General features: G+C 53.9%; 7 protein-coding genes across 17 annotated transcripts; 3 read left to right on the forward strand and 4 right to left on the reverse strand.

The window, feature by feature from the left end:
• The first annotated feature begins 6,220 nt into the window (after positions 1 to 6,220).
• Positions 6,221 to 24,653, forward strand: TIMM44 (translocase of inner mitochondrial membrane 44). Its single transcript, XM_080673733.1, has 13 exons — positions 6,221 to 6,359; positions 11,669 to 11,770; positions 13,854 to 14,024; positions 14,998 to 15,078; positions 15,806 to 15,934; positions 17,657 to 17,796; positions 18,087 to 18,172; positions 18,838 to 18,930; positions 19,038 to 19,162; positions 20,577 to 20,627; positions 22,721 to 22,810; positions 23,617 to 23,727; positions 24,095 to 24,653. Exons 1-13 carry the CDS (start codon positions 6,315 to 6,317, stop codon positions 24,212 to 24,214), a joined length of 1,344 nt encoding a protein of 447 aa, XP_080529859.1. The 5' UTR covers positions 6,221 to 6,314; the 3' UTR covers positions 24,215 to 24,653.
• Positions 23,634 to 26,571, forward strand: CTXN1 (cortexin 1). 3 transcript variants are annotated; one of them, XM_080673736.1, is made up of 2 exons: positions 23,634 to 23,727; positions 25,577 to 26,571. In XM_080673736.1, the coding sequence occupies exon 2, from the start codon at positions 25,597 to 25,599 to the stop codon at positions 25,843 to 25,845; it is 249 nt and encodes an 82-aa protein (XP_080529862.1). In that variant the 5' UTR covers positions 23,634 to 23,727; positions 25,577 to 25,596; the 3' UTR covers positions 25,846 to 26,571. The 3 variants fall into 3 exon arrangements, with proteins under 3 accessions (XP_080529862.1, XP_080529863.1, XP_080529861.1); XM_080673737.1 differs by lacking the exon at positions 23,634 to 23,727 and adding an exon at positions 24,128 to 24,205; XM_080673735.1 differs by lacking the exon at positions 23,634 to 23,727 and adding an exon at positions 25,031 to 25,246.
• Positions 26,572 to 29,120: 2,549 nt separating this feature from the next.
• SNAPC2 (small nuclear RNA activating complex polypeptide 2) lies at positions 29,121 to 31,438 on the reverse strand. The gene is made up of 5 exons (XM_080674416.1): positions 31,197 to 31,438; positions 30,572 to 30,682; positions 30,368 to 30,436; positions 29,853 to 30,111; positions 29,121 to 29,760 (listed from the first exon to the last, which is right to left on the reverse strand). The coding sequence occupies exons 1-5, from the start codon at positions 31,377 to 31,379 to the stop codon at positions 29,429 to 29,431; spliced, it is 954 nt and encodes a 317-aa protein (XP_080530542.1). The 5' UTR covers positions 31,380 to 31,438; the 3' UTR covers positions 29,121 to 29,428.
• An 824-nt stretch (positions 31,439 to 32,262) lies between these two features.
• Positions 32,263 to 35,707, reverse strand: TGFBR3L (transforming growth factor beta receptor 3 like). Of its 4 annotated transcripts, XM_080673156.1 has the most exons (7): positions 35,515 to 35,707; positions 34,546 to 34,667; positions 34,176 to 34,466; positions 33,401 to 33,521; positions 33,143 to 33,301; positions 32,861 to 33,011; positions 32,263 to 32,454 (listed from the first exon to the last, which is right to left on the reverse strand). In XM_080673156.1, exons 1-6 carry the CDS (start codon positions 35,582 to 35,584, stop codon positions 32,866 to 32,868), a joined length of 909 nt encoding a protein of 302 aa, XP_080529282.1. In that variant the 5' UTR covers positions 35,585 to 35,707; the 3' UTR covers positions 32,263 to 32,454; positions 32,861 to 32,865. The 4 variants fall into 4 exon arrangements, 3 of the variants coding, with proteins under 3 accessions (XP_080529282.1, XP_080529280.1, XP_080529281.1); XM_080673154.1 differs by lacking the exon at positions 35,515 to 35,707 and having other exon boundaries at positions 34,546 to 35,379; XM_080673155.1 differs by lacking the exons at positions 32,263 to 32,454; positions 32,861 to 33,011; positions 35,515 to 35,707 and having other exon boundaries at positions 33,169 to 33,301; positions 34,174 to 34,466; positions 34,546 to 35,379.
• Positions 35,708 to 36,002: 295 nt separating this feature from the next.
• Positions 36,003 to 46,642, reverse strand: MAP2K7 (mitogen-activated protein kinase kinase 7). Of its 5 annotated transcripts, none has more exons than XM_080673157.1 (13): positions 46,378 to 46,636; positions 44,571 to 44,618; positions 40,610 to 40,751; positions 40,367 to 40,433; positions 40,143 to 40,256; positions 39,936 to 40,055; positions 39,682 to 39,789; positions 39,426 to 39,605; positions 39,245 to 39,325; positions 38,997 to 39,139; positions 38,406 to 38,451; positions 38,157 to 38,287; positions 36,003 to 36,215 (listed from the first exon to the last, which is right to left on the reverse strand). In XM_080673157.1, the coding sequence occupies exons 1-13, from the start codon at positions 46,499 to 46,501 to the stop codon at positions 36,068 to 36,070; spliced, it is 1,452 nt and encodes a 483-aa protein (XP_080529283.1). In that variant the 5' UTR covers positions 46,502 to 46,636; the 3' UTR covers positions 36,003 to 36,067. The 5 variants fall into 5 exon arrangements, with proteins under 5 accessions (XP_080529283.1, XP_080529284.1, XP_080529285.1 ...); XM_080673159.1 differs by having other exon boundaries at positions 36,027 to 37,974; XM_080673160.1 differs by having other exon boundaries at positions 36,027 to 38,078.
• A 2,205-nt stretch (positions 46,643 to 48,847) lies between these two features.
• LRRC8E (leucine rich repeat containing 8 VRAC subunit E) lies at positions 48,848 to 52,286 on the reverse strand (the record flags this gene model as incomplete). The annotated part of the gene is made up of 2 exons (XM_080672240.1): positions 48,848 to 51,091; positions 52,149 to 52,286. 2 exons carry the CDS (start codon positions 52,284 to 52,286, stop codon positions 48,848 to 48,850), a joined length of 2,382 nt encoding a protein of 793 aa, XP_080528366.1.
• An 8,909-nt stretch (positions 52,287 to 61,195) lies between these two features.
• PRR36 (proline rich 36) lies at positions 61,196 to 65,625 on the forward strand. Of its 2 annotated transcripts, XM_080673963.1 has the most exons (6): positions 61,196 to 61,340; positions 61,883 to 62,160; positions 62,277 to 62,376; positions 62,649 to 62,761; positions 62,855 to 64,648; positions 64,827 to 65,625. In XM_080673963.1, exons 1-6 carry the CDS (start codon positions 61,318 to 61,320, stop codon positions 65,336 to 65,338), a joined length of 2,820 nt encoding a protein of 939 aa, XP_080530089.1. In that variant the 5' UTR covers positions 61,196 to 61,317; the 3' UTR covers positions 65,339 to 65,625. The 2 variants fall into 2 exon arrangements, with proteins under 2 accessions (XP_080530089.1, XP_080530090.1); XM_080673964.1 differs by lacking the exon at positions 61,883 to 62,160.
• The last annotated feature ends 803 nt before the right edge of the window (positions 65,626 to 66,428 follow it).

The following is a 66,428-nucleotide window of genomic DNA, read 5'->3' on the forward strand; positions in this document are numbered from 1 at the left end:
TTAGAGCAGTTAGATTTATAGAAAAATTACAAACATGGTACAGAGTCCACTACACCCCACACCATTTCCCCTATTTGTAACATATTAGTACAGGATTTTATTACAATTAATAAACCAATACAGACACATTATCCTTAACTAACATCCATACTGTATTGACTTCCTCAAAATTTCCCTAGTGTCCTTTCTGTGCCCCAAAACTCCACATGGCATGTCAGCTGACACAATTTCTCAGGCTTTCTTTGTTTTGATAACCTTGACATGAAGGAGGAGGACTGGTCAGGAATTTTATAGAATCTGTCAGTTGGGACCTGTCTGAGGTTTTTCTCACATTTAGACTGTTGTGATGGGTTTTGGGAAGAAGATCTCAGAGGTGAAGGGCCCTTCTCATCATATCACATCTTATCAGGAGTATGCTGTCAGAATGACTAATCATGGGTGAAGTTTTTCTTCAAGTTTTCAAGGAAGAGTAACAAAAAATATAACACATATAGGCCAAGAAAGAAATTTCTAAGCAAAAAAAGAAACTGCTCGCCGAAACCGGTTTGGCTCAGTGGATAGAGCGTCGGCCTGCGGACTGAAGGGTCCCAGGTTCGATTCCGGTCAAGGGCATGTACCTTGGTTGCGGGCACATCCCCAGTGGGGTGTGCAGGAGGCAGCTGATCGGTGTTTCTCTCTCATCGATATTTCTAGCTCTCTATCCCTCTCCCTTCCTCTCTGTAAAAATATCAATAAAATATATTAAAAAAAAAAAAAAAGAAAGAAACTGCTCAAGTCCCAGGTTCTTTTTGGTACAAGTATCTATCTATCTATCTATATATATATATATATAAAAGCCTAAGTGACCGAATGACCTTTCGACCCATCGCTATGACACGCACTGACCACCAGGGGGCAGACGCTCAATGCAGGAGCTGCCCCCCTGGTGGTCAGTGCACTTCCACAGCCAACCTCCTGTACCAGCCAACCTCCCACAGTCCCTCCCCCTGGCCAGCCAGCCCCGATTGGCCCCAATCAGGACTGGGTGAGATGGCCCGGATCGGCCCCAATCATTGGCCAGGCTGCAGGACCCCACCCGTGCACGAATTTGTGCACCGGGCCTCTGGTAATAAATAAAGCTGGAGTTATCCCTGAGTCCCAAGTCTCACAAGCCCCGGACCATATAATCAAATCACTCTAACACTTATGAAGAGTGTGAGTGGGGCCCTGACCAGTTTAGCTCAGTGAACAGCGTGTTGGCCTGAGGACTGAAGGATCCTGGGTTCGATCCTGGTCAAGGGCATATATCTCAGCTGCAGGCCTGATCCCTGACCCTGGTCTGGGGAGCAACCAATTGATGTGTCCCTCTCACATTGATGTTTCTCTTTTTCTGTCTCTCCCTCTCCCTTCCACTCTCTCTAAAAATCAATGGAAAAATATCCTTGGATGAGGATTAACAACAATAACAACTAAAGAGTATGAGTGGGGGTCAGCCCCCACTCCTATATTCATGCTCTTGTCTGATCCTGTCTCCTTGAGTGTAGTCAAAACCTAGTGAGTCCAGCCCTGACAGCATGGCTCAGTGGTTGAGTGTAGACCTATGAACCAGGAGGTCAGGCTTCAATTCCTGGTCAGGGCACATGCCCAGGTTGCGGGCTTGATCCCCAGTATGGGGTGTGCAGGAGGCAGCCAATGAATGATTCTCTCTCATCATTGATGTTTCTATCTCTCTATTCCTTTCCCTTCCTCTCTGAAATCAATTTAAAAAAAAGCATATATATATATATATATATATATATATATATATATATATACACACACACACACACACACACACACCCCTACTGAGTCCATTTTAACTAACAAAATATGACCATTGTGATAGGTTGTCACATCTGAGATTAGGTTACAGAAGACTGACTCTGTCTTGCTGGCCGCCTCTTGCACCCCTGATGGAAGCCAGCTGCCATATTGGAAGCTGCTGTATACCCGTGTGGCAAAGACTGAGGAGGGCCACTGGCTAACAGTCAGTGAGAAACAGGCCTTCGTGCAACAGCCAGCAAGGAACTGAATCCTGTAATGGCCAAGTGAGTGATCTTGGAGCAGAACCTCCCCCAGTTGGGCCTGGAGAAGATTACAACCTCACTTGACACCTTGATTGCAACCTTGTAGGATGCCATGAACCATAGGACCAGCTGGATGGCACCCAGATTCCTGACACACCGAAAGTAGGAGAACACACATACTTATTTTAAATGATTATGTATATGTATGTGCGTGTGTATATATATATGTATATATATATATATACACACACACATATAATATAAATACATATTTAATATATAATATAAATACATATTTATATTATATATATATGTGTGTGTGTGTGCACACACACATTTTTTTTATTTCGGAGAGGAAGGGAGGAGAAAGAGATAGAAACATCAATGATGAGAATCATTGATCGGCTGCCTCCTGCATGCCCCCTACTGGGGATCAAGTTCACAACCTGGGCATGTGCCCTGACCAGGAATCAAACCTTGACCTCCTGGTTCATAAGTCGATGCTAACCATTGAGCAACACCGGCCAGGCCTGGATGCTACTTACAAAAGTGCTCCAAGTGCCCCACAGAGATCCCTTGCCTCTTCTACCATGTGAGGTTTATTAAGGTATAATTGATATATAAAAACTGCATTTAACACATTTGTATGCATATTTAATGTATACTATTGTGTACAATTTAATGTATATATTTAAACATATACAATTTGATGGATTTGGACATATGCCATAATCAAGGTAATAAACATATCACCTCCAAAATTTCCTCCTATCCCTTTGTTTCTTGGATTTTTTTTTAAATGTATGTTATTGATTTTTTACAGAGAGGAAGGGAGAGGGATAGAGAGCCAGAAACATCGATGAGAGAGAAACATCGATCAGCTGCCTCCTGCACACCCCCCCACTGGGGACATGCCCACAACCAAGGTACATGCCCCTGACCGGAATTGAACCTGGGACCTTTCAGTCCACAGGCCGATGCTCTATCCACTGAGCCAAACCGGTTTCGGCAGTTTCTTGGATTTTTTTTGGGTGGGGGAGGTAAGGAGGGGTAAAGAACACCTAACAGAAGATCTACCCTCTTAACCATATCTAAGTGTACAATGCAATGTTGTTAACTATGGGCACTATGTTGCACAACAGAGTTCTAGAACTGATTCATCTTGCATATCTGAAACTTATACCAATTGAACATCACTCATGGAACATTTTTGGCAAAATTTGAAACTAATTATGCTACACTGATCAGTCAACGTCAGAATGTGGGATAGTTTTACAAGACAACAGGACTTCAAAATTATCAGCCATGCAAGACTTCCCATCCTCCCAATAAAAATGGAGGAGACTTTTCTAGATTAAAGTAAACTAAAAGAGATAGGTTAACCAAATATAACAAGTGAAGCTTGATTGAAGTCTACATGTTGTTTTAAGAAGTTATAAAGAGAAAATTGGGGGAAGGATAACAGTTGTATCTGATTGAACTTGAATTACTTAATTAATGGTAATAACTGTCTTGGGGTAATAATGGCATTGTGGTCTTGTAGAGGATGCCCTTAGGTGACACATGCTTTAATATTGGAGGGGAAGAATTATGCTGTCTGCAACTCTCCTCCAAATGGTTTAGCAAAACAAACATTTTTTGTATAGATGTTCCTCGATTTACGATGGGGTTATGTTCTGATAAATCCACCATAAATTAAAAATATTGTAAGTCGAAAATGAACTTAATATAACCTAACCTACCTAACATCACAGCTTAGCCCAGCCCACTGTGACCATGCTCAAAACATTTACGTTAGCCTCTGGTTGGGCAAAATCCTCTCACTGCCACTGCCCAGCACCACGGAGAGTATCACTAGCCTGGGGCAAGATCAAATTCAAAATTCAAAGTATGTAAAAAATATTTTTTTCAAAGTATGCATATCGCTTTTGCACCATCATAAAGTCAAAAAATTGTAAGTTGAACCATTATAAGTCAGGAACTGTCTGTATATACTTCTATAAATATATGTTTGTGTATATATATGTATAATAGAGAATGCTAAAGCACGTGTGGTTAAATGAATCTAGGTGAAGGATATATGAATATGTATTATATTATTCTTGCAACTTTTTTGTAGCTTAGAAACTTTTCAAAATAAAAGGTGGGAAAAACAAACCACACTCATGCCTCCATATATGATTCTCAAGCTGTCATCATTTAATCTTCTACTCACAGCAAAGATTCCTCAAAGGAGTATTGCACACTTTGTGTGCTGATTAAATGTTTAATAACTGGCTCTGCACACAAATCAAAAGGTTCCTGATCTGTAGTCTCTGTTAATTCCTATGGTGTAAATACTCCCACCATGGCCAATTTCAAACTACTAATGTGGTGTCATTAGACTCAGAATTGGTAAGCAGTGCAGCAGCACACATCATATAGTGCTTCCAAACTACAGATGTGATATATGTAAATAACCTCAGCAGCACAGATAGTAACATGTAGTAAAATAATTAGGAAGTGTTGAGTTTTTAATATTTCTTATCTTTGTCTTAATATAACCCATTTGATCATACATTTACATATTCAATTTAAAAATAATGGCTATGTTTAGCAACTGGCTCCAAATTTTTTTTTTCCTTTATTGATTTTTAGAGAGGAAGGGAGAGGGATAGAGAGATAGAAATATCGATGAGAGAAACATCATCGATTGGCTGCCTCCTGCACGCCCCCCACAGGGGATAAAGCGCACAAGCTGGGCATGTGCTCTGACAGGGAATCAAACCAGTGACCTCTTGGTTCCTAGATTGATCATTGAGCCACACAAGCTGGGCCAAAATTTCTAAACATGTGACAGTTGGCTCTCACCCCAGTACACACTGGCTTCAGCACACCCCTGTAAAAAAAAAAAAAAAAAATCTCAACCCACTGAACTCTGGCTTCCACAGCCACCATTTAACCAAAATCCTCTTGCTCAACTCACCAAGGACCTCCATATTGTAAAAGTTAAAAGGATGATGGACAGAGTTCCTGCCTGGCCTGCCTTGCCTGCATTCTCTGCAGCATTCAGTACTGCTTGCCCCATCTTCCTTCTCCAAGGTCCTCCAGGTTCTCTTCCTACCTGTTGAGCAGTCCTGCCCTGTCTCCTATAAGGGCTCTTCTTCCTCCATTTTACCTTTGGGCCTTTGATATGGCCTGTTTGACACATTCTCCTTGTGTGCCCTTGTCCAGCTCCATGGTCCCAAATCCAGCTGAAAGCGCAAACCTTCTCAGCTAGTTTGCTCCTGTTTGAATGAAGATATTTCAAAGCCAGAGGGTATATGAAGCACACATCTCTTGCTCCCACCCCTAGGTGGGGCTCCTGAGGGACAGCAATACAAGTCAGTCCAACCCTGAAGCAGGGAGTGTATGTGCACTCTTTCAAGTCCCATAGACCTTATCACAATTTAATAATGCAAAAAGCTTCAAACAGGACAAACGCAGCATACATTAACTCCCCAAGAGACCATCCCTTCCTCTCCCCAGCCTCAAATAGCTTGGTGGCGGCATTCTCTAAATGGGAAATAGCAGCTGGCCTGAGCTTCTTCAGGGCAAGGTGTTTCAATTCACACTCAATTCAATCGATGGAGGGGTGACCCACTCCAGCCTGGTCTAATCTGTTCTGGGCCAAAATCACCAGGAGCCTACCCAGAGTGCTATACAAAAGTGAGCTCATCCGCTCTTGCTCTTGGAGCAACTCAATTGCCCATCTGGCGGTCACTGTCAGTCAACCAGTCATTATCAGTGAGAGCCAGTCAATCACTATCTGGCTGATTCGCTGGTCAATCAGTCAGATTCCAACTGAACCTGTTCTTGTAGTAGGTTATTCGGCCCATGTGTCCTTCCAGCCGCCGGAACCCAGCGAGTCCTAGGGGAGAATCTCTGCTCAAGACAGAATCCCAGCCCTCAGGCTCCGCCCCTTCGTAGTCTTACCCAATCCTAGGTCTTTGCCTCACAGGAATTCCCGCCCCCCGGGCCACATCCAGTGGCAGGCCCCGCTCTTTCGAAATTCTGTCCTAACAGAGGCCTAGCTCTTCAGGAATTCCCCGCCCTCCATTAGGCCTCTCCCCTATCGGAGACCTATCTCCAAGGCCCGCCTCCCTGGGAGTGCTATCCAATCAAAGTCATTTTCTCTCCTCAACATCGCCATCAGGGCCCGCTGGTCCCAGGCCCTAGGGCGTTCCAGGCTGACGCGACGGATGACACTATCAAGCCGCGCGGAGAGAAGGTCACACGGGGTCCTCCAATATGGCGGCGGCGACGCTGCGGACAGGCTGGTGCCGCTGCCCGCGGGTGAGCAGACATGTGGGGCCGGGGGGAGAGGGAGCTGGAGGGTGGCTGATCTTAGGGAGCTCCCGGCCCACGACCTCTAGGGTCTCCTTCTCCTCGAGCCTTTGGCCCCCTCGGCTTTTCCCTGGTCTCGGCGAGAGGCGTGGGGTTGGACCGTGGGTCAGCTGAGGCCGGGGCAGGGGACCCGGAGCTGGGCCTGAATGCGAGCGCCAGGCGTGCCGGGCGGGAACGGTATTGCGCGGGGCTGGGGTGGGAGCGGATCACCGTTCCTCACCTCCTGGTCAAACCCCATGGGGTTGGCTCCTAGTAGAGAAAAAGTAGCGAGGAGAAGGCAAAAAACCATGACAGCGTGGCTCACGTTTCTATGCCAGGTCCACTACCGAGAGCATTACCTGCATTGCCTCCTGTCCGTCCGTGTGCAAGTGTGGAAGGAAAGTCTTGCCCTTGCTGAGAACTTTGTCTCAGGAGTTGCAGTGGGAGTCAGCGCGTGTAAAATCCACTCAGAAAACAGAATTTTATGATGCTGTTGCTTATCGCTGTTTCCCAGGTTAGGACACTGGGGACAGCCTGGGTAAGCAGCCTGCCCACAGTCTGAGCTAGTGGGGTGGCTGACCCCGTCCAAGTGTTATCAATTGGGCTTACCGGTGGGACCTCGGTTCTTCTCGTCCTTCCCGTCCACGCAGGAAAGATTTTAAGGTCAACAAAAATGAAAGTAAAGCCAAGTGGGATTTCTTGAAGATACACTCCAAGAGAGGAGTGATATGGCCAACTGAGAGAGACAGTGGCCCCGAACTCCTGAGTTATGTGGTTTAAACCAAAAAGATGTTACCGGGCAGGTGAGAGGAGCCCTCGGTTCTTCTTGAGGGAAAGATTTCAGTCAAGAGACAAAGTGTAGAGCCCTAGCCGGTTTGGCTCAGTGGATACAGCGTACCCCCTTCTCCTCCCCCCCGCCCCTTCCCATAAGGGTGGGGGGTTCTATTCCAGTCAAGGGCGCGTACCTCAGTTGCAGGCTCCTCCCGGGCCCAGGCCCTGGTCCGGGTACGTGCAGTAGGCAACCAATCGATGTGTTTCTCTCACATGGATGTTTCTCTCTGTCTTTCCCTCTCTTCCACTCTCTAAAAAAATCAATGGAAAAATATACTCGGGAGAGGATTAAAAAACAAAACAAAAAGAGACAAAGTATAGTAAAGCAAAAATTTATTGACCGCAGCAAAAATATACTTAGAGTGAAACAAGGAAGGACATAGAAGAAGTAATAGGACAGCCTAGGCTGGGCTGCTTTGGCTCCCTGGGAAGTCAGAGAAAAGGGGGGAAGGGGAGCCTTGGAGACAGGTTCAGGAGGTTAGCCCTAGACGAGCTACCTCTGCCCATTGCTCCCCTGTTTGCAAATCTCATGGGGTCCCTTAGAGGTTAGGGGATACATGTGAGGGTGTGTGTGAGGGGTGCTGAAGGAAGAAGGGGAAGGGAATGAATGGCACTGGGGTGCTTCCTGGACTTTCATTTGCAGGGGTTTTAAAGGCTGGGCCTTTAGGGGGAGGTTTTGGGGTAGATCAGTAAAATATTCATCAGCTTTTGGTGATGTACCAACATGAAATTTATTCTCTTAATTTGTCCTTGGGTGTGATTGGCAAATGGCACTTAATTGGATTTCTAGTAAGGTGATTTAAGCTATTTACCCTCTGGTTGGGGAAGAGAAGTGCAAGCTGTTTACTCTTACGTGTCCTAGGTTTAGGAGATAGGATTTACGAGGTGGACACAAACTGCTGTTTAACTATCTCAGTTTCCGTATTCTGCTCCTGGAATTTTCCTGGCTTTTACTATGCTATAACATAAAGCCGAGGTCATTCTGACTCCAGAGCCAGATTCTGGAGGAAGGAAAATATTTCATTGGAATCTGAGTTCTGAAGAAAGAAGTTGTCTTGGACTGATTTTTTTTCCTTGGCTTTGTCTTTTGAATCAGGGTTTAGAGGTTGAATCTGCATGTGTTTGGATTTGGACAAAGAGGGAACCAACCTCAGGTTTGGTCCTGTTATGGGATTTCTCTCCAAGTTAGCCATCTTCAATTTCTGACTGATGCTGAAGTCAGTGCCTCCAGAAACAATAGGTGTAGGCATATAGAGAAGTAAAACAACTTAATTAAACTCCCAAGAGTTAACTTAGAGTAGCTATAGGAGATGGTGGCATCTGTATAAGTATGGGGTGTTGCCTAGGGTATGGAACAGAGAAAGGAAAGACCCATGGAAGGTAGAAATGAAAGATTGGTTCTACAAATACTCCAAAATTTATATGGAATCAAGAAAGACCCCGAATAGCTACAGCAATCTTGAGAAAGAAAAACAAAGTTGGAGGAATCACAATACCAAATTTTAGTTATACTACAAAGCCACCATAATCAAAACAGCCTGATACTGGCACAAGAACAGGCATATAGATCAATGGTAACAGAACAGAGTCCCAAGAAATTAACCCAAGCCATTATGCTCAATATTTGACAAAGGCAAGAGCATACAATGGAGTCAAGATGGTCTTGTCAATAAATGGTGTTGGGGAAATTGGACAGATACTTGCCAAAAAAAAAAAAAAATGAAACTAGACCACCAACTTACACCATACACAAGAATAAACTCAAAATGGATAAAAGACTTAAGTGTAAGTCATGAAACCATAAAAATCCTAGGAGAAATCATAGGCAGCAAAATCTCAGATATCTCTGGTAGCAATATGTTTATAGATACATTTCCTAGGGCAGTGGTCGGCAACTGCGGCTCGCGAGCCACATGCGGCTCTTTGGCCCCTTGAGTGTGGCTCTTCCACAAAATAACACAGCCTGGGCAAGTCTATTTTGAAGAAGTGGCATTAGAAGAAGTTGAAGTTTAAAAAACTTGGCTCTCAAATTTCAATCGTTGTACTGTTGATATTTGGCTCTGTTGACTAATGAGTTTGCCGACCACTGTCCTAGGGCAAAGGAGACTAAGGAGAAAATAAACAAATGGGACTACATCAAAATGAAAAGCTTCTGCACAGCAAAAGAAACCATCAACAAAATGAAAAGGGAGCCCACTGTATGGGAGATCATATTTGGCAATGATACATCTGATAAAGGATAAATTTCCAAAATATATAAGGAACTCATACAACTTAACAAAAAGAAGACAGACAATCTAATTAAAAAATGGACAAAGGACCTAAATAGACACTTTTCCAAAGAGGACATACAGATGACCAAGAGACATGAAAAAATGCTCAAAGTCACTGATCATCAGAGAGATGCAAATTAAAACAACAATGAGGTACTATCTCAATGAAGTACATTCCTGTCAGAATGGCTCCCATCAACAAATGGGAAGTGCTGGTGAGGATGTGGAGAAAAGGGAACCCTAGTACACTGCTGGTGGGAATGCATACTGGTGCAGCCATTATGGAAAACAGTATGGAGTTTTCTCAAAAAATTAAGTATGAAACTTCCATTTGACCCAGTGATCCCACTCCTAGAAAACCCAAAACATCAATCATAAAAAATGTATGCACCCCCTATGTTCATAGAAGCACAATTTACAATAGCTAAGATCTGGAAACAGCCCAAGTGCCCATCAGTAGATGAGTGGATAAACAAGCTGTGGTACGTTTGTACCATAGAATACTATGCAGCTGTAAAAAAGAAGAATCTCTTACCGTTTAAGACAGCATTGAATGCCCTGGAGAGTACTGTGCTAAGTGAAATAAGTCAGAGAAATACAAGTACCACATGATCTCACTCATGTGGAGTCTGATTAACAAAATAAACTGATGGCCGAAACCAGTTTGGCTCAGTGGATAGAGCGTCGGCCTGCGGACTGAGGGGTCCCGGGTTCGATTCCGGTCAAGGGCATGTACCTTGGTTGCGGGCACATCCCCAGTGGGAGGTGTGCAGGAGGCAGCTGATCGATGTTTCTCTCTCATCGATGTTTCTAGCTCTCTATCCCTCTCCCTTCCTCTCTGTAAAATATCAATAAAATATATTAAATAAATAAATAAACTGATAAATGGAGTGGATTCAGAGACATGGAAGCATGGAACAGAGTGCAGAATCTGGGAGTGAAGGCAGGAGATGGTGGGTGGGTGGGAGGTAATCAACCAAAGACCTTGTATGAATGTATGCATAACCCATGGACACAGATAATAGGGTGGTGAAGGCCTGGGGTGGGGGGCAGGGGTGGGCTGGAGGAGGTCAATGGGGGAAAAAAGGGAACATTTCTAATACTTTCAACAATAAAGATTTATTTAAAAAAAAAAACACAAGAAGAAAGATTGGTTCTATCAGGCCATTGATATCAATGTGCCCGGCTCCATGCTGGGTTCTGGGATACAACATTGAACAGGACCTGCATAAGCCCTTAGGTTAGCAGCATCTTTGCCAAAGTGACTCCCTAAGTTACCCTGCTTATAGCCTGACCCTGGACCAGGACATGGTAGGTTTATTCCAGGGTTGTGCCTGGTACAATAAGTTATCAGTGTTTACCTCTTTTTAAAATTTTATTTTAGAGAGAAACATTAATTTGTTCTTCCACTTATTTATGCATTCATTGGTTGATTCTTGTATATGCCCTGACTAGGGATCAAACCCACAACTCTGGCATATTGAGACAATGTTCTAACCACCTGATCTACTTAGCCAGGGCTATCATTGTTTACCTCTTAATGTCCAGGTCTCTGGTCTTACAAGGCCAGCAGAAGTGGATGGGCTTGTGAGAAAAGACTGCTTGCCATCAGCATTGAGACTCAGCTTGCCCACTGTCAGACTAAGGAATTAAATTGGGGATTTAGCCTTATTCCACCATAAATTGGCATTTCCTAGGATCAATCTGGTTTCCCCTAGGTTCAGAGGCAGGAGTGTAGATATGGCCCCTGGTGCTGGAGATCCAGTGTTTTCTCTTCCCACCAGATTCCACTGGCTTCTCAGAATTTGGGGAGATTGTGGAGCGTTTAGCAAGTGGCAGGCATGGGATAAAAATTGGCAAATGATCCCTAACTGGTTTGGCTCAGTGGCTAGAGCATCAGCCTGCGGACTGAAGGCTCCCAGTTTTGATTGCCGTCAAGGGCATATGCCCGGGTTGTGGGCTCGACCCCCACTGGGGGGCGTGCAGGAGGCGGCTGATCGGTGGTTCTCATCATTGATGTTTCTCTTCCTCTCTGAAATCAATAAAAATATATATTTTTTAAAAATTGTCAAATGAGTCTCAGGCAAATGAGTCTCCTGCTTTTTTAGTGTGGCCTATTTACTTCCTAGTTACCCTCTTATCTGAATGGATCTTTCTCTTTTCTCCCCCAATTAGAGATGCCTTGGCAGTGGCGTCCAGTTTCTGTCCAGCCACAATCTAGTGCCACTACCCCGTGGTACCTATCAGATACCCAGGCCAAATGGAGAGCGGCCCCTGGTGAGTAACCCGGGTCAAGCGGACAGGGGGAGGCCTGAAAAATCAGAACTAGTTGACAAGAAAGAGGGCTACAGGATGTTGCCCATATTGCCAGGCATTCCATATCTAAGGCCTTGGGAGTTATAGAGCCTAGTGTGCCTGGTCTTCTCCATATCCCTAGAAGTGCTCAGCATTGTCAGAGATAGAAACCCTGCCTCACCAAATAGCACAATGTGTCAACTGATGGCTAGAAAGGCGTCCTTTGTGGTTTCTACTAGTGGGTCCTTCACTGTGCAAGGCTATTCCTTTTCTAGGTGACAGCCTTATAAGCAATTTGAGCAACTCCAGAGTGTCACCCATCATATCCTGGGGCTTAGTTTCTCCAGGCTACATCTCCCCCATCCTTTATGTTGTTCTTCACAGTTAGCATTTCCTAGAGCTTTTGCCCTCCCTGTCACTCCCCTTTAACCATGCTTCTGTTGGTGCCTCACCACCCCAGGGAGCAAAGCCCAAAACCTGACACTCTTCCCCAGTCTGCATTGGGCCCAGTCTCCTTGTCCAGGCTCATCTCAGCTGTTTCCATGCAGACAGCTAGTTTCCTGGGCCTGTCTCGCTCAGGCTTTACTCCCTGATCCTCTCCTGGTGCTGTTACAGGCATGGGACAGGCCCTGTGGCCCTTCCCTTTACTTGTCCAGTCCCAACTGCAGTTTGTAGTCCCTGTGTGGTGTTAGGGCTGCTGCAAGGTGGCATAGTCCCTGATGTTTTTAGAACTTGGAGTCCTGTGGAGAGAAAGGCTGGTCAGGGTGCATCTGGACAAGGCCAGGCCGCCTTTCCTGTGGAGTAGCCCTGAGCTTGTCAAAACTTTCCCTGGGGCTTGATGGGCTGGGGAGGCAGTTGCTCTTGAAATCGGTAAAGTGAGCCCCCAACCATGGCAGCATACCCTACACACTATGGTGGCAGTGGTAGGAGCAGCTGCGCACACTCGGCCACTTCACCGTGACTTGACTCTCTCACAATCGTTCTTGAAGCATTCTCTTCTCTGAGCGTGCTGTTAGATACATAGTGCCAAAGCAGGGATCTAAACCTGGTTCTGTCTGACTCTGTCTTAAGCAGTGTACAACACTGTGGCTTGTTCCTGGAGCAGGGCCTCTTTTAGAGTCTGGCCTCTGGCTGTGTTGGGTGGAGGGGAACTTTGAGCTTGAGCTCTCGGTGACTGTGATCCTATGGGCCGAGAGAGGGAGGTTTGGACCAGTGTGCAGGCCTTTGGGTGACATGTAAGTCCCAAATGGGGACTTGGGAGTGGCCCCAAATGAAGAAGTTACCTGGCCCCAGAAGCCCAGGGAGCAGGGCCCTGTGCCAGCTCCTTTGGGATGAGGGGCCACAGAATCCTTCAAATTCAGTTTTGGGTCATGAGCCTCTTTGGTGTTGACCTTGGCCTTGCGTGAGCATGTTTGAATCCCCAGGAGGATTCCAAGCTGCTCCTGTTTCTTATCCAATTTTCCTCTGTTGGAGAAGGAGCCTGGCATTTTGTTTTATTTTTAATAGACTTTTTTTTTTTTTTAAGTTTTAGATTCACAGAAAAATTGAGCAGAAAGTACAGAGAGTTCACATATACCTCCTCTCCTGCTCAGCACAGTTTCCCTGTTATTCACATCTTGTATCAGGGTGGGACATTTGTTACAACTGGTGAGCTGATATGGATACATTATTATTAACTGAAGTCTATATATTACATTAGGATCACTCTGTGTGTTGTACATTCAGTTTTGGCAAATATAATCATTTGTATTCATCATTATAGTATTATACAGAATAATTTCTACTGGCCTAATAATCCTGTGTCCTGTCTGTTTATCCCAAACCCCAGGTTTTGCCTTTTCCAGAATTTCATAGAGTTGGAATCAGACTGGCTTCTTTAATTTAGTAACATGCTTTTAAGTTTCCTTTAGGTCTTTTCATGGCTTGATAGCTCACTTCTTTTTATTGCTGAATAATACTTTGTTGTCTGGATGTCTGTACTTTTTAAATTTGTCTTGTATTGTTAAACCTGTATAAACAGAAAGGAGAAAATTAAAAATCCTTCATTCCTTTTACATCTTTCCAGTTCAAATCCTATTCTTCTGGAAACAGAAAAGGCTTTCTCTCTGGCTTGCTAGATAATATCAAACAAGAATTAGCCAAAAACAAAGAAATGAAAGAAAGTATTAAAAAATTCCGAGATGAGGCCCGGAAGTTGGAAGAGTCAGATGCACTCCAGGAAGCCAGAAGGAAATACGTGAGTCCCTTTGCTTCGTGTCTCCCTCAGTGGGCACACTTACTTTCAGAGACAGGATTTTCCTGGCCCCAGACAGTGCAAGGAGCTCATTGCGGGTGTGACGGGGAAGAGCGGCTTTTGTGGAGTGAGTTCACCTCAGTGATGATAGCTGCCTAGGACACAAGAATGGGTCACCTAGCTTTCCAGTTCTGTAGTGACACAGTGCAGCATTGGCTTCTGGGAGCTTGTGAGAAATGCAGGGCCCTCTCTACCTGCTGGGTTAGAATCTCCAGCTCCACAGACGCCTTGTGACCCCTCAAGCACTGGGTTTGAGGTGAGCTGCTCCTAAGAGCCTCCAATCATAGGTCCTCTGAGTGATATGGATAGAATGTGCCTCAGGGTGCTTGTATAATTACTAATTACCATTTCCACCTCTTATCAAGTAGCTGCACTGAGTGGGGTGCCCTGCCCCAAGTCCCTTGATTTTTATTCTCTTGGGCCCCTCCCAGGCTGTGTACAAGCCCTGTTTCCTCTGAGTGTCCCCCCAAATCTCTCAAATGGATGTGACTACCTGTGTGGAGATTCAACCCAAGGGAAGAGCACCCTTTTCATTAAAGTCGGGGTTGGGCTGAGGAGTCCTTTGGGGGCAGAGCAGGCTAAGGTTGGGTGGGGTGGCTGGGGTGTGGGAAATGCTGCAGTGACTGGTCACTGGGTGGGGGCCAAAGTGGGGAAGGAGAATACTGACAAGCTGACAGGCAAGACCACCCCCTGCCACCCAGAGAAAGATTCAGGACCAAGGCCTCCTGTGCTCAGGAGGGTCCTAGTTGGCCTTCAGCAGCTGAGACCCACAGACCAGGCAGTGGGATGGGTTAGAGGGGGGTGGGAGAGGTGAAGTTTGGGGGAGGTAGGGGCTGCTGAGAAAATGTTTCTTTGGTCTTTTGGCTCTCTGGTAACTGCTATATAATAACAAAAGAAAACAACATCCTTTCTATAGAAAACCATTGAATCCGAAACCGTGCGGACCAGTGAGGTGATCAAGAAGAAGCTGGGGGCTATCACGGGCACTGTGAAGGAGGTAATGGCCTCTGGGTCCCTCAGTTTCCTGCCATAGCCCCGTGGCCCATCTGTGCCTCACCATGGGGTCATGCAGGCATGACTCGGGAGCTGGGCAGCTAACAAGGGGAGAGCCAGCCTGGCATGGTGGCTTCCAGAGTTCAAATACACAACACCCCTCAGGAAGGAAGGGAAGTCATACTTGCCCACCTGCCAGGCAGTTTACTACTTAAGTTATAAGTGAATGGTCCACCAGCTAGGACATGATGGTAAAATAAAGGTTTTATTCTGCCTGCCTAAAAACAGAAAGGGAGGGGATGGTTCGCCCCCAGGGGAGAGTAGATATGAGGTTGAAATTCCCCACCACCCACCCATGGTGTGGGGTCTTTCTTCTTATTGGTTCTGTTGTTGTGGGCAGGAGAGGGGAGGCAGGACTTTGCGGGTTCTAGGCCCAATACTGGGCACACCCTCACTTTCTTACTCTCTGTCCCTGGACTGCTGCTCTTGTGGCATTCTATGAAGACTTGGGGCTCCTTCCCATTCTGGGAAAAGGCCAGTTGACCCAGGGAACAGCACCCCAGAAATTGTAGGCAGTGTTCTGAGGCTTGGGGCCTGAGGAGCCAGATGAGTTCAGAGTGCCTGTTACCGCCCACCCTTTGGAGGATAAGGACTGGTCTTGGTTCCAGAGGCACCCCTGTGGGTCTCCAAAGGTACTACGCTGACACCCTCTCCCTTTTCTGTCTCAGTAGAGTCTTGACGAAGTCAGTAAAAGTGACCTTGGCCGGAAAATCAAGGAGGGTGTGGAGGAAGCAGCCAAGACTGCCAAGCAGTCAGCTGAGTCGGTGTCCAAGGGTGGGGCCTTCAAAGCCCTTTCCCAGGTGAGTTAGATGCTGGGGCCTGTGTGGGCTCTGGCCCTCTGAAGCTGAGAGCCAGAGCTCCCACCTCAGAGCTCAACCCCAGAGAAGGCTGGCTGCACTGAAGGGAGTGCAGTGGGACTGGTGAGGAAAGCCCACTCGAGGTTTCAGGTCCTGCTGCCCTCCTGGCTTGGTGACCTTGGGCAAGTCACAGCCCCTAGGGAGCTGCAGGTTAATGCGCTAAGAGAGCCTCTCGCCCGCTCTCAGCTGCTAACACCCTAAGCCAGTGGTCGGCAAACTGCGGCTTGCAAGCCGCGGTTTGCCGCTCTATTGACTAATGAGTTTGCCAACCACTGGGATAGGGGCTTAATCACAAGGAACAACAACAGCCTGTAATTATTGGAATCGAGAGTCTAGGTCAGTGGTCAGCAAACTCATTAGTCAACAGAGCGGCAAACCGCGGCTCACAAGCCGCAGCTTGCTGACCACTGCCCTAAGCTATGTCCATAACCCAGAGTTCTGTCGCACTGGGGGTGACTTGAGGTCCTGAATTCATTCCAGTAACAGTTATTGAACCATACCACATGCCAGGGCCTCTGCTGGTCACGGGAGCCACAGAAGACAAAGTCCAAGTTCCGACTCTCGAAGGGTTTGAGGGGACAGAAAAGGGGACAGGCAGTTCCTGAGTGACATGTGACAGAGGAACACACAGGGAAGGGGTTGTAGGCTGAGGGAGCAGGTCCTGTGGAGGGGTGCAAGTACAGTCTGCTCAGTATATTCCTCGCCACCTGGCATGGTCAGAGCAAGTGCAGGGGGCTCAGAGGGAGGCCAAGGGAAAGCAGGGACCATTGAAATGGTCCTGCAGGCCACTCAGAGGACTTGAGGTTTCCTCCAGAAAGTGACAAGGAGCCAAAGAAGGATATAGGTAGACCTTAGAGATATTGTAGGATTGGTTCCAGGCCATTGACTAAAGTGAATACCACAATAAAGCCTGTACAGTATGTTACACTGTACTGTAATCTGTTACATGTGCTACAGCATTATGTCTCAAATCACAATGTATAGACCTTTTTTATTGCTAAAAAAATTACCATTATCTGAGCCTTCAACAAATTGTAATCTTTTTGCTGGTAGAGGGTCTTACCTTTAATTTATAAAAAAACAATATGTGTAAAGTGCAATAAACTGAAGTATGCCTGTATTGGATGTGGAAGAGGCACAGCTTTCCAGTCTGGACTCTGGTACCAGCACTGAGAAGTCCTGAGAGTGTCTTGAGAGGCCTTGATGGAGCTGCCCTTGGGGTGGAGGGAAGGGAAATGGGTTCGAGAGATTTGGGGAGGTGGACCCACAGACTTTGGGTCTGCTTGAATCGGGAGAGTGGGGCAGAGGCAGAACTTAGGATGCCTCCCTGGTTCCAGGGAGAGTGGGATATGGGTCTTAGAATCTGAGGGTCATCTGGCTGCTGGGGGAGGCATGTCTGCTGCTCCTGGTAGGGGAGGGGGCAGAAGTCAGGCAGAACTGGGGTCTCCTGGGAGGCTCAGGCATGTTGTTGCCAAGGCCAGGTCGGTGATGTGGGCCATTTGACCAAAAGACCTGGGGAAGGGGAGGCCCCAGGGTACCATCGGGCCTGAGGTTGGGGTTCACAGCATACACTCCCTGACTTTAGACATAACTGCACCGGCTGAGACTGATCTGTGGGTGCCAGGAAGGTCCCCAGTACCCACCCCAAGCTTTACTCTTCTCCAGGGGGTGGAGTCAGTGAAAAAGGAGATCGATGAAAGTGTCCTGGGCCAGACTGGGCCCTACCGCAGGCCCGAACGGCTCAGGAAAAGGAAGGAGTTTGCTGGAGAGAAGTTCAAGGAAGAGAAAGTGTTTGAGCCCAATGAGTAGGTACCAGTCCGCCCGGCCCAGGATTCTCCTCACTGCCTCCCCTTCAGGCTCACAAAAGTTCCACACAAGTCAGTTATTGAGTTTGTTTTCTGCTCCAGGTTCTCTGGCTCCGTTGAGAGAATTTGTGGGAAGGTAGGAGGTGGGAAGGGGAATAGAGAAGACAGGAAGCTGAGAGATGAGGATGGGGTCATCAAAGCCCCTGAGCTTGGGCCCTCCTCCCCACAGCAATGGGCCTGGGCCCAGTGACTCCCCAGCTACTGCTTACCAACCACCCCATCTTCCTCAGGGATGCCCTGGGAGTCGTGCTACACAAGGACTCCAAGTGGTATCAGCAGTGGAAGGACTTCAGGGACAACAACGTGGTGTTCAACCGTGAGTGTTCATGTCACCAGCACGTGGCTGACAGCAAGGCTGTGACAGGGGACACTTACCGAGCACTCCTCAGGCTTGACACAAGCCGACCCCCATTTTACAGAGGAGGAGACTGGAGTCAGAGAGGACCATTTATTTCTGCTGGTTACTCAGTGAGTGAGCAGTGGGGCACTGGCCTCTAGGTGGCCAGTGGGCAGGGACATTGCCATGAGGGTCACCCTCTTGGCCATTGTCAGAGCAGGGTGACTAGGCACAAAGGCCTCCCTGATGGTGTAGCTGTGGATACTGAGAGACAATTCAGCATTAGGAAGGCCAGGAGACCAGGAACCTGGTGCAGATGGAGCCCAAGCCTACTTGGGGCCCTGGAGTTATCTGCTCTTGCTGGCGCATGGAGCTTCCCAGATACTGACACAGTAGGGCCACACCATCCTAGTGGCTGTGTTTCCTTGTTCGCACCCCCCCAGGCCCACAGCTGAGTGGTCTCTGCAGCCCCTGAGGTAGGTTGGCTGCCCAGTTTGCACAGCTGAGGAAGCAGGCTCAGAGAGGTCTTCTCATTTACCCCGCCTGTGTCTGGAGCAGTCACACAGGCCACGAAGAGCTCCCAGAAGTCAGGTCGAGGCATATGTTTCTGGAAGGGAGCCCTGAACCCTGACCCGTCTTCTCAGGGTTCTTCGAGATGAAGATGAGGTATGACGAGAGTGACAACACACTCATCCGGGCCTCCCGTGCACTGACAGATAAGGTCACAGACTTGCTGGGTGAGTGGGTGGCTTCAGGACCATCTTGCCCCACCCCCACACCCCTGGGCTGACAGCTGGGAGGGGTTCCCAGCCCCCCTACTTACTCCAGGCTTGGCTGCCCCCAGGGGGTCTGTTTTCGAAGACAGAGATGTCTGAGGTGCTCACGGAGATCCTACGTGTGGATCCTGCCTTTGACAAGGAGCGGTTCCTGCAGCAGTGCGAGAATGACATCATCCCCAACATCCTGGAGGTGGGTGCCCAACCCCGAAGGCCAGTCCTCAGGTATCCTGTCCTCACTGCCCTGCCTCTGGTGTACCACCAACCTGAGACCAGACCAGAAAGTTCCTCCAGGGTTGTTTGGCTAAGGAGAGTGTTTTCTCAGCAGAGATGAGGCTTCAGTCTTCAGAGCCTGAGCACTCCTGCTCCCAGGCCTTGGCTATCAAGTACCTCTGAGAAGGCATCTGTTTCCCATAGCCCCTTCTGGTCCTAGTGGTAGTGGCCCTGACCCATGGTGTGTGTTGGCCTCTAGGACTCAATCTCCCTTTCCATCTCGTTTCCCTCATGTTCTCTGCCTGAAGCTATTCCCTTGTGGCTGTCAGGGATCAGGTGTTTGTCTTCCAGGTGCTAGAGGCCTTTCAGGAGTCAGGGAGAAGCTGGCTGCTGGCTCTTGGGGTGAGCCATGAGGAGGGCTTGGGGGGATGCATGTGAGCTCCAACCAGATCCTCAAGATAGGGAGGCCAGACCAGGGCTATTATAGCAGTAGGGGGCTCTCTTCCCTCTTCCTGTAGGTCTCCCTAGGAATCCTGGATCCCATTTTTTCTGGTCCCCTTGCACCTCCTTTTGGCTCAGAAGTGAGGATGGGGTGGCTTGCTCAAGGTCCCACCCTCCATGAAGCCCCTGTCTCTGTCAGCTGCCTTTCCTCTGCCCATTCACAGCCCCCAACCTCTAGCCCAGCCAAACCAGGCCTTTAGGAGGCCCCTAGTAGGATGAAAGAAAAGCCCTCAACTTCATGTGGATGGCTGCCCTCTCTGCCTGTCACCTCCCTCCCACCAGCCTCCATGTGTTCCCCTCTCCCTCTGATTGCCCAGGTTCCTCATGCCACTTTGGGCTGGGCTGGGCTGGGCAGAGGTGAGACTGGGATGATTCCTGAAAGCAGCAGTCCAAGCTCAGACAGCTTCTTCCAGGGTAAGGGTGGCTCAGCACTCGGCCTACCTGCAATTTCCCGCAGGCGCCTGGCCCCCCTCCCTTTTCTGGGCTCCTCCCAGCCCTGATTCCAGGTTCCTGTGGAAGCAGCTCCTATTCCCCCTTCCCTATATGAGCCTCACCATCCAAAGCTTTATCCCAGGGAGGCAGAAAGCAGCTTCTCACCTCCTTGGTTCAATTTCCCTGCCAGGATGAGAGCCTGGCATGCTGCCACCTTCCTCTTCTACCAGGTCTTTGGGGACCCACCCTGGGCCACATACAGGGGCTCTGCTCCCAGGGGCCTGGGGAGATTGCACCCCCTGCTGCAGCCTGACTCAAGTTCCCCATCCTTCCTCAACCAGACCCCACCACAAAGGGGTCTGCAGAGGAAAGGGTCTCATTGAACATTCTTGAATATTCTCCTGCCTCAAAAGCCCACTCTCATTCTCTTACTTTTTTTTTTTTTGTCTTTTCCTTTTTAGGCCATGATTTCTGGAGAGCTTGACATTCTCAAAGACTGGTGCTATGAAGCTGTGAGTACTTTCTTTTTTTCTATTTAGGCCTAAACAGAAATCACAGTTTGGAGGAGATCTGCTAAGCAGCTGGTCTGGAAAAGACATGACAGGGCCTGGTGTCCTGGTTAAAGGGAGGTTCTTATGTCTGACATGCTCAGAGGCACAGATCCTTCTGTGCCTTATGCACATCACACCACATAACCTGCAAGACTCACCGAGGGCCTAGTGGGTGGTCCTTCTAGGGTAAACTAGTCAGGGATGGTCCTTCCAGCTTGCTCTTTCTTCCCTTACTTGGCCTAAAAGATGGCCTGGGACTAGGGCAGTCCTCCTACCTTGTTATCCAGAACCCTTCCTCCATCCTAATTCTGGTTTTAGAAGGCTCATAGGAGAGAAAAGTGATGATAAGAGAAGCATCTGAGTAAGGTGAGTTTTCAGTGTGGCCTATCTGCCATGTTTTAGGTGGCCCTAAGTGACAATAAAGCAAGGTCTCGTGGCCAGGATGGCCTGGGGTATAGGCTGAGGGCCCAGGGGTCAGGTGGAAATGGACAATGAATAACTCTGAGTTGCATTAGATGTTCCCCTGGAGCCCATGGGTGCTGGAGAAAGAGCAGTTGGAGGTCCCAATGGCCTCCGTCACCTTCCTTTCCTGAGCCAGAGTCACACCGTTGTCCCCGTTCCGTGGGGTACAGCTTGAACACAGAAGCAGTGTTCCAGGGTACACAAAGCACCAGATGAGTTCATTAGCTATTCTTGCTTCAAGATCCCAGAACACAGATCAAAATAGACATTGATAAATTTCCTGCCTGGGGAGGAGCCATGGGTCCTGATGAGGCCCCACTGCTCCTCCAGGGTCAGGGCTGGGGGTCCTAGGGCCACAGGCAGTGCTAGGCTATGAGGAGGTGGGTTAGGTGTTACCAGGAGCACACTGTCTGCCCTGTTCCTGGCAACCTCCTTATCTCCTCAGGGTTTCCATCTTCTCCCGCCACCTCGCCTTTCCCTGCTCACTTCCTGACCTGTGTCTTCATGGGGTGTTTGCTTCCATTTTCTTTGTATTAAGCAATCCAGAGGCTTTTTTTGGTCGATTCTATTCTGTGCCAGCTCAAAAACAACTTGGAAAAAGCAGAGAAATTGTTAGATTTTTCTTTTTAAACACGCCCCTGCATGGTGACTAATCCAGCAGTCAGTTACAAGGTGGGTTTTTTTTTGTTGGTTTATTTGTTTGTTTTTTGTTTTTGCTTTGGAACCATTATGACATGGCGGATTCTCTTTGCCAGAGAGCCGCTGGTGCCCCTGAAAACACAGCTGAGATTATAGCTGCTCAAAGAGGTGTTTTTTCAATGTCATCTTTAAGAAACCTCACAAGAAGTGGGGTGAACACCATACTTTTCTCTCTATTGAAATGTCTTCTGTTGTGGTTGCCTGTTATGATATGAGGCTGCACATGTCCCCGAGGCTGTGTTTTGGGTGTGGGAATAGGCACAAGGGGATTAAGAGTGTCACTTGGGGCACCACTGTCCCCATAGGGAGAACAGGCTGCCTGTGGTGGTCAGCTACCTACAAAGGGCTAGTCAGTGAGAACAAGGCAGTTAGTTTCAAAGCCACCCATGGGTTAGGGCAAATCCTAGAAGCGTTTGATTCCAGGCCAAGACTTGGAGTGAGATAAATGTGGGAGCATTTAAGATCAGCCAAGCAGGCCTCTACTTAACCCTGGAGTGCCTTTCAGGTGTCTTTCCGGAGGAGTTACCTACTGCGCTGATTAATACCACTTTCATTTGGTAGTCTTGACAGCTCTGTCTTTATAATAAGAAGGAAGTGTGTGACGTGGGCCAGCAAATGGGTGGCACCAGCCTCTGTACTTGGACCTATGCTCCTGGCATCTGCTGCTCCTGGCGTAGCACACCCAGGCACTGTGGCCATTTCTGGAAGGTGCAAGAGCTGAAATCAGGAAACTCTGTTTGTGAGCCGCTTGCAGGAAGCATGTTCTAGGATGCTGGCACCTGCCCAAGGTGGGCAGGCATTAGCAGTGCACCAGCCCTCTCTTGTGGTGTAGCGCCTTGGTGTGGCTTGGTCTTGGATGGTCCTCAGATGGGCACGTTGGCCTCTTGTTGCAGACCTACAGCCAGCTGGCCCACCCGATCCAGCAGGCTAAGGCTCTGGGGCTCCAGTTCCACTCCCGTATCTTGGACATTGACAATGTCGACGTAAGTCACTTTCCGGGTGGGTTGGGTGGACCCTGGGATTGGGAAGGTATACTGATCAGCATGAGGAGTGAGCTCCCCATCCCTGGAGGAGTTCCATCACAGGTGGGCACTTTGATTAAATGATCTCAAGGGTCCCTCGTAGTGAAAGTTTTCCATAATCCTGTGGTTGGAATATTCTCAGGAAAGTGGTAGGCATAAGGGCTGCTACTGCCCAGATATCAGGGTCTCCCAAGGTGATGGTATGCCTGCACCTTCACTAGGAAGGGTGGGGGCTTTGTGAGGACTTCTTAGGCTGCCAAAGACCTGCTCTTCCACGATCACTCCCATTTCCTCCCACGATCACTCCCATTTCCTCCCTATCTGGGCTAAAAGCATGCCAGCGCCAGCTTCCCTCCCCGCACCTGTGTACAAGGTACCCAACTCTGAGGTCCTTTTGCATGTGCTGCCCCCTCATCCCCCACCCCGCACAGCCCCAGTCTGGGGACCAAGAGGCTGCCAGGGTGTTGGGAGCCCTCATGGGTTCTCAAGTTCAGACTCCATCTCACAGTAGAGGGTTTGGATTTGTCCATGGGAAGGGTTTCCTGGGAAATGCCTACACAGAAACAGGCCAGCAGGAGGTGACAGGCTTGGAGTACTGATTGGGGTGGCTCCTCGGAGTCCCTCAGGGTGATGAGTTGAGATGTTGAGGTGCAGGGGCCTCCTCCTGGCAGCATCCCAGGACACAGGGGTCTCCACATCAAGGGGAGCAACAGGGAATTGGGGGACTGTTCAGTGATACCCATCCACCCCGTTGGCTCCCCCAACAGCTGGCCATGGGCAAGATGATGGAGCAGGGCCCCGTGCTAATCGTCACCTTCCACGCCCAGCTGGTGATGGTGATCAAGAATGCCAAAGGCGAGGTCGTCGAGGGCAACCCGGTGAGTGAGGGAGGGGGCTAGACAGGACAGGCCGCCAGCCCAGGACCAGTTGGATGGCAGTGGCCAGCTACCTACACTGGTGGCAGTTCAGAGCCAGGAAATTCTGTGACTGGGAGGAGACAGCAGGATGGCACCTTGAGAAGTCCCAGGGCCTGTTTTGGGTCTGGTGGAGGTCAGAAGGCGACTGACTTGTCCAGTTTTACCAAGTCCTGAGTTTTAGGCTCTGTCCCAGCCTCTGTTCTGGACCCCAGACCCACACTCCAACACCCCTCCTTGGTCCCCAGTGTCCCCCATATCCTGACCTGGCAGCTTCATTCTGCTGTGCTGCTCTCTGCCTCCAGGCCCATACCCATTCCCACTCCTGCAGGACAAGGTGTTACGCATGCTGTACGTGTGGGCACTGTGCCGGGACCAGGATGAGCTCAACCCTTATGCGGCCTGGCGGCTCCTGGACATCTCTGCTTCCAGCACAGAGCAGGTCCTCTGAGCTCGGCAGCCACAACCGGAGGTTCCAGTCTGTACATCACAGGGCAGCTGCATGGGGTGGGAATGTCCACCTGTGGCAATAGACCTCTGGGGACAAGACTGTCAGCTCCGGACTGCTCTCTGCTAGGGTGGATGTAGAACCAGCTGGACAGGGAATGGCCAGGAACTGTGGAGGGCTGCTCCCCACAGTGCCAGCCCCTGAACCCCCCTCTGCTGCTCAGGGGTTGCTGGCAGGGAAAGTCAACAAGGCGCACTGGCCAGACAATGCCAAGAGGAAGAGGCTCTGGCCCAGGGACTCCTCTGGGGACAGGTGGTGGGGCCCACTGGCCATATCATACAGGCTGTTTTAGCTTCATTTTTTAAAAAATAATTAACAGTGCCCTTATTAACCTGTATGGCTGAGATTTGGAAGTGATAATAAAACACCAAAGTGCAGGAGAGCAACTTGGGTGGTCTGAGATGTCTGTCACTGGTGTGGCTGAGTGGGCAAGATGGTCACGGGAAGCAGTCAAGGTCACTGAAGAAACTGGACCCAGAAGGATGCCTTGTCTGGTTAGGACCCTGCACTCCTGGGGGGTGGGGTTGGGGGACCAGTGAGAAGAAAAACCAGGGAGGTTTTCCATGAACTGGCTGGGTGTCTGGCGGTTGAGATCCCTAGGGCTGGGGGAGTGCAGGGGCTAAGATCTGGGCAGAGCATCTGGGGTACTAGTAGGGGTGGGGATCCTGGATGCCTGCAGCTGAGCTGGGACTGAGAAGTGATCCTGAGGCCGGGGCGGGGTCGCTGCCATGCGCCGCTCCCTGCGCAGCCTCCGCCCCTGTCGCTATGGAAACAGCAGCGGCGGCCAGGCTCACTCGCGCCTCGCCCGCCTCGCCCGCCTCGGTCTCTGCCGCTTCAGGAGCGGGTGGGGTGGGCTGAGTCCCGACCGCCACTGCCGTCACCACCGCCTGGGAGAGGCCGAGAGCGGAGTCGGCGCGGGTCCCGGAGGAGAGCACGGCTGCCAGGCGCTTGGTCCCCATTGCGGTCGAGGCCAGGGTGAGGGGAAAGGCAGGGGTGGTGGGGCGAAGGAGTCCCGGGGACGCAGAGAACAAAGACAGCGAGCGGGGCACGGGGAAGGATCCCATGCCGCGTCCCAGGGCTGCGCGGTTGCACCTGTTGTGTGCTGGCTGGTCAGGTCGGGGCTCCGTCTCCACTCTCAGCTCCCCCACCTGTGTGGAGTTGGGTCCCCGCGTGGGATGTGTCTATTGGCGGGGCATGGGCATTGCCTGGAGACCGGAGAGGGGGGACGGGCAAGGTGGGTGTAGGGGGGTGATGTGGGAAGGCACAGCCTCATTCCCGCGCCCAGGGCCGACTTCTTGTCCGCAGGACTTGCGGGAATGTGAGCCATGAGCACGACCTGGACGCTGTCCCCCGAGCCGCTGCCGCCGTCGACAGGGCCCCCGGCGGGCGTGGGCCTGGATGCTGAACAGCGCACAGTGTTCGCCTTCGTGCTCTGCCTGCTCGTGGTGCTGGTGCTGCTGATGGTGCGCTGCGTGCGCATCCTACTCGACCCCTACAGCCGCATGCCCGCCTCATCCTGGACCGACCACAAGGAGGCGCTCGAGCGTGGCCAATTCGACTACGCGCTGGTCTGAGCCACAGCACCCTCGGGTGGCCCTCTGTCGAGTCACTGTTCCGGGCCCACCCGTCGTCGGCCTGACCGCGCTCGGGATCCCACCCCAGAGCCCAGCCAAAGGAGGAGTGCATGAGAAGTCCAGCCCCTCCCTGCCCAGACACCTTCCATACTCTCAGGCCTCTCCCATCATCCCTCCCGGGCAAGCCCGAGGCCCACTTGGTGCCTTTATCCCTCCCTGTCCTCGCCCCAAAACTCAGCGTGTAGGTGGCTCTGCTGTTGTCCAGCCTCCAGCATAAACGGTATGTGCGTTTCTGGATGCGGGGACTCCTCTGTCCGCCCCCCCTCCCATGTCTGGCCATCCCACCACTCCATCGCCTCCCTCCCCCGCCCCCCGGTGTTGAACCCCTCCTTGGGCTCCTCCTGGACCCACAGAGTAGAATATGCCCAGTGCAGCCTGCCCTGAGACCGAACCTGAAGAGCAACAATGGCTGCTGTGTCCAGGATGTTTGGCACCTTCCATGGGGGGCAAAGGCCGGCAGACTCACTCCCTCCCCCGGCCCAGGCCTGTTAGTAATCAGTCACCATCTCCTTATGCCAGTCACTGGCAATACTGACACCTACCCCCTGATCCCTCCTGCCACACCCCACGCCATCTCCCTGCCCCCATGCCCTCCTCATGCCTTCTTACTCTTCCTGTCTCTGAGTAGATGGTGATAATAAAAGCTATTATTGAGCGCTTACTTGAGCCAAGCAGAAAGCCGAGTTAGCATTCCTGCCCAGTGCTGCAGACACTCAGACCCATACTTAGGGGGACTGGTGTGTTACCACCTCAATACCCCTGGCTCTAGGCACAGCCAAGACACCCTCCTCTTTCCCTTGACTTAGGGAAACTCTGGGGAATGGACTTAGCTGAGTGGGCAGTGGGGATGGGGTGCCCTCAGCCAGCCCTACAAGAATTGGCATGGCCTGCTGCGATGATTACATCTTCGGCTCCAAACCCCTCTGACGTTGGTCCCTCCTTCCCGTCATCATCACGTGCCCTTGGGAACCCCTGGGTCTGGTGTGTGTGTGTGGTGGGGTCCTGATCATGGAGTGGGCTGACTCTACAACCCACCTGGGAAATGCGCTATGCGTCCCAGGAGAGCCATGTGCAATGTGTGTGGGGAGAAGTGAGGGTTTCTATAAAAGGAAGGCTGAGTGAATGCAAACTCTTGGAACAGAAAATTTTGGTCTCAGTGGACTAGTTAGGCCTGGGGGAATGCCATTCCACGGAAGGACACTGGTTCCTGTTCTGCCCTCCCCTGAACCCACACCCTTGAAGGCTATAGAGGGGGCACTCCTTACGAGGAAACCCAAAAGCACCTCCAGGAATTTGGGGCCTTTGACAACAGGTGGGACTCCAACTCCCTACTCTACCCAGCTCTGCTCCTCCCTTTGCTTCCCCAAAGCTACCTCAGAGGACCCTCTCTCTAACCTGCAACATGGGACAGCCCACCCCTAACCCTCGGGCCCCTCAGCCTTCGACAACATCAAGGGTTTACTAAGGGCCCTACCTAGTTTGGCTCAGTGGACAGAGCGTTGGCGTGTGGACTGAAGGATCCTGGGTTCGATTCTGGTCAAGGGCACATGCCTGGTTGCGGGATTGATCCCCAGTAGTGGGTGTGCGGGAGGCAGCCAATCAATGATTCTCTCTCATCATATTTTTAAATGTTTTTATTGATTTAGAGGGAGAGGGATAGAGAGATAGAAACGTCCATGAGAGAAACATCATTGATCAGCTGCCTCCTGAACATCCCCTACTGGGATCAAGCCCACAACCTGGGCATGGGCCCTGACAAGGAATTGAACAGGTGACCTCTGGGTTCCTGGGTCAATGCTCAATCACTCAGCCACACCGGCCCCGCTGAGGGCCAGCAATCTTTTTTATTTTATTAAGGTATTACATGTGTGTTGTTATTCCCCCATTGCCCCCCACCCCACTCCTGTTCATGCCCTCACCCCCCTGGTGTCTATGTCCATTGGTTATGTTTATGATGTTTCTATCTCTCCTCCCTTCCTCTCTGAAAAAAAAAAAAAAACATATATATATATATATATATATATATATATATATATATATATATTTTTTTTTTTTTTAAGTTTATAAGGTAACTTATGGACAGAAGTGGCTCACACCAGCAGGGGAGGGAGGTGTGATATAGATAGCCAAGTGGCAACAGACCCACTTGTGTATGCAAGAACATTCCTTTCAGGTGATATGGGCCCACCTCTTCTGGGGTGAACTCTGGTGGTCCTGGTGACTGTCCGGGTTAAGTACAAAGATTCATTTTGCCTAACACACTCTCACTCTGCTGGTGCCCGCCCCCCTTCCATCTGTATGATATAAGGTCACCCTGCTCAGAAAACCTTCCCCTGACACCTTTCAAGCTAAAGCTTGTCTTTACCCTCTACATAATCACCAAGGGTCCCCTCATAGCCAAACTGAGGTCACTCCAAGCAGCTCTGGAGCAAGCCTGGCAGTGGTAGCATTTGGTGATTGCACCCTCCTCCTTGGCATGCCCCTCGGTCCCCTGGACCCTAAGCTCTCTCTCCTACCTCCAACATCTCCCTCTGTACGCTGAGCTACCACTGCCACTTTTTTTGTTGCTGTTAATTCTCACCTGAGGATATTTTATCCATTGACTTTTAGAGAGAGTGGAAGGAAGAAAGGGAGAGAGACATTAATTGGTTGCCTCCTGCATGCGCCCCAACCAGGGCCTGGGATCGAACCTGCAACCTAGGTATGCACTCTTTTTTTTAATTTTTAATATATATATTTTATTGATTTTTTACAGAGAGGAAGGGAGAAGGATAGAGAGTTAGAAACATCGATCAGCCGCCTCCTGCACACCCGCCACTGGGGATGTGCACGCAACCAAGGTACATGCCCTTGACCGGAATCGAACCTGGGACCCTTCAGTCTGCAGGCCGACGCTCTATCCACTGAGCCAAACCGGTTAGGGCCCAGGTATGCACTCTTGACCAGAAATCAAACCCATGACTCTTCGATGCATGGGTCGACACTCTAACCACTGAGAATACCAGCCAGGGCTCTACCACCTTTAAGTCACAGAAAAAAGAGTGACACAACCCTTGCTGGGTAGCTCAGTTGGTTAGAGTGTCATTCCAATATGCTGAGACTGCGGGTTCGATCCCCAGTCAGGGCACATACAAGAATCAACCAATGAATGCATAAACAAGTGGAACAACAAATCGATGTTTCTTTCCCTGTCTAAAATCAACTTTAAAAAAAGAGACAGATTGACAACTTTATTCAAGTTATAGGGCATAAGCAACAGGATGCAGGAAAGGAGGGGGCAGTATTTGATGGGGGTTTTATCCAAGCCATCTGGCTGCCCCCACTTAAGATCTGTGGCTGAACACAAACTTCCATTTCTGAGACCCCTGCTGTATGGAACGTCCTAAAGGCCACTTGGCACTGCACACCGAGTAAGGGAATTTCCACCAGGACCAGATCCTCATGAAGACCCAGTGCCAGCCCAAGCAGAATTGAAGGCCAGGAGCTCACAGATGTCTAGTGTGTGCTCGGTCTGCTGGGACCCTCACTTTGCAGGGGTAGCGACCTGGCCCAGAAGCTCCAGGGGCACCAGAAATGGGTTCAGGGGGCAAACCCCAACTACTTGCCAGGCAGATCTCGGTTTGCTGGGCCTGGCATTCTCAGGGGCCTGGGGGTTGGCCTGACTGCACTCCTCTTGCCCCCTAGAGCCAGTCCCACAAACCTCAGCTTCTGGTCCCAGGTTCGCACTGCTGGGGTCAGACTGGGGGGCCATCAGGTGTAGGTATGTATCCATCATATGCTCAACCAGGGCTGCACAGGGCAGGTGAGACAGCTCCTCAGGAAGTGACATGAGCAGGTCAAGGACCACAGCTGACTCTGGTGGTGGATGGCGAGGAGAAGGGTAAGAGGACGTCAGGACTTGCTGCCTGGACCCCCCCCACCATAGCCCCCTCCCCCATTCTTCTCACCAGCTGGGGAAAGCTCAGGGCCATGGTAGCTGTGGGAGATGGATGACAGGTACTTGTAGATCTTTTCAAAGTCCACTTCGAGGTCTCCCTCAGCAGAGGGGCCAGCAGGTGCTTCAGGGGTGGGGCCAGCAGCCTCAGGGCTTGGGTTCTCTTGTCTGCCAAGGGTGTTAAGGGGCAGTAGTTTTCCACGTGCCTGCGTAGGCTTGGACGGCTTGGAGTACAGGAGGCTGACAGGCTCCACAGCCATGATGGTGAGCGCCTGACAGGCAGACAAATCAGGAAGGGAAAAGCAGAAGTCCAGTCAGGCCCCTGCCCTGCTAACTGTGCTGAGCTCTCCACCTCCACCTGCTCACAGAAGATGGCCTCAGAGAAGGGGTACCGTGGCTCAAGGTGTCCAGTGAAGGGCCAGAGCTAGCAGGAGGAAGGGCCCAGGACACAGATCCATACCTTTCTTAGGCTCTTGTATATGACCCTGTCCCTAGGGACACCCTCGCCTCCCTAGGGGATGGTTGTACCTGTGAGAAAGCCACAGTCAGAGCTTCCTCCAGTGGGCCTGTTATCTTCTTAGCCAGATCCATCCACACCTGGGTAGGGCAACCAGAAAATACATGGTCAGCCTAGAGATCAACTCTTAGGAGTCCCCCGCTTCCTGAGGATCCTCTGACCAAGTTATCCTCCCAACTCCCACCCATCTTCCAGAGAGCCTTGCCCAGCCTCACCTCGATGGGAGCTGGGGGCTGACGCCTTTGACCCTTTAGGCCACCTGGATGCACCTTCTGAATGGCTTCCCGGGCCACACGGTTCTTGAGCTGCTGGAGGAAATCCCGAATCTGGGGAAGAGAAAGGAGACCAAATGGGCTTTCTACAAACCCAGGGCTTGGGGTGAGAGACAAAGCCCAACGTTAAGGGTCACAGGGACTCTGCCCAGAGTCTGGGGTCCAGGCCGAGGTGTGACCTCATAAAAATGTAAGGTCCAGGCCCATCTGGCTCCTCCCTGCAGTACTACCGTATTCACCTCCCTTTCGTCCACTGCACCCTATTTCCTGATTCTTATTTCAACCTCATTCCCGCCTAGCGCCGCTGCTCCGTCCGCCACGTCCGCCCAGTCTGGGTCTCCATTCAGTCCTACTCGCAGTGCGTCCCGCCCCCGCCCTGCCCTCGGCCTCGTGTATGCCCCGCCTACGCCCGGCCGTCCCGCCAAGCTCGCTCCGACCCCAGCCTCGCGCTCGTCCCGCCCAGGCCACGCCACGCCACTTGTCCTACTCCCGGTGTCCCCCCCACATCCCCTCCCGGCACACATCTCAGGTCCGCGTCCAGCCTTGCTCCGTTCCGGGACCCCGTCACCTCGGCCTCGCTCCGGCCCGGCAGCTCCCCGGCCAGCTCTGCGACGTCCGGCTCCGGCTGGCCCCGCCGCGTCTGCAGTAGTCGGAGCAGCTGCCGCTTCTCGAGGGCGCTCCAGACGGCGGTGCCGGCCACCTCGCCCCGATAGCGCGCCGGGGCAGCTCGTCGCCGTGGTGGAGGCTTCATGCCGGCGACGGCGGAGTTGGCGGGCCAGGGCCGCTCCCCTGGGGGCGGGGTTACGGAGGCCGCTGGGGCCGCAAAGCACCGCGCGGAGGCGGACGCAGACGGGGGCGTGGCTCTGCGTTGCGAGGTAGAGGGCGTGGTGTGGCTGGGAAATGAGGGAGGCTAGCATCCAAACTGGCGGTGGCGAACATGGTCCCCCTGTCCCCAGTTTATCTCACTTGTACACTGGAGCCCACTTAGATCTCGTGCCCTCTCGCCATTTCTGGACTAAGTCTTGTGAAACTCCTGCAGTGTGTTTTGCTTCTCGAAGAGGCCGGAAGGGCAGCTGCCCGCCCAGTCGTAGCCAAGAGCCTGGGCTGTGGGGTAGCCCAGCTCTGGGGACCTTGAGCAAGTGATTTAGCTGTACCCGGCCTCAGTTTCCTCATCTGTAAAATGGAACTAGTCGTTTCGCACTTGTCAATGCCCAGGGGAGCTCGGGCAGGAAGGATTTAGGGAGCTCTAGACTAGAAGGGAGAGGAGACCGGAGCAGAGGCCGGAGGTCGAGGTCCTAGCGAGAGCAGGGTCGGGGCGGTGCAAGTGGAGGGCGGAGAAGGCCTGGATTTGGGAAGATGAGAAGATCTAAAGAGGCAGGTGGTCCGGTGCTGGGGTGGAGGAAGAAAGCGGGATTTAAAACTTAACCTGGCTGGGGGGGGGGGGTCGGGTGCCCCTTTCTGTTTGGGACAAAACGCCCTTGGGTCTCCCCTGATCCCTATGAGCCCGCCCCCAAGCTCTAACTCTCTAGTCTGGGCCTCTTCCAGCCCAGAACCCTCCCAGTCCTGATGCCAAGCCTTCGCTTCCTGCTCCGCACCCCCAACCCTGCGCACAAGCATACTTCAGAACTCTGCATGTCAGCCCAGATGTTTATTTTGAGTCCAGGTGGGAGGAGTGAGGAGGCGGGGTGCAGGGATAGTGGTCCCGTAGGGTCCGAGGTCGAAGGCTGCGGTCCAGACTGGTGAGTCTGCTCCGACATTGTCTGGCGGGTGCGTCCCTGGACTCTGCTGGGGGCGCGCCATCCCTTGAAGGGGCGATCCAGGCCACCCTAGGGAGAGGACACTAGGAAAACTACCTCCGTCTCAGCTGATGATTGGCTTCCCTCATTAGTCTGTGTGCGGGGGTGAGGATGCTAGGTCTCAATCTTGAATTCTCGCCTAGTGCCATCAGACACAGCCCGCGTCTACCACGGGTGACCCACTGCCTGAGTTTGAATCCTAGCTCCACCAAATTTTGTGACCTTCGATAAATCACTTAAGTTCAGAGAGTGCCTCATTTTTCTCTCCTATAAAATGGGGATTTTAATAGTATCTACCAAAAGGTTTTTATGAGGATTAAATTAGTAAACATTTAGAACACTGCCTGGCACAGAGAAAGCGCTATGAAGAGTCATTATCATCACCTTCCTCCTCCAGCTCTCCTATGGGCCCTATGTTACACACACACACACTTACCTGCCTTACTGGGGTCTTCTGGGCTGGGGGTCACTAGGCGAGGCTCTTGGGGGTGGGCAGGGAGGTGGGGGCGCTGGAAGTGAGAGGCAGGCTCCGGAGCAGTAGGGGTTGCTGAACGCTGGCCCGGTGCAGGGGCGCCCCCTGGGGGCTACTACGGGCATAACGGAGGCAGGTCTAAGGATGGTCAGGCCCCGCAAGCTGGGAACGCAGTGACCCCGACCCCAAAGCACTGGAATATTCTGGGAGTGACGCGCGAAGATCTGAGCGGGCCAAGCTTGGTACCTGAATGCGCGCACACGAGGCCGAGCCCGGCGACCAGCGCGGCGCCCAACAAGAAGGCGGCCACCACCACCGCCACCAGCGGTGCAGGCTCCAGGGCTACCGGGGCCGGCGCAGGAGGTTCAGGGCGTACGGCTCTGCCGGGGACGCCCTTGGGTGGCCCTGTGGGGAGCACAACGCGGAGACTAGGCCCAGGCCCCAGAAGTCCTCCCACCCCAATTTTCCTGCCCCAGGGACCCCTGCAGAGGACTTCACGCTCACTGAGGGGCGGCCGTGGCACCGTGACCACGATGGGCTGCGTCAGTGTGTGCAGGTGGGGGCCGTTGGCACCCAGACTCTTGCCGCTGCCACTGCTGGCGCACGCCTCATCCTGAGGCAAACACTGCAGGGAGTTGGGGTGGGGGGGAAGAGAAGGAAGGGACGGGGATGTGAGGATCCGGGATCCAGCAGCTCCTCCCCAGGACTCCTGAGAGATCTAAGTGTCCGGCACTCTTTGCAACCAGGAGTCCCACCACTAGATCCCTGTGAATCCGACCCCTTGGGGGTCCCCGAGCCCAGCCCATTAGATCTACAAACAGCTAGCCGCACAGCTCCCAAAGACTCCAAATTTCAGCCCCTCAGGGAAGTCACACGACCCAGCTCTCTGAGCATCTAACCTGTGGATTCCAACTTTAGGCACCCAGAGATTTGGCCCCTTAGTGGCTTTCTTTATCCAACCACCCAGCCTTGGAGGGACCTCAGAGGCCCACCCAAGGGGGTCCTGGTGATATGGCCATGAAGGAATTCAGTGCCTACACCCCATGTTCACTGAGGAACCCTTGTGCGGAGCCCCTGGGGCCCCTCAAGCCCCCTGTGCCCGGCTTGGGAGAGACCTAGTACCTACCCCCAGCTCCAAGGGACCAGTGCCCCAGGCTCCAAAGCGCCCTGACCCCGATTCCCCGAACCCGAGAGGCTCCTCCTTCAAATGCTGGAGGTGATCCTGCCCACCCCCACACAGGCCTCAGGAGCCCAGACTCCCTGTCCTGCTCCCGCACACCGGCGACTGGGGCGGCAGCGTCAGAGATTCAGGAGTCCGGTGGATTCTCCGGAGGCGGCAGCGGCTCAGCTGGCAGTGCAAGAACTGCACAGAGGCATTGAAGACCGAGTGCAGACGGAAGCTGAAGCGGGTGGCCCCAGGGCGTGGTGGCGGGAAGGTGACCGAGGAATCGGTGGGGCAGCCCCCTCGCAGTAGCGCCAGGGTGGGTCCTGGGGCCGGACGTGAGGAGGGCGTCACCCAGCAGTGGTGCAGGGCCAGGCTCCAGCGCGGGGAGGACCGGGCCAGGGCCGCCTGGGGGTGGAGTGTCGCCTTCAGGATCCAGCTGTGCCCACCTGCCCGCCGGCCCGGCTTGCCCCATGTCTGTCCGCACCTGCACGAACACGCGGCTGTCCGCTGGGACCTCGAGCGGCCCTGCGCGGCGCTGAAACGCGTCCTGTGCGTCCGACAGCTCTAGATGGAAAAGGGGTCGACGCAGCCGCGAACCGGGCGCCCCTGGGAAGGGGGGCGCTGGCGGGTCAGAAAGAGGGGCACAGAGGGAGTGCGGGCTGCCCCTTAGGCCCTCAAGCAAATGATTCAATCTCCTGGCCTCCTCTGGAAAATGTTGCGTGGAGAATTCACTCACGCTGGACTCCTCGTTCAGTGCAGGTGGGACACCAGCTATGATGTATTCCCTGGGGACCCATGGGGCATCGCAGCCCAGCAGCGAGGCTGTGCACAAAGCTGTGTGCCCCTGGGGAGGGGCTCCCCTTCCTGGACTTTGATTTCCTTCCCCAGAATGAGCGAGGGAATTCCAGACTGGGAAGGGGCTGAGGAGCCCAGAAGCTGCAGCAGGGCCAGGAGTGTGGGGCCCCCACCCTTCCCTTTCTAAGGGGAGACAGGTGCTGTCATCAAAGGAAGGGGGGAAGGGAAAGGGGTGCTCTCCCACAGCCCTTCTGGCACAGCCCAAGCCCAGCCAGGCCACCAGGCTTTGCTTTTGTCCAGATTCCTCCCTCTCAGGTTGAGGGCATTGCAGTAAAGGCAGAGGCACCAGGAACGCCAACAGGGGTCTTCTAATCAGTGAGGACATGCACATGCAGTGCATACATGTCTGCTTCATGATGGCCCACACACACATTCCCTAAAAGTATCTGCACGGACCCCTCCCCTCCCACAGTACTTGGCCTCACGTGGCTGCTGGGAACTTTGAAGTTGGGGATCCTAGAGAACCTGGAAATGGGGAACAGGGGTAGACCCCACTGCCCACCCACCCATTCCTCAAGGCAAGATAGATGGGAGGTTCAGAAAGGGTGGCACAGGAATGGGAGCACAAAGGCATATATATTTCCCAATCCCTACATACCAGGCGGCCCGCTGGGCAAGGTGGAGATCCCTGGGAGCAGGGCCAGCAGTAGGACCGTGGTACCCAGCATGCTGGACTGGCTGCAGTAAGTGTGTGGGGGCCAGAGGCAGAGGCACCAGTCCAGGCAGCACCCAGGCCCAGCAGGTAAGCAGGTGTCCCTGTCCTTGGCTGGGCAGCCACTCCGGGAAGCTAAGAGCGGGGGTGGCAGACTGAGGGGCTGACACCAGAGCCCTTCCCCAAGGCCTGCCAGGGATTAAGAGCTCTTCTCCAGCAGGACCTCTGGCTATTGGGGGTTGGGTGTCCCTCCATACTGCCTGCTTGATGTTCGGCAAATCACTACCAAGACCACCCTCCCAGCCACAACCCTGCCTCCGTTTCCCTTTTGATGCAGAGACCTTATCCACCAGAATTCACCACTTCCCAGCCCTCCAACCCCAAGGTCAGGGTTTACAGACCGTTCCAACATCTCAGGCCATATCATGCCAAGGCTCAGGTCACACCACAGACTCAGTGGAAGAAAAGGGAGGGGTTTTATTCTCAAGCATCTAAGGATTTACAAACGAGGGTGCTTCATTTTAAAAAGGGAAGGGGCAATACTGGCGGCCTGAGAAGGGGTCATGGGCTGGTGGGCTGGGCCAAGTCGCCCCAGGCTCCTGCCTGCCCGCTCAACCCTCTGCCTGGTCCAGAAGGACGGCTGGTGACTGGAGATAGAGGGAGGAAACAGGGGAGAGGTGGGTAGGGGGAGGAGAGGCTCCCCCAGGGCTCCCACTTAATTAACACTGAAGGGGAGGGACAGGCAGACACACACACTTATAAAAACAAAATTAAGTTAAATAAAATAAACCGGCAGCCGGCCTCTGGCCTTTGCTGGCCCTGGAACCAGCCACTTGACCTTCTGGTTATGGGCAAAAGCCCCCTTGACTGGGACCCGCCCCGAGGGTGGAGCCAGGCCTGTTGCCCACCTACCTCTATCCTGCCCCATCCAGTCACAAGGGGGATTTGGGCAAGAAAGGTGGCCACCCCAACCCCCTGGGGGGAGCAGAGAGAAGACAAGGAGTACTTTTTAAACATGCGGCCTTTTGTGACTATGTTAAGAGTAACGAGTCAATAGGATAGTGAGAGGTTACAGTGATGCCTATGCTGAGTCTACATTGCTCCAGCTACATCCAGGGAGTTCATCACCTTTGGCGTTGGTTGGTTGGTGTGTGTATGTTTGTCCACTGATTTGCATGCATCACCAACAAAAAAGGAACCCCCCCAACTTCCTGCTCTGACTGCTGCTGAGGGGGTTGGGGGGAAGAGGGGCCCCATGGCCTATCCTCAAGGTGGGCTGGGGACTGGCCAGCTCTGGGGGAGTTGAGGGGTGCTCAGGGGCACTGTGAGGGCATGAATGCCTTCACACCCCCAGCCCTAGGCCTGCCCCACTTCTGTCCCTGTCACACATCCTCAAACCCCCACATCCATTCCCTATACACTCAATCCCTGCCTCCCTGGGCCTTGTGACCCCCACTACTGTCATTCACTCCCTTCTCCTGCCACACCAGCATTTACTGCCTCCCACCATGCCCCATACCCACCTTCCCTGAAGGCCACCCTGTGTGGCCACAGCCCCATGGGCTCCCTCCACACAGCCTGAGGTCCTCAATTCACCCCAAGCTGTGGCCAGTCTCCAGCCCCAAGGGAAGAGCCCCCACCCCCAGCACCCACCTTTGGGACTAGTCTCTCCAGAACAGGCTGACAAGGCACAGTGGCCCAGGCCCCTACCTGGCTCCAGCCCCCAATGCCCACAGGAGGTTGGGGGCAATACCACAGCAGCTAAACATGACTTTGGTAAAAGTTTCTGAAGGTACTGACAAACCCCATGAGAACAAGCTCTTCTTCCTCCCCCATCCCCCAAACACCCCACCAAGTACAATAAAATACAATAAATTCCAAAAAGGACCCCCTGAGATCAAAGAGAGAAAGAGAAAGAGAGAGAGAGCAAGAGAGCGCGCAAGCGCCAGAGCCCCCACAGCCTGGGTCAGCTGCAGTCATAATGCCCAGCCTGCCTTCCTGGGACGAGGATGCCAGCCAAAGGACTCACTGCTTGCCACAGACCTAAATGGACCGAGGAGTCCTGCTGTGGGTAACAGAGCCTGGGCTTGGGCCAGGAGAGAGGCAGATACAGGAAGGGAGACAGGGAAAACCAGAGAGGCATCAAGGGAGGTGACAGAGGCAGATAGAGACAGGGAGCATGTGTACCACGAAGGTGGGAGGGACAGCATGGGGAGGATGCAAGAGGGGTGACTCTCTCCTGGCCCCTGGTGGCCACCCCAGCCCAGGGGTTACGACTGAATAAATAGCAAGTCTGCTCATGGCCTGCTGCTGTCTTCCGTTCACAGTGTCTGTTGGGGGGACTTGCACAGCCGGCTGACCCCAGGACTGGAAGGGCTAGGGCCTGGTGGGCCCATCTGTCCGTGGCTGCTGGGTAGGGAGTCGGGGTTGGGTTGGCATCCCCTACTTTCTGTCCTCAGCCCTCGGCGGCCATCCAGTTCCCAGGTCTCCCTTGGCGGGCAGCTGGGTGGCTGGGTAGGGAAGAGGGGACCTGTGGCCACTTCTCTGGCCCCTCCCCCCAGTGGGGCTGGCCACCGCCACGCAGCTACCTGAAGAAGGGCAGGTGGTGTTGGCTTAGGACTCCACTAGTCCTCGGTGACTCGGTCTTCGCCATGACATCCTTGAACCAGGACGCCACATCCACCTCCAGCGTCTCATAACGCTTAATGAAGCTGTGTTCCTGCAGGGCCCGAGGGGGGAGCTTAGAACAAGGGCAGCTGCTGGCCTCACCCAGGCCCTGGGTGTCTAGATGAGTAGGCGGTGAGGAGTGAAGGTGGGGAGGGGCCTCAGGTACTCACAAGTAGCTTATTATACTTTGGTCTCTTCCTGTGATCTTTAGTAAGGCTGGGGAAAGAAGGGAGGAAAGGGAAGTGAGAGCCTGGAGGGGCTCAGCTGGTCTACCTGCTGAGCCAGGGGTCTGTAAAACCTGTGGGGAGGAGCTACTGCATCTTCCCTGCCCTGTGTCACCAACTGGGATACCTCAGAGGACCCGGGGCCTGAACCATGTTTTAAGGTGCCAGTAGGAGGGGTTTCCCTGAGGGAGAATCCAATATGAAGGTCCTGCCTACATAATTCTGCTTGTTGGTGCAGGATGCTCATGGCCCTCCCCCCTGCTTGTTTAAAACTTCCTGAGGTGAAGCCCCAGGCCACCCAGCCAAATGCCCAGGGGCCAGCTGTCACCTCAGGCCAAGTCCAAACCCAAGTCATGGCTCCCAAAGCTTTGGCTCCTTCCTGCAGCCCCTGCCCTGAGCCCCTTCTGACCCACAGCTATCCCACCCCCATGAGGGCAGGCTTTCCATCCTCCCACCCCAAACTTCCCTGGCTACTTTGAGCTTGGGGCCACACCTGATCTGCCCCCCTCCTGGAAGGCCTGGGTAGGGGCTCCTCACCAGTCTTTGACGAATGACTGAAAGTCCCCCGAGAAGCCCATGTGACTGGGCAGGAGCGGGGGCTCTTCCTGCAGGACCTTGGTGAGGACCTCGAAGTCCGTCTTACAGTTCTTGTAGGGAAACTGTCCTGTCGCCAGTTCCACCTGAGAATACATGGGCTGGATTGGTCGAAAACAGACTCCTACCCACCCTGCTGTCCTCCCAGAAATGGGTCACCCCAGCCCTCAGGAAGAAGGGCCCCAACTCACCAGAGAGATACCCAGGCTCCACACGTCAGCCCGGATGTCATAGTCTGGCTTTGTGGGGTCCGGGGGGTCAATGCGCTCAGGCTGTAGGGAAGAGGTGGGGAAGAGTAGACAGGGAAAGGGGAGAATGGACCCCTGCGGCTGGAGCGGGTACACTGCCCAGGCCACCCGGGCCCCCACTTACTGCCATGTAGGCAGCGCAGCCAGCGCTCCGTGTTTTGGCCTTGGAGTCGACAAGGCGGCCACTGATGCCAAAGTCGCAGAGCTTGATCTGGCCCCGCTCATCCAGCAGGATGTTGGAGGGTTTGACGTCCCGGTGGATCACACCATGCTTCTCCTTCAGGTAGTAGAGCGCCTTCACAATCTGCGAGGAAAGAGGAGCACTGTGACTGGCGGGGGGGAGATGGGCCTGGGCCTCCTGCCCTAGCCTGGCCACTCACCGCTACCGTCATCTTGCCCAGGATCCGCTCAGGGATGGGACCCTGCATCCGCTTCTTCAGCTTCTCAGCACAGGTGCCCATGAGCTCCATGGCAATGAAGACATCCGTCTGCAAGGGCAGCAGGCATGGCTTGGAGGTGGCCGTACCTTCTTGCCCACCCCAATCAGGGGAAGAGAACGGGGGCTGGGGGGCACACTCTCAAGAGAGACTTAAGGGAGTGCGCAGAAAAGCGGGGGCTGGGCAGTCAGGCTCACATTGGTGATGAAGGTCCCGAAGCACTGCACGATATAGGGGCAGTCGTGACTCTTGAGTACCACGTCCAGGTCCATGAGGATCCGCTTGTTCTCTTCCTTGTTCCCCGAGCGTCGCATTTGCTGCACAAGATGGCAGGGGGAGGGGAGGAGATCCTTAGCACCAGAGCTGAGAGGCATGGGACTCACCTGAGCGGGGTGGGTGCTCACCTTGACGGCGATAACGTGGCCTGTCTTCCGGAAGCGCATCTTCCATACCTGGCCGCAAGTACCACTGCCCATCTCCCCCAAATTCTCCAGGTCATTGATTTCTGCCTGGTAGCGCTGGTGAAGAGAGTCAGGACTGAGGGTCTGCCCAGCCTCTGCCCTACCACGTAGACCTAGCCCCACTGTGTCCTCCCCCACTGCCCAGGGGCTGGGGGGAAGGGTGGTACCTGGCCCCCAATAGTCAGGTAGCCTGTCTGCTTCATGATCTCCTGCAGCTTCTGATCAATCTCGATACTGGAGGAACAGGGTGAGAGTGTGAGTGGAGGGGGGTCCTGACCAACCTGAGACCACCCCAGCTCCCAACACACAGGGGTTTCCCACATATTTCACCACCTCCTCCCTGGGGCTAGCCCAGCAACCCTCTCCAAGCTGACCTCCTAAAGGTCAGTGGCCCCATTCTGAAGGCTCACCTCTCCATGCTTCGGGGTATGAACAAGGTGGATGGGAGCCCCAGCATGTGACGGGGCCGGGCAGGGGGCGTGGGTTGCTGCGGGGAGTTCTCAGAAGATGGTGAACGGCTACCGCCATCGTTGGCCAGTGGGAGCTGGAGGGCTGGGGTGAGAGGCAGGGCCATGGAGGGGGTTGGCACGCAGCTGGCCCCACCTCCAATGCTGGCATCTGGGGGCTAGGGACCTTGATTTTTCCCCTCCCAGGAATCCTCAGATAGGCTAGCACAGCCGCCTGCCCTGCTGGGTGGGAGGAGCTGGCGCCCCACCCTTGGAACCACTCTCAGGGTACCTCTCCCATCTCCCTCCCCTGGAAGGAGATGGAGTGGGCTGGCTGGGAATGGTGGTCCCCAGAGACCAATGGTTCATCCCCAAGTCAATGCTGACAGAAAAATGAGTCCTGGAGGCTGATGGCATCCCTCAGACAGGCATCCTCCCTGGCATGTCCCTTTCCTCCCCACGTCTGCCCAAGAAGCAGGCCCAGGGCCACAGCGCCCATGCTCAGGACCATGTTCAGAAGGATTGCCAGCCAGGAACAGCCTGCGCTCTGGTCCTGTGGGCTGCAATGAACTTGGCTGTCTAACAAGAGTGAGGCAGACCATCCTGGGGAGACAGTGGGCAAGGGACACAGGGTTCCCCCACCCCATGTTCTGTTCCAAAGTAAGGGAAGGCCACCCTCTGGCCAGCAGGCTCATCTGTGAGCCTCCCAGCCTGGCTTGCACAGCTGGAGCCAACAGGGACAGTGGCAGGTGCAGGACCCCAGCTGGACCTGTGTCCTGCTGATGAGGGGTTCCGGCTGGCACAGCCCCTATAGGACTGGTGGGATTTGGAGGGGGTGCTAGGCCAGGCAGGGGTTTGGTTCTTTCCAGCAGCCTGCATGCAGATGGCTTTGAACATGCTGCAGGCAGGCAGGCAGCGGGCAGGCAGCCGACAGCCCAGGACAGGCAGGCAGCGTTAGGGAATGGGAGGGCAGGAGACAGACAGACGGGAGCCAAGACTGGAGCCCAGCTACCCAAGAGTGGGGGTGCTGCAGAGACAGGCCAGAGAGGGGCCTGGACAGAAGAGTAGGTTCACTGAGGGGGTGGGAGCCTCCCCTGGCTGGGTTGGCAACAGGTTGGAGGAGCAGAGGCTGTTGTGGCCCCCGGAGGAGACACACAATCCTCCATTGAACCCTCATACCTGAGAGGCCCTGGCACTCTGGAAGGGGCTCCTTGGCTTGGGAGGGCACTGGCTACAAGCACCCTCCCAGGTTCACCTTCCCATGGGGCCTGCTTCCAGCTGATATCCCTCCTCTCTCCACACCTCCTACTGCAGCCCACTTTTTCTTCCCACAGTCCTGTGAGCATCTAGTAACAGGGGCCCAGTGACCAGTGGGTATGTTTGAGTTGCTGGTGGCCGAGCACTTTCCTTGCCCTGTTGACCCAGGACCCTGATGTGAGGGAGCCAGAGTGAGGGAACAAGTATGTGACCCTGGCCTGCAGTTCTAGAAGGGGTACAGGTCCTGCTAGGGCCTGGCAGGAATAGAGATAGAGTTCTGGGGACTTCAGAGACATAGTCAAGCCCAGAACCCTCGACTCCCATGCCCCCCATCCCACCCCAGTTTTGTAGCATCCCTACACCTCTGCTCTGCCATGGCCTGAACCAGGGTCGTAAGCCTTCCCTCTCTGGCTCAACAACCTCGCTTTGTACTTCCCCTGCACATGGAATCTCCTGAGACTGTCCGGTTCTCATCCCTGGACAAGTACCTGGATCCTTTTTCTGCCCTGCACTGTCAGCTCTCTGCGGGTAGGACCACATCTCTGCCCTCTCCACATTTTTTGGTGCCCCATGGGTCCCCTCCCTCACATAGGCCACTGGGCCTTTGAGCTGCCCCAGAAAGGGCTGCCAGGAAACAGAGGCTTCCACCAGCCCTGCAAACTGAAGCACACTGGGATATGAAGTGGTGGTGGGGAGGGGGAGATAGTCCCAGAGTGATCAGTGAGCTGTGAGGTGGTGATGGGCCACGAAGCAGGTCAGGAGGACAGAGGGAAATCATGAAGATGAATGAGAGAGGGGGGGGGAGGTGAATGAATTAGAGAGAATAAGAGAATATGGGGCATGCAGCTGTCAGGAATCATAGATGTACCAGGCTTTCAGCCAGTGCGCGCGCACGCACACACGCACACACGCACACACACACACACACACGGCATAGCACAAACCCACACAAACATGCAGCCAGGCAGATGATGCAACAGAGCCTCCAACACCATCTTATACACACACACACACACACACACACACACACACACACACACACACGAGGTGGTACACATACAACTGCCCAACCTAGTCCTACTTACCCACAAGGGCCAACAGGACCAGGCCTCCAGCCTGGTCTTTCACACCCCCCCACACTGGGCCTGTGCTATACACATCCATTCCCAGACCCAGTGGCACCTACACTCAGGCCTTGGCAGGGCCGTTCTTCTACCTCTATTCAGCTGCTCCCCCCACCTCCCACAAGACTTTGCTTCCAGAAGAAATCATTTTACAGTTTCCCCAAGTGACGGGCAGTTGGAACCATGCACAAGACACCAAAAATAATGGACAGCCCAGCACCAAGGTATAACCTGAGGCTCTCCTTGAATTTTCATTGAGTAAAATAGAAGTGGTTTTATTTATCATCATGTATCCAGGAACAGAGAAATCCTCCATGACATGGTGGGGCTTGTCGTCTATAATCCTGTGCTGGTGGAACTTACTTTTCTGATCATTTTTTAAAAAAAGAATAGTTTATTGATTTTTAGAGGGAGAGGAAGGGAGCGGGAGAGAGCAACATCTATGTGAGAGCACAACATCCATCAGCTGCCTCCTGCATGCCCCCTACCCGGGATGCAGTCCACAACTCAGGCATGTGCCCTTGACCAAGAATGGAACCAGCAACCTTCTGGTGCATGGGACGATGCCCAACCAACTAAGCCACACCCGCCAGGGCGAGCATGTTTTGAACTTACAATACAGGTGTTTTTTTAATTGTTAAAAAAATCCTACCTTTTCCAGAGGCTTTCCCCGACCACCCTGCTGCAGAGCCCTCATCCCTACTCTACTCTGCCTTTTCTCCAAGGTTCATAGCTTTCTCCTGCTCTCCCTAGACCAGGGGTGGGCAAACTTTTTGACTCGAGGGCCACAATGGGTTCTTAAACTGGACCGGAGGGCCGGAACAAAAGCATGGATGGAGTGTTTGTGTGAACTAATATAAATTCGAAGTAAAGGAGCGGAGGGGAGAGCAAGAGAACCGGATAGAACAGCCGGATCCGGCCCGCGGGCCGTAGTTTGCCCACGGCTGCCCTAGACTAAGAGTTTGCTCACTGTTCATACTCCACCCCTTCTCTAGTGGAGCATCAGCTGCACAAGGAGAGGGACTTGGTCCATTTTATTAACTGCTGTGCTCCTGGAGCCTAGAAGAGACATAGCACACAGGGGCCAAAACTTGTTTCCTGAATTGTTGAAGTGGATACATAGGCACAGCTGACCCATTGGTCCCACTTTCTCTCCTTTTCACTGATACACACACACTTGCACACACACATGTGACTCCCTCACAAGTGATATACTTCGTTAGTGAGGGAGCCCAGTTCCTCCTCCAGGGAGTCCAAACCTGCCTCTGAGAGAAAGGGAAGAGGGGGGGTGAGAGAACACAGAGGAAGAGGTGGAATGGGCCTGATGTGGATCGCATGGAGGGAGAAAGACTGAGAATGAGAGAGTTCAAGGAGGTGTGTAGTGGTATGTGTACTAGTACTAGCATGCGCACATACACACATGTACACACACACACACATACACACACACGGCATGGGGGGATGAGGGATGGGATTCTGCAGCTGGGGCAGCAGTTAAGTCAATGGTGCAGATGTCCAAGCAGCGATGATAAAAAGGCTGGTACCTGCTCGTTGGGACGGGGCAGGAGCAGGGCTTAGAGTGATCACAATAACTGGATGGGGAAAAGGAAGAAAAAAAAACACAACACGACGATAAATCACAACAGAAACAACCGATTTGTCCAAAAGAAAAGAAATCAAATCATAATGAGGAGGAGGGGGAGGTGCAAGGCACCAAACTGCAGAGATGGGTAGAAACTGACAGATGGGCGGACTGGAAGGATGGGATGGAGCTGACACAGACACAGATGCCTAGAGTGGGGCTCCTCAAGGGCCTGCCCCCTTGGGCCTCGCTGTGCCTCATTCTGCAACTGGGACAGCCATCCCCATAGGAACCTCAGGCCCCATACCCAACTCTGTCTTGTTCATGCTGGGGGGCCGGGGTGGGGGGCGTGCAGCACTGCAGAATCCAGCATGGACCCTCCAGTCCTGGCTGGGCTTCCTGCCTCAGGCCAGGGAGTGTCTATAAATGCCAGCATCGCAGCTTCAAGGCTTTCTCTGGGCCCCAGGAGATCCTCTCATGGAGGAACCCAAGCTGACCCAGGAAGGGAGGGATGGGGAGTGGGCCCTACACAGGGACTGGGCTGGGTTTCAGGCTGTGAAGGTCAGGCTGGGTGTGTAGCGGGTAGTTGGGAGTACCCAGATATAGGTTGTCTTCCTCCTCCTGTCAGGATGATGCCATGGGAGCTACATAAGCTACAAGGGTCATATCAAAGAGGACATTAAAGAAGACAAAGACACAGAAAACGTTGTGGGGTGCTGTTCATTAGGGAAATCTGATGGCCTCCAGCTGCGAGAGGATTTGAGGAGGGGTTCTGTGGGACATAACAAGACTAAATGTAATCATGGTGATTCCGGGGCAGGTGGGGGTATTGGAGGGACAACTCTTGATTCCAGATGACAAGATGCCAGGAAGGTAGGCATTGAGATGGTGAAATCAGAGGAGAGGTATATGAGTGCTGTGATGCTAGATATTACCATATTGGCCTCGGGTGTCCCCAGGCCAGGTCGGTATCGGTGTGTGGAGAAGAAGTCATTGAGCCCAAATGACAAAGTCCTCAGACTGGAGGTTGGGTGTGTATTTTTGAGAAGCTAGACACAGTCACCAAGATGGTGGTAGTGAAACTGGTCAGAGGAGTATGCAAGGGCCTGGTATATGTGTAGGGGGCTGCTGAGCCCAATGACAAAGTCCGACTGGGGAGAAGGGATCCCCAGTCACAGGGAGGGAGTGGGAGAATCATCAGGTCAGAGGAAAAAGGGGGGTTATATGTGCTCAAGTGACTTCAGGTGTCCCCAGGCCAGGTGTGAGTATGTGAGTGGATCCCCCCCTTGAAGCCGATGACAAGGACCCAGGAGTGGAGTGGGAATAGGGTTCTCTTAACAGTTACTGAGATGGAGGGAGTGGAACCACCTGGTCAAAAGGGATGAGTGCGAGTTTGCTGGGGACCTGGATGTAGTCACAGTCGCATGGGGTAGAGGAAGCACGGCTCACAGTAGGTGACGGAGGCTCCGCAGATCACGGTGATGGGGGCAGGTCATCCGGTGGGGTAACATCACCTGGAGCCGGGTAACTAGCCTCTCAGGCCCCATAAAGGTGAATTCCCCCAGGCTGGGGGAGGACCGTCCGGGAGCACGCCAGCCCCTAGGCGCGGGGTCACCGTGACCCTCTCCACGCGAGCAGACAGCTGGGGGAGCAGTGAGGAGAAGCGAGCGCGCTCCGGAAGAGGAGGCGGGGCCTAGAGACGTGGGCGGGGCCTCCCGCAGAGCGCGCCCCGCCCCCGCCCGCCCCCTCCCCCACGCCGCTGTGCTTACTGGGCCTGGGCCGCTGGGGGCTGATATCCAGGTTGAGGTCGATCCTCCGACGGGCCTCGCGGTTCTCCTGCTTCAGTTTTGCTTCCAGGCGGGACAACTTCTGCTCCAGGGAGGACGCCGCCATCTTCCCCGCCGCCGCCGCCGCGCACCGCCGGCCGCCCGGCCGCCCGTCAGCCCGGCAGACAAACACCGCACTGCGCCTGCGTTTGGGTGACCCCGCCGAGCCGCCGTCTCGTCCCGCTTAGCGCATGCCCGCGGTTCCCTCGTGCGGAGCTCCGCGCGTGCGTGCGGCGTCCCAGCCGAAGAGATGACGCCACCTAGAGCTTGCGGCTGGCAATGTGCAAGCCTCCCGCCAAGAAGCTCTTGTGCGAATTCCCGAGCGCTCTGTTGAGCCGCGCTGTATGGAAACCACGTTCCGCATTCTGCAAGAGCGAAGGGGTGGGGGTGGGGGCGGGGGGAGGAGAGGAGCGACGCGCGAGCGTACACCGGAGACTAGGGCTGCTGTGTAGGCTCTGGCTCTGGCGTTGTCGCGGGTGGTCACCACGGCTGTGTCCTTAGTATTCGCTGTTTCTGGCTGGGCCATTTCTGACACCCATGCCCTCTCAGAACTCCTTTCTCACTTCGGACAGATTTCATTATGATCCGTTATGCATAATTGCTGCCTCCTCATAATTAGGCAGCCGTGGGAAGCCCCTTCCATTTCAGCAAGCTCAGGATTGGCCAAAGGCAGGAGGAAGAGGCGAGGGTAGGAAGAGATGGGGGCCCTCCGAACCCAGCGGCGTGACCCCTGACCTTGGCGACGGGGCCAAAGTCAAGGCTAGAGTTCCAGGTCAGATTAGCCTGGGACGTTTTAAGACTTTCCCCCATCTGTCCGGCCCCCAGAATGTGAGCCCTACTCCTTACAATGCAGAAGACTGGCTCTGGGGTTAGGTGCCTCTGCCTGGGTGTCCTTGCAGCCTAAAGATTCCTTTAACTGGTCTGAAGGTGCTGGGAAAATGTCCCCATCTGAAATTCTGGGTCCCTGGAGAGTAGCTTGTCTTTGTTCTAGGGGCCAGGAAGAAAATTGGATTTAGCAGATACCTAGGAGGTGGTTGAGCCCAGGAGGTCAGGGTCAGGCAGGCTGCGCCAAGTGCTCTCTGCTGGTCCAGCCAAGGGGACCCCTCTGGTGATGACTGACAGGTGAAGCAGATATAGAAGTATAGAGTCAGCCCTGGCCAGGTAGCTCGGTTAGAGCATCTTCCTGATACACCAAGGTTGTGGGTTCCATCTCCAGTCAGGGCACATACAAGAAGCAAACAATGAACACATAAAAGGGCGAAACAGTAAAAAGTGATGTTTCTCTCTCTCTCTCTTAATAAATAAAAATTTTTAAAAAGTATAGTCAGGAGAATAACAGGGAAGGTATAAGAAGAGGGGTTCTCCAGGAAAAAAGCTAGACAGGAGATGCAACCTAATTTCTCTCGATTACCTGAGGTCTCCAGGACAGGGACACATACTCTTTATTGTGGCACTGTGGCTACTGGCCTATAATTGGTCTCGTGAAATGGCTTAGACAACAGGGGTGGACACAGGAAATCAGAATGATAGTTCTGATAATTAGTATTATTTATTTTTTAAAATGTACCCTCCACAGCACATGTTCTTAACCTGGGGTCTACATCCTTAGGACAGCCATGAATAGTCCTTGGGGAGTTGACGGCATTTGTTGACTGCCTGAAATTGTTTGCAGAATTGTGCATGAATGTGTACACAGGCATTTTCCTGAGGAAGGAGGTGCCCAGCTTTCATCAGATTCTCAAAGGGTCTAGGGACCTACAAAGGGTTCAGAACTCCTGCTCTAGATATCTCCACTGTAGGTCAGCATTTCCCAACACACCGCTTTAGGACCACATGCATCAGGGTTACCTGGAGCGCTTATTGACAGGCAAGTTCCTGGCCTCGAGCCAAAGCTCCTGAGTCAGTCTTTCAGGGGTGGGACCTGTGATGTTTTCTGGGAATGTTGATTTTGATACCTTGCCAAATAAGAGAATTAACATCAAGTCAGGGCAGTGTGTGCTGGTCCCTTGTGTCTGTGACACCTTCCTGGGAGAGAACCCCAGATGTAAGCTTTGGTAGGGGGGAGAAGATTGAAATCCTATCGGAATGTGTCCTCACCCCCTTTTGTGGCACTGACTGGGCTAGAATGTCCAGGGGGAGGGCAGCAGTTCTGGCCCAGGGCTGAGGCAGGCCAGCCAGCCAAGACAGAGATGTGATTTTGGTCTGAGAATCTAAGACTGAGTTAATCTCTCCATAACATTCCACCCCAAATCCACAGCCTCTCGTCTCCCCCGATAAACCAGTCCCAGGATCTTGCCTGGGCCCCATGGCTGACATGTCTGCTCCTCCTCTCCTCACCTGGCCACCTCAGTGGTAGAGATTTTGGTACGGAAGCATCCAGAAAGCCTCTACTGCAACCTGCCCCTCCCTGGCTTTATTCCTCTTCCATCTTCTCTCGAACCTCTGCTGGCAGGCCCTCATAAAGGTTGTTCTCCACCAGAAGCCCAGCCTTCTTTAGCCCTCTACAGTTACCCAGTTCTTCTGGCAGAGCCTCCAACCTGTTGCCCTTGAGCTCCAGGCGGTTGAGGGACCTGAGGGCCCCTACCTGGGGAGACAGCTGAGTCAGTTGGTTGTAGCCCAGGAGTAACGTCCGAAGCTTACAGCAGAAGAAGATCTCATCAGGCAGGGTCTCCAGGGCATTGTAAGAGAGAGCCAGGTGTTGCAGGTTCTGGAGGAGACCCAGCTCAGGTGGCAGGGAGTGTAACCCATTGTGGGCAACATCCAGCAGGCGGAGGCCAGAGCACATGCCCAGTTGGGTGGGCAGGGCCTCCAGCTTGTTGTGGCTGAGGTAGAGCTGCTCAAGGACCCGCAGCTTACGCACATGTTCGGGGATGTAGGCGATCTGGTTGTGCCATAGCCTGAGCGTGACCAGCTTGCGACAGTGCTGGAAGCTGAGGATCTCCTCAATGGACCGCAGGTGGTTGTCCTTAAGGTCAAGTTCCTGCAGTGCACCTAGGCTAAAGACTGCATGGGGGATGCGCTCCAGCCCGCAGGCCACCAGCTCCAGCTCCCGAAGCACTGTGAGCTTCTTGAGGCTATTAAGGGCCAGCAGGCGGGCCCCATCATTGTGCAGGCTAAGCCGCTGCAAGTGACCAGCCACATCGGTCACGCTGGCTGGGACCTTGCCGGCATTGCTCCAAAGAGATAGCACCTTGAGCTGCTTCAGCTCTCGGAGGCTCTCAAGGGTAGCTGCCTGAGCTAGCTCTGGGGGAAATAGCCCCTCTAGGTGCAGCTCTTCCAGGCTACGCAGCCCAAACACCCAGAGAGGCACCTCGCGGAGCTCCTCACACTTGATACGGATGACCTTCAGGCGGTCCCGCAGAAAGATCTGCAAGGAAAAGGGTAGCCTGGCAGGAGAGTGGATCAGGCTGAGTTCCTGCAGGTGCACCAGCTGTGACAGGCCTGGGGGGAAAGTGATATCAGAGATGGCCTCCAGGCGGAGTGCCTCGACTTCACGGAGCTCAAAGACGGTATCAGGCAGTCCTGGGAGCATGCAGAGTGCCAGCTCCAGCCGGCCCTTGGTGTTGCGCTGTAGCTTCTGCCGAAGTTTCTCAGGCGTCCACTCGTGGTTGAGGTTGAGCTGCTTCAGGCGGCTCTCACTGACCTCAGAGAGGAAGACAGCGAAGCGCTTGGAGTACAGCGGGTCATACTGGTCGATGAGGTGCAGCATGAAGGCAAAGTCATTCTTGACATCGGGAATGTCACCCATGCCAGTCTCCTCCCGCACAGAATGGAAGGAGTACTCCTTGAGGGGTCGGTGGAAGAGCCAATAGAGTGTATAGAGGCAGGTGATCCCATAGACACACACAAAGGAGATATAGCAGCAAGCCAGCTTGGAGAAGAGGTGGGCCTTGGTGTGGTTGCAGCAGAAGCTGGCATAGCCCGTGAATCTGGAAGTCTCCACTGTGCAGGCCACCACGAAGCTTATCTTCTCCACATAGATGAGGTTGTAGACCAGGATGGCAAAGAACTTGCAGACTTTGAGCACCATCTGCCTGATGTACATGGTGTATAAAATGTCCCCCTCTTCCACATGCACACGGAACTTCTTGACCTTCTCAAACAGGGCTTTGGCCTGTTCCCCCTCCTTCTTGTCCAACAGGGTAACAGCTGGTGGCTCAGTCACCACCTTCTCAGGCTCTGTCAGCACCTTCTCTTTTTCACCCTCCCCCACCTTTCCTGGCCCTGCCTCAGCAGCCACAGTTGCTGTTGCCTGTCCAGTGGCATGGCCCTTACGGTTCTCCCCCGAGACCTCAGACAAAGCCCGTGTGGTCCATGGTGAGTCGAAACACTTGCCCAGGATGGAGGTGAAGTGTTCGATCTTGGAGCTTGTGCCAGGGAACTTGAACCAGAAGCTGGTGCAGACCATAAAGATGAGTGTGTGAATGACAACCAGGTAGGGAAAGTACTTGGGGTACCAATGAAGGGCCTTCTCATAGCAGAGCTGGTTAATGAAGCTGTACTGCTGCAGGTCCAGGTTATTTTTGAGGCCGCTCACTTCCTGGAGACCCTCCATCTGTTCAGGGACCCCCTGCAACAACAGTTGCTGACATGGGGCCTCAGATAAGTTCTCCCGGGGTTCATGACTGGGTAGACAGATGATCTTGTCCTGTGTCACCTATGGAATAGGGAAGAGGGTGAAAGAGGGTGAGGGATCTGGGAAATTGGGAGAGAAGTAGGCTGAGGTGGAAGGCCCTAATCCCCAATTATCCCCAGCTGGCTTTAGAAGAGTCACTAAATCTGAGCATCAGTCTGTCTGAAAAAAAGAGTTAGGTTGAATTGTGTCCTCCAGAAAGATGTTGGAGCCCTAATCCCCAATACCCATGAATGTGGCAGTGTTTCCAGAGCAGATGGAGTCAAGATGAGGTCATCAGGGTGGGCCCTCAACCAATGTGACTGCCTTTATTGATTGATTGATTGATTGATTGATTAAAAATGTACTTTTATTGATTTCAGAGAGGAAGAGAGAGAAACATCAATTTTGAGAGAGAATTATTGATTGGCTGCCTCCTGCATGCCTCACACTGGGGATTGGGCCCACAACCTGGGCATGTGCCCTGACTGGGAAACTGTGACCTCCTGGTTCGTAGGTCGATGCTCAACCACTGAGCCATGCCAGCCGGGCTGACTGTGTCCTTTTAAAAAGGGGGAATCTGGACATGGACACACACACATAGAGGGAAGATGCTATGAAGATAGAGGGAGAATATAATCTATAAATTAAGCCACCAGAACCTAGGAAAGAGGCATGGGACATATTCTCTCTGACAGCCCTGGAAAGAAACGAACCATGTTAACACTTTGATTTCAGACTTCTAGTCTTAAGAACTGTAAGATAAAAAATGTCTGTTTAAGCTACCCAGTTCATGATAGTTTGTTATGTCAGCCCTAGCAAATTAATAAGGTAACTGCAGTTCTTACTAGGTTCTAGGGACAAAAGTATTATAAAAATATGGACTACCACAGCTATGTGCAGGACTTTGGTGCTGCTGCCAGTGATGGAGAAAATGGGAAGGCTTCAGAATTGGTCTGTGAGTATAGGGGGCTCTGGTTTCCCCTTCCTTGGATAAGAGGAAGATTTCCAAAATTCCCCAGGCCACACCCTCTAAAGCCCCACCCCCATATAGACTCCTCTCCTACCCCTCATTCAGGTCCCGCCCTGCCCCTCCCCTTACCTGGAGGGTGCAGCCAAAGACCCCGATCATGAGCATAGCCACTGTGAGGTATTCGGCCAGTACGTCCCACCAGGGTTTGAGCAACTTGAAGGCAGGCTGCTGCTCTGAGAACTGCTTGAACTCGGCCAGTGGAATCATCCTGCCTATGAGAGAGGAGGAAGTGTGGTGTGGAGACCTCAGGCAGTGGCACCTGCTGGTGGGGCCCCCTAGGAGCCAGCCGCTGCTGCTCCGGATTTGCGCTCCACCCTGCCGAAATCTGGCAGAACCCAGGAGCTGTGTGTTCCCTTTCCCTCTCCCCCAGACCTCACCTCCTTCCTGGAGCCAAGCGACTAATGTTCTCACGACTTCTGCTCCCTGGGACCTCTGCGCCAATCTGAACCTGCCTGCCCTCTCAGGGCTCAGGAAGGGCTGTTCCAGCGCCGCTGTCCCCCAGCTAGCCCGTGTATCCTTCTTTCAGAATCAGGGCATCTCCTACCCTTAACTATGATATGAGCCAGGCAAAATTCTTCTGCTGCTCTTTTGACTCCAGATACTGGGTGTCTGAGTGTCAGGACTGGCTCTCCACCACTGGACCAGAGGATGGCTCAAGGCTCGGGACTTCCGGGGTGTGGGCCCTGCCACCCCCTTGAGGGGAGCTCGGGGCACCACCTCCAAACTCCAACCGGAAAAGCCGGCTGGAGCCTGGCTCCGATTACAGGCCCAGGGACAGGGAGTGGCAAAACTGAAGGCTGGTCAGCCCTCGGGGTGTGTGGCTAGGACACCTGGGTTTCTAGAGGGACTAGTACCCAGAATCTGAGGCAGAAAAAGACACTTAGGCGCTGAAAGTGTAGGGCAGGGGGTGCCAGGGTGAGTGAGGCTGTGGCAGAGGATCAGGAAATGAAAAACTCAGGGAGAGAGCCAGTGTGACATCTACGACTGAGACAGGACTGGGCGGCCAGCCCACTGCCTGGCCCTGGTTTTCATTTTAGACCAAGGTATCCTTATTCCAGATACAGATGGCCAGGTGCAAATCACACAAAGGCCACAAGCCTGGACCAGGAGCCCCCCTCTTCTCTCCCTGAGGCTGGAGGTGGGAGGAGAGGGCGGTAGCAAGGCTGCCACTGCCTCTGAGGGGGCTCCTAGGCCACCCACCTCTTCCAGCATCCATGGTTCCCAATATATAGGCCTCATTTTCTCCCAAAGGGTTCCTGGAGCCTGCTCTCCTCATCCTGACAGCCTCACTGGTGCAGGCTGGGTGAGGAAGGGAGCATCTGGGCCACCAGCTAGTCCTCCAGCCCTTCACTCATCTTCAGGGGGAACCTGACCCAGTCCCACACCTGCACCAAAGGCTCTGACACCTCCACACCTCCCTTTCCCATCCCCTCATCCCTTGAAAGCCTTGGGGATTTAGTGGGTGGGGATAGAGGATGCAGGCCCCACCCACTTAATCCCATCAGAGGCTCTCACCACTGTACCAAGATGGGGCTAGGCTAGCAATATGGGTACATGTCTGCTCACACCCAGACTCCTGGGCTCCCTGACTCAGGCCCTGATTCACCCAGCACCAGGCATACGCAAGGAGGTACACAAAGAACACAAGATCCCTTATGCAATGGCTCATTCCTCATACTCAGTTTCATACCATCCTAAACAAAAAGCCAAGTAAAAATGCCCCAGTGCATCCCAGTCTTGGTCACCAGGGAATCTGATAGAAACACACCCAGGGCATCTTAACAGCCCCAAGTGCCCAAAAGTACATTGCAGCCACCAAAAGGGTCACTTGTGGGCATCTTGAAGTGTGCACATTTGTGCATGTGGGCATAAGTGCACTAACACTGAGCTGAGGGTAGACCTGGGAACAGGGGGACACCACACATCCTTTTCCAGTCCCTGCCACCATGGTTCCCCCTGCCCTGGCTACCTGTCCCTATAAGAGACACTGCTCAGTTGCTTAACTTAAGAACAGTAACTCTGGGGGCTGCAGCAGGGGAATTCCTACCTGAGTTCCTGCTACATTTCAGGATCCATCTCACAATGGTGGAAGTTCACTTCTGGAGTCCACAATCAAAGGCAAAAAGGCAGAGACCCCTAAGGTCCCCAGCAGATGGCTGAGTGGTTCCCATGTAACAAGGTGCATATACAACACCATCAGAGGCAGACACGAGGGGTTATCATTATGTGTCTCCATGACTCAGACTTGATTGTTGGAACCTGCCATTAAGCTTCCACAGACACAAGCCCCCCCCCCCTTTGTCTGAGTAGGGCTAGTGGGAGGGTCCAGAGAAAAGGACTTTCGGGATGGGGGAAACCCTAAGAAAAACAACAATGGGGCCACACACACAACTTACAGCCACCATGTCTCAGTGAGCATGGGTGTTGAACTCTCTTTTTCCAGCCTCAAAGTTTTCACAGCTCAAGTTTTCTCAAGTTTTTACAGCTCAAATGATTGCATCCATTCTGTTCCATTTTGAGAGAAAAACCTCTGGCAGAGACTAGTATCTTTACCAAAAGAACCCCAGTAGGGGAATATGGAGGTGAGATGGTGGGATGGCTGCTCTGCATGCCAGATTGAAGAAGGGGTCTCTGTCAGCCTAGGATAGGTACATGCCCCCTACCCAGTCTTAGCTCCACCCATCTACACCTGACCCTTGCTTCTCCTCTCTTTGGCTCTCCCAACCCCCTGCCTCCAAAAACATGGTGGTGGTGAGGACTCCTGATCTAGCCCCTGTCCCCACCCTCAGTCCATGCTGAGAGTAAAGGAAGACACAGCAGCAGTTGTCAGCGCTGAAACGGGCCTTGGAGGGCACAAGGTCCAACCTTTTGACTTTTACATAAGGGAGAAACTGAGGCCTTGGTGGGGGAGGATGGGGCTTAGTAGCACATGGCAGGGGGCACACCTGGGAACTCACAACTGAGTACTTTTCCAAGGTGCCCTGCCAGGACTTGGGGGTCTAGGGAATCTTGAGATTCAAGAGTCCCAGAAGGGGCAGCCTGGTGAAGACCCCAAGTGGTGTTTCTGGGGCCTTATGGAGCTCAGAGATGAGTTGCCGCTGTTGTCTCAGAGGTCAAGGAGAGGGAAACATCATGAAGAACCCCCACCCCCCACCCCCGCCAGGTTGCCCACAGCCTGTTGATCTTCACTCTGTCCTTGGCCAGGCCTCCCTGCCCTCCTGCCCTGCACCCTTGGCCTGAGCAGGGCCTAGCCTCTTTCTGCCCCCACCTTTCCTCAGCTGCCCTGTGCCCCAGGCGGTGGCGGTGGGCTCAGGCCACTGTGCCAGCCATATTTGGGCCAGTCCTCCTGTGGGCCCGACCCCCACCCAGCAACCTGGTTCCCACCGTTGGAGAGAGCCACCTACTCACCGCTCAGGGTGGAGCTGGGCCCAACTCCTTGGTCCCTGCTCCGGCAGAGTTAGTTCCCGGGCCAGGCTGGGTGAATCAGGGCGGGCGGGACCGTAACCAGGAGCCGCCCCGCCCCGCCCACCTGACGTCTCAGCCCTGCCTCCCTCCGGGTGCTTCCAGGTGGCCCCTGACTCCTGGCGCCGGGATCGCAGAAAAGGGTGACCTGCTCTCCCCAAGGTGGTCCAGCGGCCGGCCTTAGGAGCAGGGGCCCTGACCTCTGGGCTCGGCTGCCATTGGCTTGGACCTGGCCTGAGGCATACTGATGAGGATCGAGGCATTGCACACCCGCGGGGCGCTCTCCTTAGAGCCAAGCTGTACAGATGGAGTCAGAAAACGAGAAGGGGTCTCCTCCTTCGCCCACCCCAGGGTGCAGCCACCTGGCTTTGAGGCCCAACCAAGGAACCAGTGATCAAGGTCCAGAGAAGAGAAAGGGGGTTCCCCATTCCTGCTCTGACCATCCAGTCAGGGAGCCAAGTAGAGTGGGGGTGCTTACATGTCTGACCCTGCCCAGCCTTGAGGTTGGCCCTCCACTGGGGTAAGACAGGGAGCACACGGTTGCCAGGTCCTTGGGTGGTCCATGGAGAGGTGCAGGGGTCAGAGGGCTCTGGGAGCTGGTGCTAGAGTCCAGCCTGGGCAGCCAGCTTCTAGAAAGATGACTCGGTCTCCCCATGCCCACCCTTTCCTTCCCACAGGGAGGCCTGGGTTGGGTCTTAGACTAGCCAATTGCCCAATTCAGCCTGGGGGTATAGGCAGTTGAACCTTGATTTGCTTTGACTACAAAACAAGGAAGGGAATCTAGATTAGAATGGGGAGTGGTCTAACTTGGGACAAAGAAGCCCGAGTTCACCACATTAGAGGCTACCTGAGACCCTGAAACCTTGAAGGCTGGGACTCCCTTAGCTTAGATTCCTCTGTGAAACCCTGTACTGCATTCCACCCTCTGGCACTCCACTTCTGTTAAGTCTTGGTCTCCCTCTGAGGAGCCATTTGAGACTAAGTACTTTCTCCCTCTTCTTCAGTGGCCTCTTCTTGCCTCCTGAGAAGCTCCTTGACATCCATTCCCTGGGGTTTGTTCCCAGCTTTGTTCTGGAATAAGCATCCAGCTTGGCACACTTATGCAAGAGTCTGAGGTCACTGGGCTGGAAGCCCCATTAGCTCCAGGCAGAGGTCTCTTCTGTTCCCTTCAGTGTCCCCAGCACTTGGAATGGTGCCAGGCACACAGTGGTGAGCATTCAGTTAATGATGAGTGGGTGGACGATTGAGCTGTTATCTTAATTCGGGCTCTTCTATTTGCAGACTGTGAGACAAGGTATTGGATGTAAATAGCTTATCTGAGAAGTGATCCCAACAAGCACTAATGGTGAGACAGTGGGGAGATGAAAGTGGGAAGGGAGGGAAGCCAGGAAGCTTTAATGAGGGTACATCAATGAGGGTGAATGAGTTGACACTGTGGGCAACCAGGGCTCCATTCTTCTGGGGAACTCTGGGAGATGGTGGAAGACACCTCCCAGTTGTCGGAGTTGAAGTACTAATAGACCAGATCCTGCTTGTCTTGGCTGAGGGCTGCTCTGCAGAAGGGAAATGGAGGGGCATTAATTCCCTGGTACTTTGACTTTCCTGGCATGTGGGAACCATGGGTGCTCAGGAGATACGGAGGGGGCTTTAGGCCACCTGCCACACAGATCGACACTTGAGTGGAATGGATGGATTATAGGACACACATACAATCTTTCCAGTTGTTCTCCAGAAAGACTACTCACTTTATGTTCCCATTGGGAATGGATGAATTTTCCTACATCAATAACACCCAACTTAAAAAAAAAAAAAAAGGTGATAACAGAACTTACCATCTTAACTATTTTTAAGTGTACAGTTCAATGGCATTAAGTACATTCACAGTGTTCTGCAAACATCCCCACCATCCATTTCTAAAACTTTCTCATCTTCTCAAACTGAAACTCTGTCCCCATTAAACACTTACTCCTTTTCCCCCTCCCCCAGGCCCTGGCACCCACCATCTACTTTCTGCCTCTGTGGATCTGACTCCTCTAGGGACCTCATATAAGTGGAATCATACAGTACTTGTTCTTTTGTGACTGGCTTATTTCACTGAGCATAATATCTTCAAGTTTCATCCATATTTTAGTCTGTGTCAGAATATCCTTCCTTTTTATGGCTAAATAATCTTCCATTGTATGGATGGACCACATTTTGTTTAACCATTCACCATCGAAATACCCTTGGGTTGCTTCCATCTTTTGCCCATTGTGAATAATTAAACACAAGTGTGTAAATATCTCTTGGAGTTCCTGCTTTCAATTCTTTTGGGTGGAATTGACGGATCATATGGAAATTCTCTGTTTAATTTTTTGAGGACCATCTATACTGTCTTTCACAACAGCTGCATCATTTTGCATTTTCACCAACCGTACCCATGATTGCCCATTTCTCCACATTTTCACCAACACTTGTACTTAATACCCAGCTTCTAAGGTTTTGTGAACCTGAGGTAGTTAGCTATTTGTGCTTAACAAATTACCCCCCACAAACCTAGCAGCTTAAAACAAGCATTCACTGTCTCACAGTTTCTGAGGGTCAGGAATCTGAGAGTGGCTACATAGGGTGGTCCAACAGTCTCCCTCCCCCACCAGCTCCCAGCAACTACTGTTTTGTTTTCTGTCACTATAGATTAGCTTTCATTTTCCAGAATGTTCTGTAAATGGAATTATACAGTGAAGCCTGTGTGTGTGTGTGGCTTCTTTTCGTCAGCAGAATGTTTTTGAGATTTGCCCCTATGTATTTTGAATGTCTTGGTAGTTGTTTTCTTATTTATTTATTTATTTTTATCGCTGAAGAGTATTCCATTATAGGGATTTTAGGTTATGTTTTGGTTTGTGTAATCCATCCCCTTGTTGATGGACCAAATTTGGGAAATGGTCTTATATGAGGGCAGAATCCAGATCTCAATGAAATGCAGGATGGAGTCAGTTTAGCCTTGGAGGGACCCTTGTGTTATGCCCAGATTTCGTGATCCCCAAAGACCACCAGGGAGCCGAGTCCAATGCAAAAGCAAAGAGCCTTTAATCGAGCTAGCTGGAGCTCCCCGTCCACCATACTCGCCGATGCAGCGGCAGGAGGCACAGAGAGAGCTCCAGGCCCCAGATGCGCTGATTTATAGGGGGCCTGGGAGAAGTAGGAGGGGTGAGGTAGTGTGGCCTCCGCTGATTGGTCGGGGTCAGGTTGCACATGGGGGCAGGGTGCGGCTTACTTTCCTCTTGCATTTCTATTGGCTAATTCAAAAGTGTGGGTTGGGCTCTTGGAGAGGTTCTAGGGCGGGAACCTGACTCCACGAGGTGGAGGACATGGAACAAAGGAAACATGGTGTCGGTCTTTCCCCGCCCTTTCACTTGCACCAAAGAAGACAGCAGAGCAGGGCTCTGGGCCGGCAGCTATGACTCAGGAGGGCACTCCTGGTGAATGGGTAATCAGGCAGGCAGGGACCCAGGCTGCTGTACTGCCAGAAGGTATTTACACAAGTGATCCTCAATAGACCTGGGGATGAGGTGAGGCCGAGAATGATCCAATCTAGAGGGCAGTGCTCTGGGGCGGGCGGGGGGGGGGGGTGTGTTTGAGGAGCACCTCTCCCAGGCTGAAGGGAGGGTTCATTGCAAGGATGGGTTCTGAAGATAGGCTTTCACCAGCCAAAGCAGGGTATTCAGTTCTGACCCTGGCTTCTCTCTTTTTTCTTCCATTTCCTGAACCTCAACTGTGAACACAACTATTGAAGCAAGCAAATGCAAACCTCTGCTTCCGGCCAGGCTAAATATGTTTTTATTGATTTTAGAGAGAAAAGGAGGGAAGGGGAGAGAGAAAAACAATGATGAGAGCTCCACCGGTGTGACTCAGTGGTTGAGTGTCAACTTCTGAGCCAGGAGGTTGCGGTTCCATTCCTGGTCAGGGCACGTGTATAGGTTATGGGCTCCATCCCCAGTAGGGGTCATGCAGGAGGTGGACGATCAATGATTCTCTCTCATTATTGATGTTTCTATCCCTCTTTCCCTCTCCCTGCCTCCCTCTGAAATAAAAAACATATTTAAAAAGCAAGAAATATTGATGAGAGAAACATCCATAGGCTGCCTCATGCATGCCCTCTACTGGGGATCAAGCCCACACCTGGGCATATGCCCTGACTGGGAATCAAATCTTCAGTTTCTCAGTGCATTGGACAACGTTCAACCAACTGAGCTACACTGGCCAGGGCAGGCCTGGGGTTCTTTTGTTGGGGTAGAGGATGGTGCCTAGGGCTTCATAAGCTCACTCTTTATTGGTGAATTTAAAGCATGGAAAGAAAAAAAATGACTCAAATGGTCAACCAAAATCTCTAAAACAAAGGACCCTTAGTGGGGAAGACAGCCTGGCTCTTCATCTACTTGTGTTGCTGGCAGTGTGTTTATTGGAAATGGCCATCCTTGAGGTGGCTGCCTCTACAATGAAAGTTTAATCAGGCCCTTGCATTACAAAAAATTTAAAAACCCAACTTTCATGGCTCACATACATCATCTTACCCTCACCCCATGAGAGGTTCACCCTGGTGCCAAGTGCCACCCTTCCTGGTCCTGTGCTTGGAAGCCTCCTAAGTCCCAGGCAATTATGAGCTACTTCTCTAATGCGTGTGTGTGTGTGCGGGGGGGGGGGGGGGGCGCACACAGGCATGTAATGGGGAAAGGAATGGAGCAGAGGGAGCTGGTTCTTTGGGATGGGGCTAAGCATTTGGACAGATCAGGCAAGGGGCAGAAAGCACAGGATGTACATGGGGGAAACATAGAGGTGTGGGAGGGCATGTAGCATCAGTTGGGCAACACAGGACACCTGAGGATGGCCATCTCCCTCTTCATACTCCTATGCCTTCCATGCCACAGTCCCCTACCAAGTTCCTCTACTGAGACCACTTGCACAAGTTGACGAAGTCACCAGAATGATACCTCCTACCAGCTGGGCAACCTGGACAGGATCTTCTCAGCTCCTTCATGTACCTGTTTTGACACCTCATAACCTCCCATAATCTTGACACCCCCCTCCCCCCAAATCCTATCTCTGTCAGGAAGCTTTTACTGACCTGACCTCACTCCTTCATGTGACTTAGGTGGGTGTGGAGGTTGGGGGTGCCTTGTCCTGCAGAAGGCTGGGCCACCTCTCACCATATTCAGTTTCTCTCTCCCTCTTGACCTCCCTTCCTCTCTTCCCCCAAATTCAGGGTTTGTCCCTAAATTCCCAGGGCTGCATTCTCCCAATAGTCCTCTCCACCACCAGGTAGGGATTTTCCTGGGGTCTGGGAAAGCCTTTGGGTATGACAGGGGTGGATGCCTCTAGGGACCCAGGACGGCCTTGCCTCCTAGGTCCCAAAGGCCAGGACAGAGACCAGGGACACTGAACTGCCGGATTGGTCCATGGAGCTGGAGGTGCGGTCAGGCCCCCTGGTTGCCAGGGCCCTGTGCATGTTGTGGTGGGGAGGCCAGATCCGTGACCTCGAGGGATTCCCGCCTCCCTCGCTCATCCCCTCGGGTTCGGTCTCGCGTGCTTCAGCGCCGCGCAGAGTAGCCGCCCCTCCCTCCAATGCGCGCCTCTCCCTAACCCTCGGCGCGCTCCCGCCACCTCCCCGGTCTGGATCTGGCGCGTGCGCCCCTTGTCTTCTGAGCCCCCGGTCGAGGGGCGGGCCCGGCTCCGGGCGCCACCGCCCCGCAGCCCCCTTCCCTCGCTGCCATACAACCCCACCCCAGGCGACCCTGCGTGGATGAGCGGGAGGCCGAATCGGAGGTGAGTGTGGCACTAGCAGGTGGAGTGGGCGGCGCGGACTCAGCCCGGCTGGGCGAGGGCATCTCGCTCGGGACGCGGTTCTTTGTCTCTTCGAGCTGGTGCGCGGGCGGCTGGGGCCGCTCCTCCTCCCGGCAGGTGCTGGCGTCCCTCGAGGCTGGCGAGGGGACCCGGGTTGTGCGCTCCTGTCCCCCCACCCCATCTGGAGCCTGTGGGATCCCCCTGTCCCAGAGGCTGGTCGTCTGGATCCCTAGGGGGCCAGGGGTAGAGGCGTGGATCTCGGGTTCTGAAAGGGAACAGAGACAGGACAAGGGGGATGGGCTGGGGTAGGCAGGGCCCGGAGGAGGGTGATGGGGGTGGGACTTGGGGACAACCTGGAGCAGCCGGGCTGGTGAGTGGGTGATTGGGTGGGAGGGAAGTGGATCGAGGCCGAGGTGTGCGTGCCCGTGGGTGGCGACACTGGGGAAGGGGCAGCGAGGTGCCAGAGCCCATGTTCCTGCAGGCTGCACAATGGTCCAAGCCCTGGGACGCTGTCTTTTCATCAGGTGCGGGATGGACAAGAGAGACAAGGCCAGGGCAGGGGCCGCTGCGCGGACCACGGCTTCTCACCCTCCGGGCCGTCGGAAAACCCCCAGACCCCCAGCGTCTCCTCGACCCCCTCCACCAGTAACCCCCACAGCCCTCAGAGTTCTGGGAGCAGCGGGAGCTGCGGGGCGAGGGCCCCTGGCCGAGCGAGCGGCCGGCATCCGGTCAGCCGCTCTTTCTGAAGCTACACCCGCAGTGGAACCCACGCGGAGCACCAGGACAGGCCCCAGCAACCCAGGTGTCCTAGCCTCTTTCTCCAAATTCGAGCCCATCTCCCTGTACCTCTTTCCTTCTGAGTTATCAGACTTCCTCAGCTTTCTGGAGCACCCTGTTAACTAGGCCTTCTCCTGGCAGCCACAAGGCCCACAGCGACAGGGAGAGGGGAGCGGACCCCTGCCAAGATCCCTGGCCCAGGCTCTATCTCTAGCCCTGGAAGAGCCAGCGGTACCACCAGGTAACTCCCCGCCTCCCCCCCCCCCCCCCACCTTACCTTCCTAGGCAAGGGTCAGTGTCACTCTCTGGAATAATTTTACATACGAATTGGGATGTGGGAACACTTGCAGATGACAGGGTGCAAATTGGGTGAAAGCCATTCTAAGGCTGCAGAGGGTCCATATGCCCCATTTCACAGATGAGGAAGACAATGTGAACTTTGGAGGTCAAAAAGGAAACGGGGGTGGGGTGGGGAGGTGGGCTCTGCCCTGAGCATGCCCTCCCCACCCCCAGGCTAGGCCCTCTTGGGCAGAAAGGACTCCGGCTCCCAGCTGAGGAACCTAGGGGCAGAGGAAAACCCCCAGAAACTCCCAGAATGAGTGCCCTGAGTGTGGAGACACGGAGAGGTATGTGACCTGGGGAGGAGTGGGGCTCCTGGGCAGGGAGGGGGACCAGCCTGCAAGTATCGATGACCCTTTTACCTTCTGCTTTGTCCCTAGACTCTTTCGGTCCTACCCCAGGTGCTCCCTTCCCAGCCATCTCCCATCGGTCTCGGGGTGGGGGTGCTGATGTGGGGCTCCCTCGGGCAGCTTCGAATGCCCAGCCACGACCCCTGGCGGAAGCCCCCAGGAAATCAGCGAGCAATGCCCCAGAGCGCAGCACCGTGGAGCCGAGCCCTGCTGCCAGGAGACGACCCAGCTCCTGCGGGGGCATTCAGAGGCCAGCCTCACGCCCCCTGGGCTCTAGCGCCACCCCTTTGTCCTCCCCAGCTCGCTCCCCGGCCTCGCTGGGTGGGACACCCCGGGCTCTGGGGCATTCCTCGCAGGCCAAGTCGAAAGGGCTGCAGGCTCTGCGTCCCCCACAGGCCGCACCCTCAAGGAAGGGCGCAGCCATCCTGCAGAGCCTTTCTCTTCCTTTGGCCACTTCATCTCCACTGGTTCAGACCGCACAACTGGCACCGCCTATCCTTATCACAGCCACTACTCTGCGGGACACACCCCTTACATCTCCACCCACCACGCCTCCTTCCCAGGCCCCTACGGGTCCTCTGGCCACGCCCTTTCCACTAGCTCCTGCCTCTGCTTCACTCTCTCAGCAGAACCTCCCCTCTCCTCCAGCCACACTCCCTTTGCAAGCTCCACTCATACACCTGAGTGCATCCTTTCCAGAGGCACCCGCCTCTCCCACGGCCACTCTTCTAGCTCCAGTCTCTCCTTCAGGTTCACCCCCTCTGCAGAGTACGTCCCCTACCCAGGTTTCTCCGGCTTTGCCCTCTCTGCCGACTCTCCCCTCTCCCTTGACCACACCTCCTTTGTCAGCTGGTCTGCCACCAGCCACGCCCCCTCTACAAGTCCCTCTTTCTCCCGCTAGGTCTCTGCAGAACTTACCCTCTCCCTTAGCCACAGCCCCTCTGCAGGACTTTTCTGCGCTGACCACTGCCCCACCACTGGCCAGTCCTCTGTCTCCGCCCCATCTTCATCCCTCGGCCTATACACTGGCCACACCTCCTACGCAGGACCCTCTTCTAGCCACATCCCCTCCGCAGGCTCCTCCTTCTTCACTGGCCACGCCCCCAATGCAGACCCCACCTCTGGTCACGTCCCCTCTTCGGGCCGCTACCTCTTTGGTCCTGCCTCTTCTACAGGCCCCACATTTTCTGGGCTCACCAGCTTTGCAAGCCCCTCCCCTGGACACGCCCCCTCCACAGAGTCCATCTTCTCTGGACACACTTTCTCTACAGGTCTCTCCCTTTTCTCAGACCCTGTCCCCTCTACAGGTCTCACTTTCTCTGGCCTCACCACCTTTGCAGGCCATTCCCGTTCCGTCCAATCCTTTCCCAGCTATGGCCCCTGTGCAAACCCAAACTCTGGCCTTGCCTTCTCTGCAAGACCCTCCCGCTCCAATGGCCACGCCCCCTCCTCCGGCTCCACCTTCTCTAGTCTTGTCCCCTCTGCAGGCCCTTCCCTCTCCCGCTGCCTCACCCCCTCTTCAGACACCACGCCGCCCCCCAACCCCGGGTCCCGATGCCCCGATCCCGGGCCCACGGTTGACCCTGGCGCTGGCCTCGGCCCCGCCGCCACCGCCCTCGCGCAGCCCGTCCAGTACTCTGAGCGGCCCGGATCTGGCGGGCCACAGCAGCAGCGCCACAAGCACACCGGAGGAGCTGCGCGGCTACGACAGCGGGCCTGAGGGCGCCGCAGCCTCCCCACCCGCCGACGCGGAGCTCGCCGCCTGCCATCCGGCCGCCTGGAGCCGAGGGCCCGCTCCGCCGCTGGCCGTCCGCGGCACCCCGGGTGAGCAGGCTTTGGGACCTGGCGGAGCTGTGGGAGGGGCAAGGCACTGGAATGTAGATGGGCGGGGTGGAAGGCGAGGCTTCGCAGCTCGGGGCGGGCTGTTGGGTCCGGAGGCGGAGCTGAGGGGCTGGGCGGGGCTTATCGCGCCCTCCGGCTAGTTTGGCTCTTCTTGCTGCAGGAGTGCCCCTGCCTTGGCCTCCCGCTGCTGGGTCTGGCGCTGCTGACGGCCTGTGCACAATCTACGAGGCTGAAAGGCCTGAGTCGGCGACCGCTGCCCAAGGAGCGCTGGATCCAGGGCCTGGACCCGGCGCGGGTGGTGGGAAGGTGGCGGCCGGGACAGGGACGCGGGCGGCCTCGCGCAGCGTGAAGCCAGCGCGCCTGGGCGAGCTGCCACTGGGCGCTCTGCAGGCGAGCGTCGTGCAGCACCTGCTGAGCCGGACGCTGCTGTTAGCGGCGACGGAAGGTGCCACTGGCGACAGCGGCTGTGGCCCCGGAAGCGGTGGGGGTGGTGGCAGCGCGGGCGGCGCCCGGACTGCGCTCAGCGATGCTGAACTGGGTCGCTGGGCCGAACTGTTGTCTCCTCTGGACGAGTCCCGCGCCAGTATCACCTCAGTCACCAGCTTCTCCCCGGACGACGTGGCTTCCCCGCAGGGTGACTGGACCGTGGTGGAGGTGGAGACCTTCCACTGAGTCAGATTCTTTTAACTCCGCCCACCACACTCCATCCCCCCCGCCTTAGCATTCGTCCCTCCCGTTACACCTCTTGGTCTTAGACCCTGGTCCCCTTCTTCTGGAATCCAAATCTCCGTTGAATTTGGCCCAGGTTCGCGAACCACCCACACCTTTTGCCAAAGCCCTCCCCTCGAGCTTCGCCCCTTTGGCCTGGGACACGCTCACGCTCCCCTCGAGCCCCGCTTCCTCCCTCAGCCTAGCCCCCATCCCATGTGTATAGTTTGCAATAAAGCCGGGACACTGCCGTCTGTGCGTCTTTGTCGCTGCAGGGGGCCGAGGCTGCGGTGGGACTGGGCGATGCCGAGCTTGGTCTAGCCACGCACACCTACCCCCGTGCGTGAATGTAGGTTTTTTTTCCCCATCTGACTTCTGCTGGAAACTTTAGGAGGGTCCCAATGGGTGAACTAGTGCGTGCAAGCTCTTCCCACACTGGGCCAGGGGAGCCAGCAACTCCTGGGGAGAGGGGGAAGACACGTGGGAGGGGCTCGCTGGGGGTGAAGGGCCCCTCCCAGTGTGCACCCTCTTTCCTTGCATGCTCTGGTGTGTTGGAGAGAGGGGTCGCTCTGTTTCCCCTGGGGAGTCCCTACCCAGGGCACACTGCCCTCTGCTTACCAAGGAGGCTGCAGTGCAGGGGCCTCCTCAAAAGGACCTAGTATAGGGAGCAGGATCCTCCTGGGACAGGATGGGGAGGAGCCTGTAGGGAAGGAACAACCTCTTCCAAGCTGGGTGGGAGATCAGGAAGTCTTCACCATGCCCCTTTATGGCTCCCAACCCATGGACCTCACTTACCCTCCCAACTTGGGTATTCTCCCCAAACCAGGGGTCCTCACCAGAGTCAGCCAATATCTTCGTCTCCCCTGATCATAATTCCTTGCCCTTCCTCCCATAGCCCAGTCACCCTGACCTGGATTCCTCAAGCCCCAGCCCAGGCCCTTCTTCCCAAGTGCTCCTTCAGGAAACACTCCCAGGCCTTTTCTTCCTCCATAAGGGTTTCCTGCTTCACACCAAGAATGATGGAGGCTTGGCAAGGACCACAATCCCCAGGGCA

This window comes from Plecotus auritus (genome assembly GCF_963455305.1).
Source record: "Plecotus auritus genome assembly, chromosome: 6".
NCBI classification, from domain to species: domain Eukaryota; kingdom Metazoa; phylum Chordata; class Mammalia; order Chiroptera; family Vespertilionidae; genus Plecotus; species Plecotus auritus.

Coding starts and splice junctions, on each gene's coding strand:
- TIMM44 (XM_080673733.1), top strand. CDS start 6,315: ATGGCGGCGGCGACGCTGCGGACAGGCTGGTGCCGCTGCCCGCGG. Junction 11,771..13,853: donor CAAATGGAGAGCGGCCCCTG/GTGAGTAACCCG, acceptor ACATCTTTCCAG/TTCAAATCCTATTCTTCTGG. Junction 20,628..22,720: donor AAGACTGGTGCTATGAAGCT/GTGAGTACTTTC, acceptor CTCTTGTTGCAG/ACCTACAGCCAGCTGGCCCA.
- CTXN1 (XM_080673736.1), top strand. CDS start 25,597: ATGAGCACGACCTGGACGCTGTCCCCCGAGCCGCTGCCGCCGTCGACA.
- SNAPC2 (XM_080674416.1), bottom strand. CDS start 31,379: ATGAAGCCTCCACCACGGCGACGAGCTGCCCCGGCGCGCTATCGGGGC. Junction 30,437..30,571: donor AGCCCCCAGCTCCCATCGAG/GTGAGGCTGGGC, acceptor TGCCCTACCCAG/GTGTGGATGGATCTGGCTAA. Junction 30,112..30,367: donor TGACTGTGGCTTTCTCACAG/GTACAACCATCC, acceptor TCTGCCTGTCAG/GCGCTCACCATCATGGCTGT.
- TGFBR3L (XM_080673154.1), bottom strand. CDS start 35,289: ATGTGTGTGTGGGCCATCATGAAGCAGACATGTATGCACTGCATGTGC. Junction 34,467..34,545: donor ACAGCCGCGTGTTCGTGCAG/GTGCGGACAGAC, acceptor CTCCACCCCCAG/GCGGCCCTGGCCCGGTCCTC. Junction 33,522..34,175: donor CGCTGCCGCCCCAGTCGCCG/GTGTGCGGGAGC, acceptor AACTCCCTGCAG/TGTTTGCCTCAGGATGAGGC.
- MAP2K7 (XM_080673157.1), bottom strand. CDS start 46,501: ATGGCGGCGTCCTCCCTGGAGCAGAAGTTGTCCCGCCTGGAAGCAAAA. Junction 44,619..46,377: donor CCCCCAGCGGCCCAGGCCCA/GTAAGCACAGCG, acceptor TTCCCCATCCAG/TTATTGTGATCACTCTAAGC. Junction 36,216..38,156: donor CACCACCTGCCCTTCTTCAG/GTAGCTGCGTGG, acceptor CTCTATCTCCAG/TCACCAGCCGTCCTTCTGGA.
- PRR36 (XM_080673963.1), top strand. CDS start 61,318: ATGAGCGGGAGGCCGAATCGGAG. Junction 61,341..61,882: donor AGCGGGAGGCCGAATCGGAG/GTGAGTGTGGCA, acceptor TCTTTTCATCAG/GTGCGGGATGGACAAGAGAG. Junction 62,161..62,276: donor GACAGGCCCCAGCAACCCAG/GTGTCCTAGCCT, acceptor TTCTCCTGGCAG/CCACAAGGCCCACAGCGACA.